This window comes from Camarhynchus parvulus, chromosome 3 (genome assembly GCF_901933205.1).
Source record: "Camarhynchus parvulus chromosome 3, STF_HiC, whole genome shotgun sequence".
NCBI classification, from domain to species: domain Eukaryota; kingdom Metazoa; phylum Chordata; class Aves; order Passeriformes; family Thraupidae; genus Camarhynchus; species Camarhynchus parvulus.
The window spans coordinates 105873919-105946007 of record NC_044573.1 but is presented as its reverse complement, the minus strand read 5'-3'; the positions used below and the strand labels follow the sequence as shown (position 1 = coordinate 105946007).

Sequence of the window (72089 nt, the reverse complement as noted above, 5' to 3'; positions counted from 1 at the left end):
GTGGTGCAATGGCATTTTCTATTTGTTCTTTATTCTCCATTGATTTACCAAGGAATATGGATCATGCTTCCATGTGAATACCATGAAGAGATGATGCCTACATGAAGGTAACACCTTGTGGGAGGCTTGACATTCCTGCTACCATACGTAGCGTGGAACATCTGCTCTTCAAAATAAAATGAACTCACATTTAATCTGTGAATGAATTGGCTTACAAATCAATTAATTAACAAACAAGTTAACTGGCACAGCAGCCAATAATGGCCCTTGTTTGTAAATGAGAGTGGCCATATACATGCCCTATTGGAAATGGTTCCTGGCCTTGGACAGCTCCTTAGCTATGACTGGGAATTGCTTGGGAGAGATGTGCCTGGGTGAGACTTTTCCAGGGACTCCTTGAACAATTTAGCACTACAGACACTTCAGTTCCAATGACCAGCAACAGTCCTAGGCACAGATTGACTTGTAGAGAGAGAAGCATGGGGTGGATAAGATCTGCACTGTGGTGTACATGATGAGGAGGTGCAAGTCCTCTCAAATCTCTGATGTTGCTTCCCCATGCATTTGCACTGTATTTGGAGCAGAAGAAAAGCGTTCAAAAATTAGATGAGTCCAGCTCTTTTCTTCTACAATATACCTAGAATACCTAGAAGATATAATACTGTAAGAGAGTGATGCTTAGGAGTGCAGTGCTGGGGTCCAATTTATGTAGAATATATATTTTAAAAAGGAGATTATTCATGTTAATAAGCCATTACGTATTTATAAGGTAAGCCAGGAATCAAGACCAGGTGTTGCAGAGGGGAGTAGAGGATTTTCTCTGATTTAAGATTAGGAATAATCAGGATTAGATACGGACATTAAACCTTTGGAGCACACAAGTTCTGCAGAGTTAGCATATCCAGAAATCAGATTTGCTTAACAGCAGGTTAAATAATTTTTAACATACATAGCCATATATAAATCCAGTCTTGCATGGGGATAGATACCTCCCCAAAATTTTATTTAAATATTACATAAGGGTATAATTTGTATGTAAGTAGATCAATACTAATTCCTTTATGGTTAGATTTTGATTCTTGTATTCACAAGGAATCTGATGCCCTGGCTATATATAGAAAACTGGCCAAAAATATTATTCAACCCCTGTTCCAGTCTTATTGATGGTATTTTTTTGAAAGACAGAGACAAAAAATATAGTAATTCTCTTGTATATATATAGCTGAGTGTAATTTGTAGATTAATATGTTTGGATAATAATTTTTGTTCCTTGTTTAATTATTCAGATGCAGTACAAAAATCAAAGTTTCAGGTTAAAATAGCTATTGTCTGCTTTTATGAATAGCCAAAAACTAGGTCATTGCAAGAAGTGGAAACATCGCAGTGGTCTGTCATATTCTATATTTTTACGTGTAGGTAATACAGTATATCATTAATGTGAGATCTGGCATGTCTTATTCTGGAACACCCTAATTTAAGTTCTGTCAGCTGTGAAACTTGCCAAGGGAGGTAGAAGCCAAGCACAGCCTGTGGGTGCTAGGCTGTCTCAGCAACTTTTATGTGACAGCTCAGAAGTTTCTTGACCTCATGACCTAAATATCCTTGCATATGACATGAAAATTTCAAAACTCTGGTTTTCTGCTTTGTACATCTGGGTGAGCTCCACAGCGCATGATCTTGGTGCTCCATGCAGCCCTACAATTAATCCAGGATGGGTGGCCTCAACAGGTCTCTGCTAGTAGAGCCTTGTTTGTGGGAAGCTCGTTCCAGCCTCTGGAAGACAGTGGCCATAAATTAAACTCCTCTGTAGTGCTCATCTCCCTGCAGCCTTGTGCTGCTGCCGTTTCCTGTGCATTCCTGTCTGCTCGTCCCACGATGAGCAGGGTGCCTTTGCTCCCTGCTGCCCGGTGCCCTCTCTGGCGCCCCACGCATGTTACAGGCAGCAGAATGCTGGAGGGTGTCACTTTCCCTCGCTTCTGTAACTCAAGTTACAAGGAAACAATGTACGAGTAAACTTCACCCAACAGTCAGTGGCTGTGTGCCACTTTTTGGCTATGGCTATGTTTTCTAGCACTTTGTAATAGCTGTTTTTATCATGGCTTCATTTTCCATAAGTTAATCTTTTTCTACATACATTATCTTCAGAAAAGCTGAGCTGTAATTACGGAGGGTTTGTCCGAAGCATATGAAATAGAAAATTAATCTCACTGATTTCTCTGAGGTGGCCCCAAAGAGCTCAGGGAGGAAAGTGAGTAACAGCCTAAGATAACAGCTCAGAGTGATGTAAACCATTCTGCTTCTTGTCCTGCATATCCCTTCCTTTCTTCCCAGGCTTCACATCCCCTTCTTGCTCCAAGGAAGTTATGCAGATGATGATATAAGCAAGTGTGACAAGACTGGCTATTCTATGCAGTTATTTTTCCCAACTGTATATATGCTTTAGATGATTAACTCTTCACTTACAAAGTTGCTCTCAATTATAGAGCTGAATTCTTTGGCAACAGGCACAGCCCAATGACACACTTATCTGAAAAAGAATAGGAATTAAAAGAAAGAAAAAATACTATAATAAGAAAAAGTAATAGTGTTGATTTGTATTATCATTATATACTTGTGTTCTAGTGTGCTTAAAGTTTGTCAGGTGTTTTGAAAGCAACAGAGCAGGAATGACTTTCCCTCTCAAATGTGGATATGTCAAAGCATCCTTTAAAAGTGACCCTTGTTTAACTATCTCCTGGCCCATTTTCCCAAGCTGTGGTACCAAACAAAGATCTACCTACAAGATATATTCCCAAACTAAACTCAATCTGTTTTCTGGATCCAGAATCCCACAGGCCAGGTACAGCTGCAAACCCAAGTGATCAGTTCCATGTGGCAGGGAGGACATGGGAGGCCACAAGGTTCAGGAGCACCCAGAGGTATGTGCTGTAAAACAGACTCCCCAGCTACAGTTTTGCCCCTCAGCAGGTCCCTTGTTGCACAGGAACCTTGCCATACATCCAAATTCAGGGAGAAAAAAGGTGAGTGACAAAGATGCTGAGAGGTCTGAAAATTTCAAAATCCAAATATGGGTTTCATACAGTACAGGAAAACACACACACATGCAAAAAAAAAAAAGAAATCTGGAAAATAATATTTTTAATAATTTTTTGGAAGCTAAATCCAGGATAACACCCCAATCCTATCTTTCCAAAGCCTTGCCACAAGCTTTTAAAAAGACACATTATCTTATGGTACACAACATTCCCATTTGCTTGGCTGGCTCTTCAGGCAGTCCTTAGCCCCATCTTGCCCTCTGGAAAATGCTCTAGTGCAAGGAGAAAAATGAGACAGAAGACTGGTAACACTCATCAGGTCTGGGGTGGTTTGTTTTCTGCCTGTGTGTGTTTGGGAGGTCCCAAGAGATAGTGGAAGCTGATGCAGAGTAGGTGGATTGACTATAGTGGTTATGAGTGGGCAAGTTTTTAAAATGAAAGTGGCAGAATAGAAGATAAGGAATGTGATGGGCAATCTTAGGAATGCAGGGCAGGAAATGCATTCTGAATTAGTGTCTTGCCATGGGGGAAGGTATACATCATCTATCATCATCACTGTCAATGGTTAAAACTGGCATTGACAGAAGCATCCATCTGTGGCTGTCGTGGTTTAACCCCAGCCAGAATCAAGCCCCACGCAGCCACTCACTCACTCCTCCACCAGCGAGACTGAGGAGAGACTTGGAAGGGTGAAAGCCAGAGAACTTGGGGGATGAGATGAAGACAGTTTAATAGCGAAAGCAAAAGCCAAGCGTACAAGTAAAGAAAAGCAAGGAACTAATTCATTGCTACTCATGGGCAGGCAGATGTTCAGCCATTTCCAGAAGAGCAGGGCCCCATCATGTGTAATGGTAACTCAGGAAGATAAAAAAGCCGCCACTCCAAATGTCCTGCCCCACTTCCCCTTTCTTCCTTACTCTTTGTATACTGAGCATGATGTCACATGGTCTGGAATGTCCCTTTGGTCACTTTGGGTCACCTGTCCTGGCTGTGTCTCCTCCCAGTTTTCAATGAATCTCCCAACTTCCTTTCCAGCATGGCAGCATGAAAAGCAGAAAAGGCCTTGGTTCTGTTCAAACCCTGCTCAGCAATAACAAAAGCATCTCTATATTATCAGCCCTGTGCTCAGCATAAATCCTAAACCCAGCTCCATACCAGCAACCATGAAGAAAATTGACCCTACCTCTGCTGAAACCAGCATATTCCATACAATTTACATCATGCTCAGGTCCCACACTATTCAATACAACCTCATTAACCACCACCTCCCTTCCAATTCTTTGATACAACACAAAGATATTGTTCCCTTAGCCCATGGACCCCCCCTGCAAAATGTCCACACCATGTCCACAAAATGTCTGTTGAATTTATGCAGTCCATGACTTTGGGCTCCATCTGTTATGATCACTCAGGACAGGAGAGGTGGTGTATGTGGGGAGCTACTGTGCACCAAAGCCAGCTGAGGTCAGGTCACTGCTCCACTGCAACTGCCTCTTGTAAGGTTTCTCCTCCATTAGGCTGGGTGGTTCCTGTTCCAGTAATTCCTGAAACACACAACTCAAATCATAGCTTACAACAGTTTAAAGGCACATCCATTACAATCTCCACCCCTGGTCCCCTGTGGAGTCACTAGTCCTACCAGCAAATCTCCTCCAGCATAGGCTTCTCACAGGGTCATGTCACATCCTCCTTCAGGCATCCACCTGCTCCAGCATGGGGTCCTCCACGGACTACATGTGTATCTTTGTGCTCTTGTGGATTCACTTGTTGGAACCCAGGACATTCCTCTGATTGCCCTGGAGGACTTGAGATCCTTGTGAGGGGCTCAGAGACCTTGGCACGGGGTCAAAGACACCTGTGCCTTAGATTTCAACCCATGGAGAAAATTGCCAGCTTTATGTGAATATTTACAAGGCACAAGAGTTTGAGTAGAACAATAGTTAACTTGTCACAGGGTGAAAAGGTTTTGGGGATTTAGAATGGGGGTTCAAGAGGCAAGATGGAGGAATCTGGGTGTGTCCTGTCTTTCTTTTTCTTCTTGTCCTCCATCTTCTGCTGCGATGGTGACACTTCTGGATTGTTTTAGAGTACAGAACAGACTGTCTAACATAGGTGATAGGTATTGGAAAATTATTGTAAATAAAGTACATGTAGTTTTTAGTATAAAAAGCTAACACTGCCCCAAGGACGGGCAGTGTGCCACGAACTGACCTGCCAGACAGACCTCAGCGGGTCAGACAAAGAATGTAATAGATAAGAGAAAATAAACAACCTTGAAAACCAGAGCTGAGGCACTTCAACTTCTTCTTCTGTCATGGGGCTGGGAAAAAAGACTCTGTAATACTTCGGGAGCCATTTCATTCACTCACCCATCACAGTCCCTTCAACTCAAGTGCACACTGGAGTTCCAGCCTGTCCAGTAGAGCAGCACAGAACACAGCAGCATTGCCTGGCCACCTGCCAGCCCAGGCGCATCGCCGTGGCTGTTATCAGAATGTTCCCAGGCACAACAGAGGGAGCTGATAAGCAGTACAGCCGCAGGGAAAGTGAAAAGCAGCCAATAACCAGCACAATACAGTCAGGATGGCAAGCCCCATGGAAGCAAAGGAGCCTGCTCATTACTAGCTAAACAGCACTATCAGATGTAAATTCAGTCTGCCACATCCCAATCAAATCTACCAGTATCTCAAAGTTTTTGAACCCCTTATTGGGTGCCAAAATAGGACAGACATGGTTTAACCCCAGCCAACAATCAAGTCCCATGCAGCCTCTCACTCACTCCCCCACCAGAGAGATCAGGTGGAGAATCTGAAGAGTAAAAGCCAGAGAACTTGGCTTTTTGTTTGAGATAAAGACAATTTAATAGGGAAAGCAAGAGCTAAGCACACAAGCACACAAGCAAAGAAAAACAAGAAACTGATTCACTGCTTCCCATGGGCAGGTATGTTCAGCCATTTCCAGCATGGCAGTATGGAAAGCAGAAAAGGCCTTGGCTCTGTACAAGCCCAGCAATAACAGGCACATTTCTGTATTATCACCCCTGTGTTCAGCACATAGCCAAAACACAGCCCCATAAGAGCCACAGTGAAGAAAATTAACTCTGCCCCAGCTGGAACCAGCACAATAATTTTGTCTTAAAATGGTAAAACCAGAAAAGCACATACTGAGAAGAGTGAGCAAGAGAATAACATTTAAGAAACCAATTGAGCATCAGGCAAGGAAAGAAAACTCTCTTTTAATGAAATACAGTAACTCTATTAGCTGTCTTCAATGAAACTTGAGCTTGGGTTGTACTGACTAATGTAAAGATACCCATGAAACCAAGTGCTTCATGATCTTCTAGTGTAAGAGCTGGGGTGTTACACTACTTAGTCTTGTGACATGAAGAAGATCTTTAAATGATAAATTCTAACAGAGTGTGTTTATAGGTATTGAAAAATATAAATATTGTTATCAGATTAATCTGAAAATTGATTTTTTTCTGTTGGAAGCATTGGACTTTCTGCAGAAATTATCTATGTTAGATATATTTTTAGATAAGTTCTGAAATTTCATTGTCTTGCTGACATTTTGCATCGCTCCAGTGGTACTCATTATAACATAATTGATGAGCACTAAATCAATGTAAGTTGACTTCTGAGTCTATGATTCTGCAACCCTTGTGACTGTGTTAGTGGCCAATATGTCTAGCTGCTTTCCAGAACAGAAAGCACACAGGAATGAACTGATTATGAATCAAAAAGTAGACAAGATTCCAGGCAAACTACCAGAAGAATTTGAGAGAAACAAGGAAAAAACCAGGTTTTAATTCTTTACCTTTTTACTTTTAGTATTTACAAAATATTATTGTAAGTAAAGGATACTATTATAATAAATTATGTATAAGGAAAAAGCTTTAACATCCTGAAACATTTTCCCTCCTAAATTTTGAAATATTCTACTACAGCCCATTCATTTTACAAAGCACAGAACAGATCTCAGCAGCACATGATTCATCTTTCAACTAGGCACACAAATAATCTACATTTGCAGCCATGCTATGTAGATGGCAGGAGACTTTCAGCCATGGGATGCAGGTGCAGACAACTGGAGGCTCCACACGAGCGCATCATCTCCCTTCCTGCCCTGTGTGAGTGCATTTGGTATGTCCCTGTTTTGGGATTACTATTAGGCAGTTGCAGAGTGGTGTCTCTGCTCTCTGTCATCTTCTCACCACTGAGAAAACCAGAGCCAAACCCCACAGCACCTTTAATCTGCATATTAGGATGCCTGTTCTTGTCAGAAAGCAGAAGAAAATGTCCCAAGGGAGACTTGCAACCATCAAACAGTGCATTATGAAACCTGAAGATACAGAAGGTGAATTAAATTTTAATAAAGTAACTTTAGTAAAATTGCTTTCCGTTAATAGCTGAATGCCAAGAGTCAGTGAACTTCAGTCAAGTGGTTTGTAAGGCTGGAGGTGTGAGGTGTAGGGCAGGCTGACAGCCTTTGGGAGGATCCCATAAGATGGCATGTCTGCAGTGAGCCCGTGAAGGAACAAAAAGATTCCAAGTTTAATTTCCTGGTAAGTGTTGTGGTGCCTTGGGATATTTCAGCTACAAGATGATTTGTAAGGGGTTTAATTGCGTTATGGGCAACCTGTCTGATTGGTGAGGAAGCAAATGCTGCAGCTTATCATTGGATCTCACAGTAAAGGAAGCGAAAGCAAATTTGGGTCAAAGCATATTTTGGTGTTTTGTCTGTATTTTTCAGAATCTGGGAAAGATCCTGCTGGAAAAATGCCTTTTTTTTTTCCCACAAGATCTTTTTACAGATGCTCGATATCACTTCAACTTTTTGAGCACAACTGGAAGATTGTATGGACTGTAGAGATGAAGGGTTGAGCAGAAGCATAAAAGCAGACAGCAGTTTTGCTGCAGATCAGAGCAGAGCAAAGCAACACAGTGTGAACAACCAGCAGAAACAACAACAGGAGGTTGTGACTGCCGGCAATAGCCAATGGTAAATCTGGTGAGCAAACAGGTAGCAAATACAAGAACAGTGCTGGTGTTACAGCTGGAGGTAAATAGAATGTCCCTCAAAAAACCCCACACCAATGTAGAGCACAGCTCCTTTGTCAGGCTCAAATGGTGAACTGTGAAGGAATGGATTGTAAAGTATCCCAGGAACAATGATCAATACCTGTCACTTGGATGTCTCCAAACCTGGAAATGGAAATTGGACTTTCTTATTATCTTACAAACATTCAGAACTGTATGATTAGAACGTGGTCAAGACTATTAGGAAAACAAATATAGCTTTACAGAAAAAAGCCCGAAGTCTATATAGTCTGATGAAAGATGCTTGGAGAAAATGTGTGGAAAAGGGCAAGTGGGGAGGAACAAATCCCTGCTATGTCCTTCCTGTGAGTCCCCAGCGAAAGGGTTAAATCTTTTAGAAGAAAGGAGCTATATTTGGATCTGATCGTTCATTTTCATGAATATGTTTAAGACTATCAATATTATTCCTATATCACTTCCTCCACAAATATTTCAACACGATCAATAGTTTTCCCCTGCCTAGTTACTTACCAGCAAGGAGCCAATCAGAACAATCTACTGTAATTCATTAAGACTGACATCTTGTGGCTGCTTTTAGGATGACGCCTTCTGCCCGAACTAAGAAAAGACTGAATTTATCCCTCGGCTTAAACAGCTACTGTACATCCTCTCTATGTTACTGAGGATGTATTAGTCGCACGATTCTGAAAATTATGCAGTATCCCCACTAGGGAGCTGAGAAAAGAATTAATGCTTTATCAAAATTTAATTATCTTTTTTATTTCCCCTGCAGAGCTTTATGGTGTTGAATTGTTAATGCACAAAAGCATTCTTACCACTGCAATCACAGTCTCTTTAATCTTGTTTCTGTTTTCATGACAATATTTATCATCTCGAATATTTTTAAAATTGTTAGTAATCCTATCCTAGAACACTAAGCAAATTCGTGGCATTGGCTAGAGTAACAATGGAGTCTCCTTTGGTTTGAAAGTCTCTTTAATGATGTTCTGTCTTTTGTGAGTTAAAAGTTGCCATGTCCAGCAGAATGTGTATAGTAAGACCTGCCTTTTGCATATATTGAATCAAGACAGTTACGGGGACTCAGGTGCGCTCTCCAAGGTTTCATCATGTATTTTAGTGTGGTGCAAGGGTAAAAGATGCACCTCCTATCTCTGCAAAATAGAATCCATTTCAGAGAATATTATTTTTGCCAGTGCAAATTCTATAGAAATTGTGACATTGTTTTTTTAATCTCAGGGATTGTGTTAAGAGGCTCAATAATCACAGTATTCTAAATCTTAAAATAGAAGATTCTTTCTTAAACAGATGTTTGATGTGTTGATACCAGGCTAGAACGTAATTGGGATGTTTATCTGAAGCTCTGCAATCTTTTATTGGTACTTGATTAGCTTGTTCATAGGCATCAACAATGTCTGCAGGAATGCTTTACACGAGGTCTGGGATATCAAGGGGAGCCCACCTGTGTAGCATCAGCAGCAAGTAACAGAGAAACAGCAGAACAAATCTCTTCAGTTACTCTATCAAGTGAGGATAGATCAACCCTGTGTATGTAATTAATTCACTTATTTATTTGCTTGAAAAAAGAAAGGAGATTGCCTTCCTTTGAACTTTTCTGACTGACAGAATGCTTCTTTGTCTCCCAACAACTAAAAATAACCAAGTTTTAATACACTCCCAAGATGAAAATGAGCTGATTAGGACCAAATGAATAGATTTTGCTTGTCCTTCAAAACAGAATCAGTTCTAGAATGACAGCAAATAGTGTCAGCCTGAATTCAATTTTTACAGAGTTAACAAGGACCTGAAACAGGGAGAGATAATGAAAACCTCAGTATAGCACAAACTCAAAATTTGCAGCAAGTGGAGCAAAATAATGGTTCCACTGTTCATTCAACACTTTTATGTTGTTGTTCAGGATGTAACATAGTATTTCAGCATTTTTCACCTTGCAGGTTTCCTTCTGATCTCTGCTTGATGAGTTACAGACTTAAGTTATGTTTATTGTTGAAGAATTGTAAACATGCATGTTCTAGAAACATGAGAGAATATAAAGAAATGGTCATCATTACCTGGAGAAAAACTTTCCTAACATCTGTAGAGAGCTCCTGCTGCACAGAATAAACAAACACAACTACCCAGAGAAGTGGTAGGAAAAACATGACAGCCAGAAATAATCTTGCAAGAACAACATCACCAGTGTTAGAGAGACAAGGACAGAATGGTTATTGATTTTTTTCTTGGCCAAGCAGGTGTTTAAATACTTGGCTCTTCCCTGAGTCCACCTAGACTAATACTGAGAGAAGCATAATGATTAGCATGAAAAAAAAGCCATATGTTTATATCTTACTTGCTCCTTGGTATTTTTTTTCTTAAAAAATCTGCTTTGTGCAGATGAGTTTTTCTAAAAGAAGAGTGATGACATTTTTTATGTATGAGATATAGTTGTAAGCTTTTCAAACTCCAGTAAAGACAATGTTAACTTCAGTGCTATGACATTATGAAAATAGTTCAAAGTATTTTCACTATAATTCTTGAGCACTTTGGATTTGTTTTGAGGCACATTAAAGCTTCCTTTTGAAAAATTAATGCAAGGGAGATGTAGCACAAATATAGCAGAAATAGAATTGGTAGGAGCTGCTTCAGACCAGGAGGCCAGGTCAATTAGACAAAGTTTAAAAACATATCTTCAAGCCTGGACATATTATTTTTGAGAAATATCAGCAACCCAGTTTTAAGGAAATGTAGGTAGGCGTCAAGTAGCATTAACTACTCCACAGAGGATAGAAATGGATGCTGCACAAGCTATAATTGATGGTCCTTTAGTTTAGAAATTTTGACAGTCTATGTAAATCATCTGGGTCATAAAAACAGACAATAGAATTTTAAACCTTATTTAAAAAAAAAAATTATACCTCTTTTTCAGCAGTGCCATAATCTCAGAAAGAGAAACCAGGACATAGCATAGCTCATGCAGCAAAGCAGTACAGAAATAAAAGGCAAGATAGCTCAACAAGGTAGATAAAATAAAACCAGAAAAAGTGATGGGGAATTTTTGTGATGTCCTGAGCCATAACTGCTGACCTGTCAGTTTGCAGAATCAAAGCAGCTGTGGTGCTTTCAGGGCCCTCTCTGAGCAATTTTCCCTCCTTGATGAAATTTTTTCATCCTAAAATGAAAAAAACCCCAGTAAAAGTATATACAGTTCATATTTTTCTAGAACATGGTTTCCAATGTTATCTAGGGCACTAAGTTTGTCCATTAAAATAATATATTAAAATGACTTCAAGAAATCCCATTCAGTGATTATAAAGCCAGCATCTTTTTACATAGGATCATATTACTCAAAAATAAGACAACGTATAAAAATAATAGATCTTATTTTGTGAGTTTTGAATCATTATTATATTAATTATTGTTAGGATAATAATAAATATAAAATATTATTTTATTATTAATAATTAATGCATCATCTATTAGTATTGCTTTGGCATCTGTAGGAGAAAAAATGAGGTTCAGAAATCAAATCTGAAATCAGCCAAGTTCACATTTCTTTTGACAGTACAAATAAATGTACAGATAATCCATGTTATTGTTATTGACTTTTAACCCCATTGACAAAAAAGGGGGGTTTCATGGATTGTTTTTAAGACAGATATGCAAATTAAAAATTGATTTCCAGTACAAATAACACATAAAAGTGAAACAGTTTAAAGCTACATTTTCTTACCCTCAATACTAATGATAACAAGGTGAAATGTAGATTTTAGAATCCAAAAAAACTCTGGAAAAATCTCTGGAAAAACAAGGATTCATGTATAAATGCATAAAGCTTATCTATCCGATGATAAAAATGTTGCTTGAAGTTTCACAGTGGTAGCATTTTACATGGCCAGATACAGTAGAACACAGCTGCATGAATTAGTGCACAGGACAGACATGCAGCTGTGGTAGCACTGGAATTCTCAGAGATGTGTATAGACCCTCTGTTACTGTTTTCATTGGGATTATGCACAGTTCTCTGACTGCAGTGCCTTGATCTAATTTCCCCAATCCCAAAGAGTAAACATCCAGCAATAAGAATGGATCATTTATGGGATCACTGGATGGATCACAGGGCTGGAACACGTCTCCTATGAAAACAGACGGAGAGAGTTGGGGCTGTTTGTCCTGGAGAAGAGAAGGCTCAAGGCAGACCTTCTGTGGCCTTGCAGCACATAAAAGGGGCTTGCAAGAAGCCTGGAGAGAGACTTATCACAAGGGCAGGTAGTGATAGGACAAGGGGGGAATGGCTTTAAGCTGAAAGAGGGCAGGTTTAGAATAGATATGGGAAAAAATTCTTTACTGTGAGGGTGGTGAGGCACTGGAACAAGCTGCCCAGAGAAGTTGTGGATGTCCCATCCGTGGAGGTGTTCAAGAGCAGGCTGGATGGGGCTCTAAGAACTTCGGTCTAGTGGAAGGTGTCCCTGCCCATGGCAGGGTGCTGGAGCTAGATGGCCTTTATGGTCTCATCTAATCCAAACCACACTTTGATTCTATGAAGACAAGCCCCCTCAAGAGCAGAGGGAAAGCACCATGCACACATTGCCTGTGAACATCTTATGGTCTTTGATGGTAACACAGGGAAGAGAAAGATAGTTCAAGACCTCTGTAAATTAAGTTGATCTCCACTACAATTCTGCAAAGGTCCTCAGTTATGCAGCTTCATCTTCATAGCAGGCAAGTCCCAGCACAGTATATGAGAGCAGTTTTCAACCTTAGTCTGCTGGCATGTCAGAAGAAGCTGACTCAGCCCACAAGGAGCACATGGCTGTTGGGAAAAATGGCTCCAAGCCACACTCCAAAGATGTGCTGACTCCTAACCCTGCAATGCAGTGTGGAGAAGAAAATCTCTGCTGGCAGAGCTCCCTCCAGAAAGAGCTCAGATTGCACTTAGAGCTCACTGCTAGGGAATAGAGTCAAGGCAAATGGAATTGCAGCAGGAAGAACATTGGCTCATGCCTGTCTATCTTGGGTACCCCTTAAAAGTATCATATTCTTTTCAGATTTTTAGCTGATTCCTTGATGAAACATGGACTATTGTGCTATCTTGGTTTGTATCAGAAACAGTGTGGCCAGCAGGACCAGGGCAATAATCATACCCTTTTACTCAAAAATGGTGAGGCTGCACCTGGAATCCTGTGTTCAGTTTCAGGCCCCTCACTACAGGAAGGACATTGAGGTGCTGGAACGAGTCCAGAGAGGGGCAACAAAGCGGGTTAGGGGTCTGGAGTACAGTCTTCTAAGGAATGGCTTAGGGACCTGGGTTGTTTAGCCTGGGGAAAAGGAGGCTTGGGGGGACCTTACTGCTCTCTGCAATTACCAGAAAGGAGTAGGTCAGGCAGGGGCTGGTCTCATCTCCCAAGTAACAAGAGATAGGATAAGACCAAATTCAAACAGATTCATGCTGAGTCAGAGGAGGTTTAGATGGGATATTAGAAGAAAATTCTTCACCAAAAGGGTTGTCAATCACTGGAACAGGCTGTCCAGGGAAGTGGTTGAGTCACCATCCCTGGAGGTATTTAAAAGTTGTGCAGTACTGGTACTTAGGGACATGGTTTAGTGCTGGACATAGCAGTGCTGGGTTAATGGTTGGACTCAGTGATCCTAGAGTACTTTGCAGGCAAATTAAAAAATTATGCTCTTTTATCTAAGTATTTACTGATATTTTCCCTTTCTGCAGAGATTCAGGATTTTTTCAAAGTAGTCCTGTCTCACAGTTTTCTTGTGAATTAACAGGGCCTGTTGAACTGAATCCAAGCAGAAACCCTTTTATTTTTTTGGTAAAAGGAGACAACAAACTATAGATGAAATGCACTTTCCCACATATTGAATTTGTTCCTGTATTTTGGTGTTCTGTGATGACAAAAGGTACAGTTTAGGACTAGATGCTTGAGCTCAGCACTGTCCAGAGAAGGCTCTTTGTGAATAACTAGCAATCTACAGACAGAAAAAAACTGAGATCCAAAGTTTACTAAGTCTTTATGCCACAAATTTTTCTTGGCATTTAAACACGGAAAAATCAATATCAATTCCTCACTTCTTTGCTGTAGGCTAACTAGCATAAAGTTCTTCTAATTTTGTATGTCTTTGTGAAGAATGTACAGAGGAAAAAACAGAGTGAAAGAGCTGAATGTTTTTAGTTTTACACAGTACTGCATTCAATTTCTGACAACAATCTGTATTCCTCCTAATCCTGAAAACAAAATAATTCTTATCTCTGAAGAAAAGTTTTCTTGTAGAAAAAAAAATGCCATGAGCACCAGAGTTTTAACTGTAAAGGATTATCTTTTTTGAAAAGAGACAGTCTACCTCTAGTCCTCCCTGAGACTGGTCACAGCAATGAAATTACACACAGCAAGGACAGTGTTTCTTTCACAGGGCTGATAATTGGTTTGATTTCATTCACTGTGAAAGACAATTTTGACCAATTGCTTGTAGGCAGTTGAACATGACATCTTCAGATATGTAAGTGCAAGGGACAGATATATTGAGGTCCTTTTATCTCAGTATTGAAACAAATTAATCTAGTTTTACTATTTCCAGCTAATTTTACTCACTTAAAAGTTCTCCATTTAAGATTTAGTCTTACTACAGGTGTCTTACAAACACCTCCAAAAGTGTCCAATTCTAGTGCAATACCATTTCTAAACTAGACAGAATTAATTACCATGCAGAGGTGCCTAGCTCTCCACAGCAGTCAATATAGGCATGGACAGCTGCAATACCACTGGAAAAGCAAACTGTTCAAGTAGAAATTTCCTGGAACATACTAAAAGCTCATAGAGTCAAGCTGAGACTTTTTTGGAATGATGAAGTCTACTACAAAGTAGTCTAAAAAAAAGAGAAACCTTAGCCATACATGCAGCCCTCAAACCAACTGGGTGGATCTGGAATTAGATCATCCTCTGAAAGGGATACTGAACGTTGTGACCATTGATCACTGAGATCATGTCACCCCTGCCTGGATCGCTCTCTGGCCTTCAGTGGATTTTCCTTCCTTGAAGATTTACACAGTCATCAATTAAAGCAGTTATTGAATATTGTAGACCTCTTCATGCTGTAGTGGAAAGAAAGAATAAGGATACAAAGCTGCAAATGCCCTTCCATATGTCCTATCTGTTTGGGAATGTCTTGGCAAGTAGAATGAGTTTGTGCAAGAAAACCTGAAATAGGGTCAAAAATGGAGGGAGGGAAGGCAGAGACGTTTGGGATGATGATGTTTGTCTTCCCAAGCCATCGCTACACGTGGTGGAGCCCTGCTTTCCTTGGCATGGCTGAACACCTGCCTGCCCATGGGAAATGGTGAACAAATTCGGCTTTGTGTGCAGATTTTGTTTTACTTTTTAAATTGTCTTTGTCTCATCCTATGAGTTTTCTCACTTTTGCCCTTCTGATTCTCTTCCCCATCCCACCGGGAGGGAGTAAATGAATGGCTGGGAGGGGCTGAGTTGCTGGCTGTGGGTAAACCACAAAGACCCCAGGAGACAGAGAGTAGAAACACCTGTTATTAGGTCAAGGAAGACCTTGTGTTTAGTGTTGGGAGACTGTGTAGATTATTACTACGGAAATGAGTCAGTTAGTATGTACGTCCATTCCCTTCTTTCCTGAGCAGTTTGTGACAATATGGAAGATAATAACCACTAAGATTTTATCCACTCTCTGTCCCAAGAAGAACTATGAAGAATTTAAACCACAATGAGATCAAGCAAGGCTGGCTAAGTAAGAGTAAGTACTTGTATTATCTCTTCACCATCCACTAACAGCATTTCCTCCCTGCTGATTGCAGATCATGGTAACACACTCTATATTTAAAACAAAAATTTACTAAGGATTTTATACTGTTGTATCAATCCTTTAACTTTTGAGGATGCATCCTGAATATATTTTGTGTTTAGCACTGAATTAGAAGCTAAACACATACAGAATGATAATGTTTTGTGACTGACTGCATACTCCTAATGTTTTTGTTTCAGCCCATTATTTTGGTGCTTTTAAAAGATGCCACCAAATATGTCTTGTGGCAGTGTTGCACTGAAGGGATATTACTGTACTTACAGAGAGTTTCCAAAGATGTTAATTTAGGAAAAAAGCATATATTCTCCAGTTTCCTCACTTTCTTCTTCTTTGATTTCTATGAACAGTTGTTCATATATATTGTAGTTCTAATATTAGGCGTGTCTGGAATCATTCTCACAGAAAAAGAAATGGTCACTTAATCAATCCTCTGCACTAGTGAGAACATTTAGAAATTGGAATAAACTTTAACCTCAGCCCCTACAAACCTGGAATCAAAGGAAATAGCTCTCTAAGGCCCTGTGCAGAGAGGAGCCTGCGCTGCAGCAGATTTGCTGGCTGGAGTTGTGACCCTGTGGGGACCCACACTGGAGCAGCCTGTTCCTGAAGGCCTGCACTCCATGGAAGGGACCCATGCTGGAGCCTGTGGAAGGGATATATGTTGGAGAAGTTTGTGGAGGACTGGCTTCTGTGGGAATGACTCCACACTGGAACAGAGGAAGACTGTGAGATGTCCTCCCTCTGGGGCAGAAGAAACAGCATAGAGAGTGTGTGATAAACTTACCACAGCCCTCATTTCCTGCCTCCCTATGCTGCTGGTGGGGAGAAGGTGGAAAATTTAGGCATGAAGTTGAGGAGGAAGGGAGTTGTGGGGAGGGAAGGTTTTTTTTAAATTTAGGTTTTGTTTCTCATTAACCTACCCTGATTTGATTGATAATAAATTAAATTAATTTTTTTTCTCACTTCATATCTTCATGACATTCATTATTTTTCCACTTCTACTTTATTCTGTACAGTGTTTCTTTTCCAGATAGCAGAGTCCAAGTCAGAAAGCAGAGTCAAGTCAGTTCTTGCTTACATGGAATCCAATTCACAGAGCCTTTTGCAATAGAACAAGGGGTCATGGTTTAAGTCATGGGTTGACTTAGATTAGATATAAGAAAAATTATTTTTACAATGAGAATAGTGAAATGCTGGAACAGGTTGCCCAGAGAGGTGGATGCCACAAACCTGCAAATGTGTAAGGTCAGGTTGGACAGTGCTTTGAGCAACCTGATCTAGTTGAAGATGTCCCTGTTCATTGCAGAGAGGTTGGAATGGGTGACCTTTAAAAGTCTATTCCAATTTAAACTATCCTATGATTCTTGATTGTCCTTGTTGTCCTTTCTGAACCTTTTTTCAAATCTTAGATAGCTTTTCTTCATTTTTCCAAGTCAGAGTCATTGGAGCATTTTACAGAATGAAACAACGGAAGCATTGCACAGAACCAGATCACAACAGATCCCTGTGGTGTCCCATATACCTTCTTGAATTTGGAAGTTGATGAATAAAATCTTGTTGGGGTATGTTTTCTTTACATTCAATTTTTACATAATTTTTTCATTCTCACTTTACAGCATTGTTATGCAGCCCATACTCCTCTGGTTTGCCAAGATTGCATCAACACCTGAAGCATCATTAAAGCCAAATACCCAACACTGAATGCTTCTTCATGCTTGACAACACGTTTTATTGTCCTAGAGGAAGAAATGAATTGACCGGCTCAAGCTTGTAGTTGTTTCCTTGCACAGTTCCAAGTGTCTGTAGATTTTGTGCTGGCACTAGAAGGGCAGTGAAGCTGGTGAAGGGTCTGGAGCACAAGTCCTGTGAGGAGCAGCTGAAGGAGCTGGGGTTGTCTGGCCTGGAGAAAAGGAGGCTCAGGGATGACCTTATCACCTAAAAGGAGGCTGTACCCAGGTGGGATTGGTCTCTTCACCCAGGTAACCAGCGACAGGATGATAGGACATAGTGTTAAGCTGCTCCAGGGGAGGTTTAGGCTGGACATTAGGACGAAGTTCTTCACAAAAAGGATGATGAGGCATTGGAATGGGCTGCCCAAGAAGGAGGCAGAATCACCATCCCTGGAGGTGTTTAAGAAAAGACTGAGTGTGGCACTTGGTGCCACGGTCTAGGTGACATGGTGGTGTTCAGTCATAGGTCGGACTCGATGATTTCAGAGGTCTTTTCCAACTTGAGCAGTTCTGTCATTCTGTCCCGCTTAGGCGCGTTTGCAGCCCCATTCCCTTCCGTGCTCCGGGGAAATGAGCCCGCACGGGCAGGATCCCTTGGCAGGGGCGGCTTCAAAAGGCATCACATTTTTATTTTTATTTATAACAAGCAGACGTTTAAAGACCCATTTTCCACGACATTTGAAAATCCATCGCCCACGCCCCTTTCCTTCCTCGGGGAAAAAGCAAACTGAGGGAATTCGCCACCGCCCCCAGCTCCGCCCCGCGCATGCGCGCAGCGTCCCGGGGTGGCGGCGGCCTGGGCGGCCTCGGCGCCGCCAGCGCCGCGATGGGCTGAGTGAGGCGGCTGGTGGCAGCGAGGGGTGTCCGCGGCTCCGGGCTTGCCGCTCCGAGGATGGAGAGAGCCATGGAGCAGCTCAACCGGCTGACCAGGTCCCTGCGCCGCGCCCGCACCGTGGAGCTGCCGGACGGTAGGAGCGGGGCCCTGACATAGCGGTCGGTCCAGGCGGCCTCCGCGCCCGGGCCGGCGGGGATGAGTTGAGGCGGCTGGGGAGGATAGGAACGGGCTCTCTCCGCCTCTGACAGGCTCTGTTTGTTTGTTTGTGGTGCTGACAGCAACAGCGGCTCCCCTTCCTTCCTTCCCCCGCTGCTTCCGTGGCGGGCGCGGGGGATCCGATCTGCCGGGGCTGCCGCCCTGAGCCCGGCGGGCGGGTGGCCGGGGTGCCGGACACCGGCTGCATTCGCTGCTAAATCCTTCGCCAGGTGCCTCGTCGATGACAGAGTAGTGATGAAAAGTCTTCATGGGTTTTTTTTTGGTTTGTTGTTTTTTTGTCTTTTAGTGGTGCTGAATTTTGTAAGTCACTGTCACCGGTCACAGCCTAATCTTTTTTTGGCTCTAAACCACATGGGTGCTGGTCCCCCATATCAGGAGGGTTTGAAAGCAGAGCTTCAGGCTCTTATGGCAAGTGGTTTGTTGTTCCGGCCAGGTCCAGTTTTTGGGAGGACTAACTGTAAAGCTCTTGGACGTGCAGAATTCCTGTTCTTGTGAGTCATATGCGGTCACTGTGCTTTCTTCAGTGTTTACTTTAATGGATGAGTCCTTGGCTGCCTGTCTGCCAGCTTTCATCTCCAGTGGTGGAGGAGAGGGAGTAATACTCTCTTTTCTCTGTGCATTCCCTGTTGGGACTTCCTGGTGTCCTGCTGAACTGTGCTACTACACCCTTTGCTTATTGCCACCTGTCACAGTTCCAGTGTCTTGCAGTGTAGTTGCTCATAAATTTCACTCGACAGGCAAGTTTCAGGCAGATTTTGCTGCTGCTTGTAAGCCTTTGAATGGCAGCAGTGAAAATTGATGTAATACTATTAACTTAAGCTTAGACTTACAGAAATAATGGAGTAGCACCAGTTTAACTGATTGAAGATGCTAATATGAATAACACTTTGCACAACCTGTGTCAGTTGGAGCTGCTTTAAATTTACTTCAGTACTAATGTAGGCAAATTGATTCTGAATTTTTTCTGTTTTCTTCACATCTTGGGCATTTTCATCTTACACTTTGTAGGTAGTTATGTCTGTGGAATGGCAGTGCAAGTGCAGGCCTTGAGACCTTTGGAACAAGTGCTTCTGTCATCCTGTAGTGGAAGTGCAAGCCCTGAGACCTTTGGAGCAAGTACGTCTATCATCCTGTAGTGCAGAGGGAGTGTGAGTTCTATGCATTCCTTAGGAATTGCATGAAACAAATCAGTGAGACTGATATAAAGAGATAAATGGGCTTAAAGCTTTCCACACTGAAGTCTCAAACTGCGTTGCAAGAAGGTCTCTGTTCAATGGCCATCCAGCTTTGGGTCCATCTTAGCTCGTTAGGTATCTTCTTTCTTGACCTTGGTGTTCCTTAGGTTCGTGCAGGTCTGCCCAAACTCTTCTTGAGAAGCAGGTTTGGCTTGTAGTATGTTGTTCCAAACATGTACTGACAGGATCAGCTTGGAATATTCCACACTGGTGTAGGATAATATGTAGTTTGGCGGCTTGTTGTGTGCTGTGTCTGGCCTCGTGAATTATGACTCCTCCCTCTTTACCCCCACTGTATTTGAATAACTTTAATTTGACATTTAATTTGAAAGATACATAGGAGTTTACCTCTATACAGGGATACAGGGAGTTTACCCCTCCATTCTTAAAGTGAGAATCATCATTGTCTCTCAGGAGATGGAGATGTATGTTTGAGTTTACTTATGCTGAAGAAGGCAATAAATCCCAATAAATGGAAGTATTAAACTTCCACTGCATGTGCCATAGCCACCAGGGTATTATGTGCACAGTGCTGACACTTTGAGATTGTGATCTCTGCCAACTTCACGACGGTATCTCTGTGGAAATAAAGTAGTCAGTGTGTCTTGCCAGGGCAGGATTCTGAATTTCAAGATTATGAATTTCAAGTGGTTTTTTTTCTTAAAGCAAGTCTTAAGACCTGAGTCCAGTGCCAGTGAATACCCTGAGCTTGCAAGCAGAACTTTTTTTTAATCACTCTCCCAAAGTATCCTTCAGGAATTGTTTTGTGGACACTTGAGAGCTGGACACAAATTTCTGGATGCTACTATTAAGGCTCAGTGCCTGAAAACTAGGTCTTGCAGCTCAAAGCTGTGACACTATGTTTGGTGTGCCTTTTTTTTGTCTTCATATAATCAAGATTTGAAAAACAAGCAAATAAGTTTGGTGAGTCCATGAGGTGTATAATGCTTTTTCTCTACCTGCTGTCATGTAGTTTGTGTCATTTGGAGCTTTTTTTTATTACTAGAGAAAATAATCACCAATGGTAGACATAAAAAGCTCTTTAGTCCCACACCCTCTTAATTCTTACAGAAAAACTCTGGGAAAATCTGCATGTGCTCCACAGTGTAATTTCTGTTAACAGAATAACAAAAAGCTTGGTTTTGTAACTGTGCCATAAATGCCTATTGTGGCCCAGCTACACTTGTATTTAACTATTGACTTTTTCTAGATCACTGCACTTGCAATATAGTTAAATGTAGTTAGAATCAATATTAAGCATTTCAATTAAGTGTGCTGATATATTTTAAAGTTTTTTTCACCATTTTTTGATGTCTTGTATAGGGCCTGATTGTGGAAATACATAAGAATGTAATGTTTAAATTTAGTTGATGTTCTTAAGTTTGGTTTCTTGTTTTATTTGGAAAGCTTTATCTTCCTGCCCAGAGCTCTTTGAAACAGAGCTGGAGATTTTTTTTTTTTAGTTTGTGTATACTTGGAGCTAATCATGGATAGATTTTGGAAAAATGCTCAAATATTTTTCACAATTGATATTTATTTAGCATCTATTTAATTTTGTTTCAGGATTCTTTCTCTCTTCCCTCCAGCTTGTTCTTTCCCCAGCAGTCAAATTCTAGGGGTGTGTGTTGGAGTTTTCTGATGCTCACAGAACTCTGCCATAAGAGGCAATTTGTAGAGAGTTCAGACTTGAGCTTGGTGATGGTTGGTGGCTCTCTGCAACGTTTAATCATAATTTGGTGTTTTAAGAGGCTTGTGTCTCTTGCACCATGTGTTTTCTATAAGCAATGTTGATTTTTTAAATTTTTGTTTTAAAGTTTTTATAGCTGATGAAATGTGATTTGAATTTGGCTTATCTCTGTCCAGTGTTCAAAGTTAATAATAATAGATTGTTGGAAAGAAGCATTGCTGCTTTCTTTTGTTAGCTAGGGACACACAACTTCAACTAGCTGATAGCAGCAGTAATCTTGGAGCAGCGTAAAACAATAATAACAACAAATAGCATAGCTGCAGCATGATAACAACTTCCTGGATTCCACTTCATAATTCTGAAGAAGCTTTATTTAAAATTCAGTAAATGCCACCTTGCCTACCTAGTGGAAGTAGTGAATATGTAGAGCATGGTATGTAAAAGACACAAGATACTATGCTTGTTTTAATTCTTCCTGTTCTGGTTGCTTTGTAAGTTTGGATCAAGGAAGGTGATGAGGAAAAACTTGAAAATAAAAATTTTTTGAGAACAGTATTTCCATATCCTGAAACCATAAACCTGGCTTCTCAGAAAGCATAGCCCCTCCTGTCATGAGTTGGTATCTACATGAACAATCTGTGGAGATTGTACTCTCAAAAATGGGTAGCTTGTTGAAGGGAATAATTACAATAATTGTCCATAATAAAAGAAAAAATTAATGTGCATTAAAACCATTCATAATTATTATATGTTAAAAGATTTTAAGTTTTGTCAAATCAATCTTCTAAAAATAGTATTTTATTTCAGGAAGTCTGTAAGTGACCAAACAGGCTCATCACAGCCATGCAGAGTGCTGGGATTTGCAGCAGTAGTGATGAGAGAGTCTGTGTGGCTGAATGTCAGTGTGTTCCCACCAGTGGCATGGATTTTTGTCTTCTGGCCTTTTTTTGTTGCCTTCAAGTGTGAAATATGAAACTGATTAGAGATTAAAAAGTAAAATGAAACTTATTGCACTCAGGTATTCAAGTATAGAGACAAAATGGAATGGTTATGAAGTAATTTTAAAAAGTCACTACTACAAAATCATAGTCACAGGACTATGGAAGTCACCTTGGAAGACAGGAAACTTCCTTCTTTTTAAAATTAAATAGTTAAGTGTTTTTGTTTGGTTTGGGTTTTTTTTAATGCACATCTCTTAAAAGCTTGGATTTAGTGAACAGAATTGTCAATGCAACGAAATTGACACTCCACTGAAAATTCTGTATTTTTTACTTTGTAAAAGAAAAAAAGCCACATTGAAATTTCATATATTACAATTCTGTTAATTCTCTCTTTTATCTAAATAAGTGTGATGGCTTTTTATTTTTAATGAAACTTTGTATATGTAGAATCTGTGTAAAAAAAAATCTATTTCAAGTGGACACTTGAAAATGTAAATAAGTGTTGCTAGATACATTTATTTTACATAAAATATGTCTTTATGGTAACAGAGTAATTAAATTTCTTCCCAGATAATGAAACTGCTGTCTATACACTGATGCCAATGGTTATGGCTGACCAGCACAGGTGAGAGCTTCTTTAAATTTACCTTTTTTTTTAAGGTCTGAAAAACCCAGCCTGTTTGCTGAAGTCATAGCTCCTAAAGCACTCCCAGAAGTCCAGCTGCTGAATTGCTGACTTGTGTTCTAATTTGAAGTTAGTCACTGACTGTGTGCATTCCAGCTTAATTTTACCTGCATTGATTTATGCCATACACCGGAACTGGGATTTGTTCTGTTGAGGCACATGGGAAAATTGTCCTAGGATAAGAAAAAAAGTGTTGTTTTGTAACTGTGTCTTAATTCTGAGTGTTTATTTATGGATGACATAGAAGCTCTTAGTCTCATTAGACATCTGGAATTCCTCAGGTGAGCAGCTGTTTCTTTTACTGAGTTGTCCTCAAAGTGCTTGGAACCTGGAGGCTGTATAATGCCAGCTAAGTGGTGCTTCCTTCCCAGGAATTTTGTAGGGAAGCAGGCAGTAACTCTTACTGCGAGAGAGAGCTGCTGTTCAGCCAGGATAAACATTTGTTCTGCTGTGTTGCATTTTGAGATCCCATGCAAGGGTTTTACATCAGCCCATTACTGGAAGTTGAAAGGTCCTATTTAAATTTTTTATCCTGATCTTGTATCCTTCTACTTCATCATCATGATTTCACATACCAGTCTTCCCTCTGAACTTTGCCTATGTTTGGGAAAACTGTTGGGTATATGGTTGGGATGATTGTGATAAGGGGGGAAATGGGAATTTATATTTTGTTTAAACCAAAGCTATTGAAATGCTTGTTTTTCGTATTTGTAAAGAAATGATTTGGTTGTTTGGTCTAATTCTTACTAGTTTACATACTTACTAGTTTGAAACAGTTTCCCAGTGTCGCAGTTCATTTTTTATGTACAGTAAGAAGTGGAAAGAATTCTTAATCAGCAAATGCTTAAAAACTATGTGATCTCTTAGTAATTAGTTGTATGGAAAAGAAATAATGATTAAATAAGAAATAGAGTACTTGTGTACAACTTAGAGTATGAACTTTGCTTGAATACTGTGAGCTATTTTTAAAATTAAAAAATTATTTTTCTATTTGAAGGTCTGTCTCAGAGCTGCTGTCAAATTCAAAATTTGATGTGAATTATGCCTTTGGACGTGTGAAGAGAAGTTTGCTTCATATTGCAGCAAAGTAAGACTTACTTGAGTCCAGTCCAGAAGTTAACAATGAAAATATTGCCACAAATCTAAGGCACCAATGTAAGCTGGAAAACTCTATAGTGTCAGTTAACATTTTGTTTTCACACTTTTTGTATCTTGTTTGTTCTGCCTAGTAATGTGCTTGCCTCATAAAGAGGATTTTACACATGGTATCAAATGGCTCTCCAAATTCCAGTGAAGGAAGTCTGGCTAGATACTTTTTTACCTTTCTGTGAAATCTCAAGTCTTTTAAAGAGATGCAGCCATGATGTGCATCCTGTATAGCTGGGTTACTCTTGCCTTTGTAGAGGCAGAGAACTCTCATTGGCAGGTGCTGATTGTTTTTGAGGTATTCTAAAACAGTGGGAAGTGTTTGGGTGTTTGTTGGGAAGCAGCTGTTCCAAAGTACTTCATGTGACTGTAACTGAAGGGAATATAACTCAGGAGCTCACTTCTAATACATTTTGTATCCTGGATAGAGGGCTTCAGTGCAAATTTTGATCTACATTATTTACTGTTTGTATAGCTCTTCAATGGGATGACTCCATTTTATATGTAACTCTGCCAAGAAACAGACAGGTTACCATCATATAAATAGAAATTAACCAGATAGTTTTTGGCATGGCTTTTCAGGAAACTAAACTTTAAACTGATGAATGAATGCCCTGTATTTATCTCCCCTTTTAAATATATTGAAAGTTCTTACATTTAAACGGTTAAAAAAGTGCAAAAAGCAAAAAAAGGAAATAGTAGTAGTATTGCATATATATAGCAGTATTTGGTCACAATAAAGGTGGAAATTCCAGCTTCTCAAACAGACTATTAAAAATAGCGCTTTCCCAACTATTTCATCTAATTACATAATGCTTATATAAAATTTACTTAAGGAAGTACTTACAAAAATGCAAGCAAATATTTAGCATATCCTTTAGAATTATATTTGAAAATACACTATACTTCCTGATTCTAAAGATAGAAGAAGGTGTGTTACACTTAGTTTCTGGATTGTCTTTTATCTTGACTTAGTTATTGGGTCACAAAGGGGTCATCAAGCTGCTGGTTTTGCAACATATTGTACAGTTAGTCTTCAGTTTCTTTGGGTTGTTGTGTAGCAGTTCTTATGTTGGGAAGATCTGTAAAAATTGATTAGCTGGTTGCAACAGATACAAAACTACTCTGTTTATCTTTTCAATCAGCTTTTCCTCTTAAAGAGTTCAGGAGCAAGATAAATATGTAATGCAGAGTTTCTGTCCTCTTAGTGACATTGGTTATCCTGAAGAGCTGCTATATTGTGTAAAGTAAAAGAGTTCAGCTCTTTATGACAGGTTCAAAATTGATAGCAAATAAATATTTTTATTAGCAAATAAATATTTGTACAAGTTTTAGAATTTTCCTGATATTCAAACTTCTGAACATAACTTCCAGACACAGGAGCATAACAAACCCCAAAATCTTTAATGGAAAATTCAGTCCTGTTAATAAACTAGGGATGAGGAAGGTGAGAGGAAATTGAAAGCAAAATTTTTAAAACAGTTGATAGTTTAAAGAATTAACAGTCCTAAAGATTCTCTGTTGTGTTTTAAAGTCATTAAAATCAAAGAGAAGACTGGTGTCTGTTCATTGCTACCAGTTATATTTGGTCACTTCTCACTGCATTAAGTGACTTTGCTTTAGCTTTGTGTAGCCTGAAGTGTAAAACAATTTTATGTAAAGATGTTCTAGTGAGTGTGATCTGTACATAATATTGCTGTTGTCTTTATGCCAATATTGATTTGTAAATATTCTTGTTACAGTTTTTCCCTTTCTTGTTTTCTTCTTAGCTGTGGATCAGTTGAATGCCTTGTTCTATTATTAAAAAAAGGAGCAAATCCAAACTATCAGGACATCTCAGGATGTACTCCACTCCATTTAGCAGCAAGGAATGGGTAAGTTTTTAAAATCCTTAAACTCTTGAAAAATTTTTACATAATGCATTTGAGCTAGCATGTTCTGTAATATTTTTGCATAGTTAAAAAAAGGCCTTTGGTTTTCACTTTTGAAAATCGAGACCATGGAGGTTAAAATCCTTATTTTGAGTATTCACAGAGTAATATTTTATAAATAGTAAGTCATGTCTGAAATACCAATTCCAGTACCAGTCATTTTAGTGTTTTCTGTTAGTCAGGGATGTAGTGGTGTTCGCAGGGGTCCCAGGACCAGGGAAGAGATGAGAATGTTGACTCCATGTTTCAGAAGGCTGGTTTATTATTTTATGATATATATTATATTAAAACCTACTAAAAGAGTAGAAGAAAGGATTTCATCAGAAGGCTTGAAAGGAAAGGAAAAGAATGGAAATGCAATGATAATAAAATCTTGTGACTGACCACACAGTCCAAGATATATGGACTGTGTTTGGCCATTAATTAGAAACAACCACATGAGACCAATCAAAGATGCACCTGTTGCATTCCACAGCAGCAGATAATTATTGTTTACAATTATTGTTTCTTCTTGAGGCCTCTCAGCTTCTCAGGAGAAAAAATTCTAAGGAAAGGATTTTTCATAAAATGTGTCTGTGACACAGGGGCATAATGATTCTTACAACAGTAATTGAATGAGAGATACATTCACCTTCCAGTTACCTGAGTAAGAAAAGGTTTTGTAGGGCTTGGAGGGGGTCAGAGACTTCTGATTTTTCTGAGATAGTGTCTCTAAGAAAAATTTTCCTGCAAGAAAAGGAATACAAAGTTGGCACAGTGTTAGGAGAGAGGAAGAGAAAGAACTCTAAACCAGTGAGCAAGTACCTTTTTAAGATCCTACTTCTGGAACTGTAGTATGTGAAAACATCCAGCTGTGAAGGTAATATTCTCTTTTTTCTTTTTAGGGCATGTGTGTGATACAATAACTGAATTGTATCACAGCTGGTACTTCAGGTGAGGAGGTGGTAGTGCTTAGTGGCTTCTGGGTATGTGTGAGGTCTATTTGTAGGAGGGGAAAGAAGCAGGCAAATGGTTTATGATGAATGCAGAAATACACTGAGGAGACAGTTATGTGGAAAGGGGGTATATGAAAGGTGTGAAAGGTACCAAATAAAAGGGAAAAGCAAAATAAATTTGTAAAGGTAAAGCACTTAGAGCATTAAAAATGTTAAAAAACCAAACAAAACATGAATTAAGAGAAAATACCTCTACTTTTATTAAGAAAGTGCTTGTGTTTAACAAGGATTTGCATAGTTTTACAATGACTGTCTCATTAAGTAATGATTTAGTGGTGTACTGTAAACATGTCCACTGACATGTACAGGCAACGGTGAACTTCATGGACTTCTATTAGCTGAACTCTGGCTTTTTGTCTTGAAATGGTGGTTCATGCAGGGCTGAAACTGTTAGAGTAGTGGTTAAGTGCTTCTGCACTTTCCACAAAGCAGCTATGATTTTAGCCCTATGTTGTTGTTTGCTACCCTTGCACTGTCTGAGTCTCTGTGAAGATCAGTTCTCTCTTTCACATGCTCAGTACTGTACTCCTTATAAATTGGAACCACCTGTTATGCTTAGAAAAATGGTAAATTAGAGTGAGTGGAGCTCTAATAAGATATTTAGTCTTTGTAAGTGATTTTCCTTGACTGGATTTTAATGTATTCTTTTGCTTACAGCCAGAAAAAATGTATGAGCAAGCTGTTGGAATACAGTGCAGATGTCAACATTTGTAATAATGAAGGCTTGACTGCAGTAAGTGCTATTAGTTATCACGATATTCATAAAATGAATGAAGAATTTGGAGATTCTTGGTTTTTAAGCTTTTGCCATCTTACACATAAAACCAAACTGCTGTGCATCCAGTGCCATCAAGAATCAAAAGATGTGATCAAAATACCCAAGCATATGATTGTATTGTTCAAAGCTTCTCCTAATATTATGCAAATTTTCTCTTTGTGAAAGTGTTGACAATAATACAGCCAGATTTGAAATATTTTTATGGGATATATATGTATCATTGCTAAAGGAAACACATGTATCATCATTTTGTGCTTAGATTCATTGGTTGGCTGTCAATGGACGAACAGAATTGCTTCATGATCTTGTTCAGCATGTCAGTAATGTAGATGTTGAAGATGCAATGGGACAGACAGCCCTTCATGTAGCTTGTCAAAATGGACACAAGACAGTAAGTTTCTAAACTGTATGAACACAATTGATCTGTGAAGAACTTGGTAATGCCTCAAAGTTGTTGTGGCTTTTTTATAAACTTCAGAGTAGTAATGCACATGATAATGGCTACAAGTATGAAGAATGCTGTTGTGTGTCTTAGTATTGACTGCATGCACTTCTTTGGGAGCAACTTATTTATTCTTGTGGAGCTAATTGATCTCAGTGCCTATGGGAGTTGAGATGACTTACTGTATACTGTTCAGCTCTTCTGCAGTGCTGTTATTGGCTTGTTAATATCAAGTTTTTAATGTAATTTTAAATGTTTGAAAATGTTTTGCCTTATTTTTCAGAATATGTTTAATTCATAATTGTGTAAGCTATTATGTGATTTTGAAATCTGAAATATTAACTTACTGTGAATAAAAAATGAAAACAGAGTTGGATCAGTTACAGTTTAACTTTAGAAGTAAACAAGTTCAAATAAAATCTTCCATTATTGATCTGTGTGAATAATTTTTATGTCTGGCCTTGTGTTAGGGGTGACTATTTATATTCAGAGTATAAGTTTGATTACTTTACTTGAACTGCATTAGAGCCCTATAGAGTTACACAGATTGCTGCTAGAACTATTTACTACTAAAAAGAATAAATTGTAATTCTGTCTAGATCCTTTCTGTTGTCCTTGTCAGTCCTGGATTTTGGAAGGCCAAATTCTGAAAAACAGTTACCTATAAATATAGCAAATTTATGTGACTGAAATATAACAAAAGTTGTTTGAGAGTCTGGTCAGTGTTTTCATATTTTCGACATGCATTAAATATTTGCAAGCCAGTAGGGTTTTCCACTGCTCTTTTTCTAAAGGTGATGTTTTGTTCTCTTGTAGACGGTGCAGTGCTTGCTGGACAGCGGCGCAGACATAAACAGGCCAAACGTTTCTGGGGCAACTCCGCTTTATTTTGCTTGCAGGTTATATACTTTTCACTTTCGAATACTGGCCTAAAAGTGAAATACTTTTTCTGCTTTTGCAATAACTAATTAGAAATTACAAAATATAGGAAATATAAAAGCTGACTGGTGTTTAATTTTGTCTAATTTTTTAGTGTGGTTTAGTGTCTTTTCTAAATACTTAGGTTCGTTCTGCAGGCTTATGTACCTCTTTCTAACAGACATGTTAAACACATACCTGTACATGTTCTAGCACATCATGAATTGGCGACTGCTGAATGCTTTTCTGAAAAAATGAATTCTGCCAACTTAGATTATTTTGAGTACACTAAAACCAGAGCCTTTTATAAGGCAAGTTTGGCTATTCCTGAATGTACAGTATGGTATTACAGTATACATGAAATGTACATATATGTGTCAAAGTTACAATATTGAATTAAAATGACATTGCTACTTTGATCAGTTATGTTTTCTTCGTAGTTATATTTCAAAATTAACACACATGATAAATGATCTTTTGTTTTAATTAGAGCATTTCTGCTATTTGTTAGAACATTGACAATTTTTGCAATCCCTGTGCTTTGATTACAGGTTAAATGGTTCACATAAGATTAACTGTTACTATAAGCAAAAGTAGAAATGGATGACCTGCTGGTCTGCTAAGAGTTACATTCTGGGAGCTGTGGTCTCTGGAGTGTTGACTTGTGTATGTTGACTTGTGGCAGTTAAGAAGAAGGGAAGTGGAGAATAAATAGCTGCCAGCCTTGGTCATTGATTTAGGGACTGGTATTTGTACACACTTTAAAAGAAGTAAGCAGCTTGTCTTGGCTTGGAGGTTTTTCACAAGAAGGGAATGTGGCAAGTACGGGAGTCATATTCTTTAGAAATTACCGACTGGAGCATCTGGCAGGGTAGAATGAACAGGGTGTGTACTACAGGAAACCTGGAAAGAAAGGGTGTAGGTTCCTGATGACAGGGAGGGCAGGATGTGGTAGCAGTGGCAGGTGGTAGCTGCAGGAAGGGTATCGGTATTCAAAGTCTGAGTCTGAAGCACTTGTTTTGTCAGTGTGTTGGGTTATGCACTTAGTCTAGAGAATTACAGCGAAGATGCTGCAAGTAGGCCATTAGTCTTATCTCCTTTCTGACCTTTAATGTTTGTTTGCATTGGGACAAAGTCTGGTACATTAGATTAACCTGTTGGCTTCCTGGGCTGGAAGGACAGGACTGAGGAGAACTCATCTGTGAGTTATTGAGAGATCAGTGAAGCTACCTCTTGCCCCTCTTGCTGTTAGTTGTCACTTTACCTGTGCCCTATCTGAACTGAGAGGCTGTACCTATCAGGCTGAGGATGCAGGCAGCCTCTTGTATGTTCCAGGATGCCAAATACTCATATCCATTGGTGTAAAGGATGTACTGCAAACTAGCTTGAGGAATAAAATGTCACTGAAAAAGCTTGTATCTATGACCCTAATTGCTACGTCTTTTTTATCAGTCTTTCATTTCGTGCTTTACACACGTCTCTGTTATGTTTGGCAGTATATGCACTTAATGCTGGTGAAGGCAATATTCAAGTAATCGTTCCATGTGTTTTTAATGAAGTAAATCACTGGTACTCAATTTCTCATTTTTTTCAGAAGAAAGGATTTGGGAAAGTGTTGAGAGATATAAATAGCGGTTTTTCTGTTTTCTAGGCAATGCTGGCATGTTGGGAAATTTTTAACTCAAGAGAACTAGGGGTCCTATACAACCTATAAGCAGATTAATGAATAGACTGTGAATGCAGAAGTAAAACTCATCACTTCTAGAAGCTATGCAAGACATTTATATATAGAAATTAGAGCCATTTGAGTGATGTGTTTATCTCTTGTACAAAAAATGAATTATCTCTTGTACAAAAAAAGGAATTATCAATAAATATATCTTGCTGATATTTTATTGATGGTTAAAGCACAAGTAGATTGTTTTCCCCCAAATATGGTAGAAGTGAGCAAAGAACTTGGCAAAGATAACTTCCTCTGTGAAGTAAATTAGGATGTAAATTGAGAAAAAGCTCTCTTTTTGCAGGAAATACAGCTCATAAATATTTGAGGCGAGGCTAAGATGAATCATTTCTGAATGATGAGAGTGACTCTGACTTCATAAATAGCCTGAATTTTGCACTGTTCTTTTGCAGTAACTATTTTCTTCTAGCTTATGTTGGTTTTGTTTGTTAGATGCAATAAAGACAGACTTATGACTCAGATCATAAATGCTCTATTAACTGTCTTTCTTCTCTTTTGAATAGCCATGGTCAGAGAGACACTGCACAAATTCTTTTGATGAGAGGAGCCAAATATTTACCAGACAAGAACGGTGTTACTCCACTGGATCTCTGTGTACAGGTATTAAGTTAGCAACACTTTTTCAGTGAATTTCTCTGACTTACTACAGTGTCACCTGATCATTATTACCTTTTCTTATTTCTAAGGCCTCTGGAAGATGGTAGTCCTTTGGCAAAACAAGTGCAAAACATAATTTTTTAATAATGAAATTGATCCTACAGGCAGGTTCATAATTTCTACCCTTTGCATAAGTCAGATGCAAGAATCATGAGAAAGAGTTTCCAGAACTCCATTTGACTAGAAAGTTTTGGAATCCGTGGTATAATGGTAGTACACCATTTAGGTGCTTACGTGTTAACAAGTAAGAAGTAAAGGAATGCAGAAAGGAGTGATTTTTTAAAATCTCAAATAATAGATTTCTTTTCTCTTGAGGAGATGTTGCTATTAAAAACAAACAAAACTTACATGATGATGGCTCTTACTTTTCAGAGATATTTCTATATCTGGATGAGGAACAAAATTCTTACATATTTTCAAGTAATGTGACATTTTCAACTGCAAAACAATTTCCTCATCATCTACTGCTTGTACTACTTCCTAAAGTGACTTTTTCTGGTTTGTGAACACTTACACTTTTTTCTGTCAGATCAGTTGCAGGTCAATGGGTAAATAACACTATTGAATGGAAGCCCTTGAACTTTTGCTAGTAATCAGACTAGAAAACTGAACTGAAAGCTGAAAAAAATAAGTCCCTGGAGTGAGTGGACATCATGCTACCTTTGTACGTGTCATTAGTTTGTCAGGATAAAATTGAAATTTTCAATTGTTTTTCTGTATTTTCAGACTATTTCAGCCTCAAGGTATTTAATTTCTGAGGTGTCCTCATGTGCTTAAGACTTGGACTTGAAATAGTTGTGTGTATGTGCAGGATATCTGTGGGATATTTTTGGAGTGTTTAACTCTGAAAGCTTTATTTCATAGACTATCAGTGTAAGACCTTGTTCCAATTAGGTTATTTACAGTATTTCTTTTTGCGTATAAGAAACCAAGTAAGTCCTCAGCTCTGGTTACTGAGAGGTGCCAGATCACAATACTATCTCACTGCTGACTTGATTGTGAAACTCAGTCAGATTTTTTTTTCTTTGCTATGGCAGAATGACTTATCATTACATAAAGCCACATGGAGTCTGATCAGTTTCAAGGTCTTCTGCAGCCGCAGTCCTGTAAGACAGTATATGGCAGGAGAGGTTTAGATTGGATATTAGGAATAATTTCTTCATGGAAAGGGCTGTAAAGCATTGAAGAAGACTGCCCAGGGAAGTGGTGGAGTCTCCACCCCTGAAAATGTTAAAAGAAATGGTGGATATGGCACTTGAGGATGTGGTTAAGTAGCATAGGTAGGGGTGGTGCCAGGCTGATGTTTGGTCTTGATGGTCTTAAAGGTATTTTCCAACCTAAATGATTCTTTACCAGTGTGTGCTTAATGGTAGAGTTATTATTTTTTATGATTAATGTTTTGAGTTTCTGCTTCAGTCTCCAGTTTTGCAATCCCTAGGGCAGTGTTTTACACATAAAACTTACGTTAACTTTATTTAGGTGTGAGTAGTGACACCTGGTGTTTCTTTGTAGTGATGATCTTACTGTGTTCAAGATCATGCAGTATACAAGTTCATGATGCCAAGTAAGAAAGGAGAAAACAGTATGTTTTCTTTCTTTTTACTTTTGAGTTTTATTCTATGCTTAAAAGTTTGTTTGTCAAACAACCACATGCTTTCAGCAGGCTGAAATTATAGACTCATACACTTCTTGCAAACATTACCTTGATCTTGAAGATTTGACTTTCGTTAATTTTTACAGAATCTGGGTGGGTTTATTTTTAAAATAAACTTAATTTCTTAAAACTTAATTTCTTCGTACCAGAAACAATTAAATTAATCTTTTTAATGTAGGGTTTTCACTGAGATAATGTCAACTGTCATTCACAGAGGAGTCCCTGAAGTTGCAGCAGTTAATACATTATATGGTCATCTTCCCAGAGTAGAAGTTCATGCATATTCAGGTGTTAGATGTCTGCTTAAAAATGCAGCTGTGTTAAATAAGATTTGATACAAATAAATCACAAAATCAAGTTATTTTCTTTCCAGAAAACATTTTTTCTCAAAAGGGTGGGAAGTTAGTCCAAGGCACATTCTAAGGAATTATACTTGTGTATTAATTTTAAAGTTAAGTAACCCTTTCATGGGTTTGTCCTATTTCTTCCTGTAACAAGTCAGATAGGTGTCCTATGAACCTTTAGAAAATGTTTGTTCTGAAATATTAGATTCTGGGTGTAAGTAGATATCAGCAGGAGGAGGAGAAGTGAAATATTGCACTGTTTTTAATCTCTGGTGATTGTTGGCTGAAGCACTGTTCAACTGTACATTTATTTTGGTAAGTAGGAAAATGTTTTAAAAAACATAAAAACGGTAGTGGATATATGTGAACCAGTATACTGGAAAAAATTGATTCTGTCTTCTCCCAAACATTTTGGGATACCAAACTTTGCTACATTTTTTGAATTTCAAATTATTTTAGAATAGGATTTCTCCAGCATTAAAAAACAAAATTCTTATCCTTAATAGAAATTATTGCCTGTAATAGTCTAACTCTCAATTCTAACGTTTCTTTTAATTAAAATGTTTTCTTAGGGTGGTTATGGAGAGACTTGTGAAGTCTTAATACAGTACCATCCTCGGCTTTTCCAGACAATAATTCAAATGACACAGAATGAAGATCTGCGGGAAAACATGGTAATATGGGATTCTGTGTGTTATAGCCAGGGATCTCTGTGTGTGGGGAGGAGAGCTTTGTGCTTAATATGAGTGGCAGTCAGTACCACAGTAGCTGACTACTAGGTATCTTTCTTTCCTCATGGAAAAGGGGCAGTCTTCACATAATATTAAAGCCAAGAATTTGGAATTAAATGTAGGATCTGTTTTCATTTAGTGTTCTAGCTTTGTACATTTGGTAAAGTGATCTAGACAGTTTAAAGAACAGACAGGGCAAGCTTCAATACAAAGGTACTGGCAGAGCGTTCTTAGAGCATCCTATATATATAATTACTTTGTGTAACAGGGCCTATTTTCCTTCCTTTAGTCATTATCTGCAGACATCCATTCTAGGATGTGTCTTGAGGCTGAATCATCTGGAATTAACTTAAAATTCTGTGGTATGAGCACTCATCTGTATGAAATTGTCTTGTACAATTAGAGTAAAAGATTGCAGCCAAAATTTCATTTGATTATTATTTCTGTAGATGAAACTACTCAGTTTCTTTTTTAATGGTTCTCTTATACCTTGCTTCTTTGGTTATTGTGGGGTAGTACAATCTAAAGCAAAGAAAAGTCAAGGAAAAAAGTTTTGTTTTTTAATTGTGTAAGGGAAATGAAGCATGGGATGCCTCTTCCCCCTTGTAAATCTGGCTTGCTGTGGGTTTTTAATACATTAGTTGTTTTAAAATGACTGCAAACAACCTTACAGACTGTAAAAAAAAAGATTTAGTAAGATGTTGGCTGCCAATTTACTTAATTTAGTTTGCTAGATTTTTGATGTTTTCATTTTCTCTATAACTCCATTACTTCCACTATAACACTAAAGATTTCCAAGTCAGTGTTTAAATTTCTGAGACAGGGTTGAGTTTTACAGAGTGAAGTGATGCAGGTGAGAATGCTCAAAGTCTATGTTAGGTGTGAGGGGAGAATCTATAGATGATTTAAATTAAAAGAGAAAGAACTAAAACAGTGTAACAAAAATACCCTCTAGTACATACATCAACACTAGGATGTGTACCTTTGCACATCTGTAATCTTTGTAAATGATAATAAAACGTTAACTGAGGCTAGATTAGAGGTTGTACAGTATAGATATACATTATTATAATGCTTGGGTGATGGTGTTCTACATAATGGATAAATTATTGTTGATCTGATGCTCCTTGACACAATGCAATTGTTCTTGTTTGAATCCTTCAGTTGCGGCAGGTTCTGGAACACTTGTCTCAGCAGAGCGAAAGCCAGTATCTTAAAATCTTGACAAGTCTTGCTGAAGTTGCTACAACAAATGGTCACAAATTGCTCAGGTAAGTGTGAGGTCACAGGTTGATAAACTACCCCACAGTTAGTGCCACTTAATAGTTTTAATAGTTCAAACTATCTGATGCTCAGCACATGCTGGAGTAGATGGATCTCAAATCTGATTTATATGATAATGTCTATTTAGAGCACTGTCTTCACAAAGACTTCAAGAGAAAAAGTTGGTGTCCTTGTATAGCTGCTGGTACCTAGAAGCTTGAGTTGCAGGGAAGTGTACTTTTTGTTTGGTTAGTTTGGCTATGTCAGCCCTAGAAAGGGAAGCTTTTTAGACAACTATCAAGTAATTTTTTTTTTGGTCTTCATCCTTCTCACTTTTTCTTCCCTTCCGCATTTTTACTTTTCTACATGCTTCCTTAGTATGCTTGAGGAGAGTTTTGTTACTTCAGACACTTGTCTCATGTTTGCTGGCTTTGGTTGCCTTACATGGCTACTAATATATATGAGATAAAAAATTTCATCTATCAGTGTGCTGTCTCAGCAGCAGTAGCTTGAGGAGATGCATGACACAGGCAAGCATATTTACCTGGTATGCTTTCTTAGTTTTTGTGACATCTGTTTGAGTTTGTGCAAAACACTGTCTGCAATTTGTTGGAGCATCTTACTCTTTTCAACATCCAACAGATTTTGGTGTAACCTTTATGCTTTACTAGAAAATCTTTACTGAAAGAGTCAAGGGTCTGAAAGCATGAGTGAAGTTCCTTATTAACACGTTTTAGATGGCATTTTGGCAAAGAGAGCTTTGAAAGTGTTCTGTAATCAGAGAAACCTGTCAGCATAGGTTGTAGAGGATTATGACTTGGGAAGCTTTTTTTTAACTTGGGCTGGGGTCCGAGGAGCCATCAGTGAGATGGAAAATAAATAGCATATTCTTACTCCTAGATACTTTATTTTTCTTCCCCATTAGTCACATTAAATTTAAATGGTGCTTGTAGATAGCAGGTCAGAACTCCTGGATGATGGTGGGAAATTCATTACATCATTAATAAATCTTATGCTGGTGACTGTTCACTTTGATGAATTAATGTAAAGGTCTGAATCCCTTTAAACTTTGGGGTTTAAAGGGATTAAAGTGTGTAGACATTAATGAAATTTTGTTGCTGCAAAGATAACTTTCTGAAGAATTTCTGCTGTTGCAGTGTGTATCAGCTTAACTTGTAACACATTCCTTTTTGTCTCCAGACTTCCTTAGAGCCAATAGATCTCCCACAAATAAATTGTGGTAGGGTGTAAAACCATAGTGCAGGAAAGGGTTTCAAACTTGCTCTGTATAGGGACATTATTGGAAGTTGTGGTAGTTGGATTTCATCATATGAGGTGGTATTTGCTTCTGTTTCAGTGTCTTCAGAGGTAAATGAAACTGATTGTCGTTTAGATTTGATTTGTTACTGTTACTGCTCTTCTGATTTGAGCAATGCTCCCTCAGCGTGGCTGTAGAAACTGTAGCTCTGTGCCTGTACTGTCTCGGAATTTGAGCCTCTGTGTGCTCCTGTATGGCTGTGTTTGGGTGGGCTGGTGGAGGCTGAAGACAGGATCAAGGGGTTGCATTGCACTGGATGAGGACTCATTTCCAGACGTGCCAGTACTTGGAGTGTTTTGTGGACTCTTACTGGCCAGCTCCTCTTTGGTACTTTGTAATACAGAAATGTGATAGCAAAAGAAAACAATTCCAAGACAGTTTCACAGATACAGTTTTGCAAAAACTGTGTCTCTTTTGTCTCCAGCTTGGTTTCCTGGCAGAAGCGGTGAATTACTACTTCAAGAAATATTTCTCAGGTGTTTTCTTATAAACACAATGGGGATTAAGGTAGTACTTGGTGAATGCTCTGAGCTTGGGCCTCTTTCCTCTCTCTCCTTCTTCCAACAAATGTGTAAAATGTACTTTGTACATGAAGACCTCCAATAATGACATTCTTGCATGGCTGAACTTGATACAATCTCTATTCATTTCCTTGGTACTAACCCACAACCTGTAGCTTTTGGATTTGTTTATTGTTTAGTTCAAAATTATCTAAAATTGTCTCTTGTAATGCTTCTAGCAAATATCCAGGAATGCCACTACATTTTTTGCCTGAAGACTTTGGCCTTGAGTACAAGCAAAGACCCTGTTTCACTTAGCATTATCTTCACCAAATATTCCCTTTTTCCAAGAAAATAATTGACATGTGATATGATTTGGTCTTGTTGGTGCAGGTTAGGCCTAGATGAATGTTTACAAACATGCCAGTAGAAGTTTCAGTAAACTATTAAAAGCCCTCTGAGGTTTTTTTTCTACATGTGTGGGTCCTTATCCTGGAGACCAGGAAATTTCACCAGGAAAACACCGCTGCTGAGACATGATAAACCTCAGCTGAAATGTTTGAAGGTTTTATTTTTTTTCTCTTTTCAATAGTTAACTTCTTGAGTTAGCTTAGCTTCTTTTATTCATAGATTCTTTTGGTATATAAGCAAAGATTTTACAAATGCTAGCTTTTATCTGTGATGAGAGCTTCTGGTAACACAATTGTAGACTGTCAGTCAGGGGATTTTCTTTACCTGGTTAAAAACTTAACATTCCTACTGTAGCATTATTTGCTTTTTCTGTTCCTTTCTTAAATTAATTTACTGAAAACTTACCAGGTTAAAGTATAAATTGTCACAGGAAAGTTGTACTTTGTATGGTAGTTTGGTAAAATTCTTAGTGTGTTGCTTTTAAAAGTTAACTCACAGTCATTAAAATGTAGTGCTGAAAACAAATAAGTATTTTGCTGATGCCATTGAGTGAATGAGATCATCATAAAAGCTGTGCTAGCTGTTACAACTAACTTTGTTTCAGGTTTGTGTATTAACAGATTATTATTTGCAAGAGATGTTTACAGCACCCTATAAGATGTCAGTTTTCTGGTGTTTACTGATCTGGCTGGGAAGCATGCTTTTAAGTCGCAAGTACTTTAAGGATAGAATTGAGTATGTGCTCACTTCTATAATATTTATAAGTTAGTAGGTTTTGATAGAAAAAGAATTAATTTGTTGTAGTTTGTTATGCATTCAAAACAGAAGAATTCTTACTATTTGGGGTTTAAGAAAGAAAACCTGGTTGAGTTTGGTGGAGAATGTTCTGCTTGCGCATAAAGTAATGAATATCTCATATTTTGCACTGTTTTGGTACAGAGTTCAGTGTTTGCCAGTTCAATTAAGGAGACAGAAAACTTTTAGTATATTTATTGCATAAATAAATAACACAGTAGTGGTTGTGTTTAGTATCTTTTAGATTACATTTTTCTTGAGTAGAAAAGTGGCATCCTTACCATCCTGATCCCTTGTCTGGTTGAGGTAGTTAATGGGCATCTAGAATTATAGCTGGTGAGGATGAGCTGTGGCAGCTTATCTGATCAGTCAGTAGGCTTTTACTGTTGGGTGCTCTCTTTTCTGGGTTGAGAAACATTTTCATCTGGATATCCCAATTTGCTTCATGCACTGAGGTCCTTAGGAAGTTGGATTTCCTCCCAGGGGTTCATAAGAAGTGTATCAAAAAAAAGGAAGTATTTTGAAAGATCTGGAATTTGTTGTTCTTACTTCTAGTTAAAGTTACCTCTACATGTTAGTAAAATCATAATGCTTGTATTTGACTTCTGGGACTGGTGCAGGAAATAAAAGTTAAAATTTTCTAGGGTTTGAAGCTTAGGGTTTTTTTTCAGCATATGTGTCAGACCCTACCATTACATTGCTTGCTCCTTATTAAACTAAATTGTTTCATCTAGGAAAAGAAACTTAAACGTTCCATTTTTTTCCCCAGCTTGTCAAGTAATTATGAAGCTCAAATGAAGAGTCTCTTAAGGATCGTGAGGATATTTTGCCATGTCTTTCGCATTGGCCCATCCTCTCCCAGTAATGGAAATGACATGGGCTACAATGGAAATAAAACTCCAAGAAGTCAGGTGTTCAAGGTCAGAAAAGTATATGATGTTGTTAGGAAGATAGACGTTAAAGAGATGAATTTCACAAAGCATGCATTCATTAATCAGACATCTCATGAACAGGAAGTAAGTTTGGTTGACATTCCCTTTTTAAGTTAAACCTACCTCTCTCCTTCTTCTGTGTTTTTTTTCCCACTGAATTAATTAATTTAGCCGCTGATGCACATCTCATGTTATGATTTCTGTTTATTTCTTATTTAATTGATTGTTTATTAGGTGTTGAAGGTTTAGCTACCCAGATGACCTTGGTAAATTTTGTTTTTATTTCTGTTAAGAGTATAGTAATATCAAAATATAGTGATATTAATATAATAGATTATATTAATGTAATTTCAAAATGGTAGTTGGAGATACACAGATGGACTGCTGAACAGTAAGCTTTATCCAGCTTCACAAGACAAATGGGTACAATTGAATTCTTGATCTGTTTGTTTTCTCATTGATCATGAAATCTTTTCCCAAGTTGTTCTTGATTTTTCTTATTATGCGCTTTGAAACGTATCAGCTCACTACGAACCTTGCAAAGTTACTGATTTATAGCTGCTTTCAAACACATGATTTAGGTAGTTGCCATTTAGAGGTTTACTTCCTGAAGATGTTTGGTATTTTTATGTTTGTTTGTTAAGGAATCTCTCTGTAGAAAGTCAAAGATTGCCTTTTTGTAAAGATGCCCCAGTTTCCTGTGTGCCACTCAGTCTTCATTGGATATACAACTGCCATATTTTTCAGAGCACCTAATAAAAAAGTACTGCAGGGTAATTTTTCTTCTCCCGTCTTACTCCATACTCTTACACAGCACAGCTCATACCAAGAAATTCAGATGCCAGTAATTGAGGATTTTTTTTTCTTTTACGTTTCTTCCACTGTGATGTGAAGACAGTATTTTGAAATTACTGCAATTATTTGATGATATATGTTCATCAGGTTACTTCTAAGGGGTTTTAACACAGAGCTATATTGATAAGATTGTGGAAGATGATACTCTTAATTCCTGTTTATTTAGTGAAGTATCGGAGTTTTTATTTAAATTTCGTCTCTTGGAAAGAAGAAAAGCAGTAGACTGTTAAAAACAAAAAAACATGCAAGCACAAATGTTTGTTCTTCTGGTAGCACAATAGTTTCAAGAACAAATTGATTTGTATAATGAATATAAAACTAGCGCTTGAGTCTGAACAAAATGTAATGAGTCTGTACATTTGGAGTCTGTACAAAATGTAATGCATTGTACAGTGTGCAGTGTAATAATTGTCCTTTGGAATTGTTCATCAAAATAGGGCAATAATGTGGGTTTAACCAGAATTCTGTTTTTAAAAAACGAAGCTGTACCCAAATTGAAAGAATTATTTTATTAAAGGCAGCACTTTCTAACAGTTTTCATGACAATTGCTCCAAGTATACCAGATTAAATAACAAGCAGATGTTAAACACACTTCATGCAAGAACTGTCTCCAGTAAGATATTCTGCTACTAAGCCCAAAAAGGAAAAAAAGGTTTCCTGCTTTTCAACTCCACATAATTTCAGAAGTCAGTATGAAATAAACAAAAACATTCGACTGCAATTTGCAAAGGAAGTGGTATATCAGTAAAATCACTTATCTGCATGCCCAAATGACTTTGTATGATGAAAGAATTTTTTAAAATTACTCTGCATTTAGGTCTTGTGCAGTGGACTTATATTAAACAACTGCCACAGTTGTCCCGGAAAATATCAGTAATTCTTTCACACTTGTGTGAAAACAACATGTATGTAAATAAATAAGCAAAATGTATACTACTGTTGCATTACCTAACAAAACAAAAATTTTGGGATGTTTTAAAAATTGCTATTGCAATTATTGTAATTTATTTAGAAGTTTTATGAGAGACGCAACACTGCAGTAGGGTCACTGTTGTGTCCATGGTATTTTAAAGATTGATTTAAATTTCAAACTCAGAAATATGAAAGTGCTGATGAGAACTTATTGTTGTTTAGGAATGAGCACATAGGTCTGGCAATGCTAACTTTATCTACAGTTGTGGTTGGTTTAGTCTGTTCTTCCATGAATTTGCAGTAGACTGGATAGTGGGAGATTAGATATAGTGCTGAGTGAATTGGATGACTTCCAGTTTTCTCTTAGTGCTACCTTTCCTTCTGCTTTTGGCCCTTTTTTTGAAAATGTGCTTTTGGTGGTCTTTTTCACCTTCTGGGAGGAGATAAAAAAGACCTGACTTTTTGTAATGCTTCATTAAATTTTTTTGTATCAATGTACTGATTGAACATATTTTGAAGAGTTGACACTGTAATGTAGCTGGGAAGGGATTAAAAATGTGAATATTCTTGATCTGAGCCTACAGGGGAATGTTATTTCTTTATGAGGTCAAGAAGATCACAGGGCTATCTGTGCTTTTGTGGAATTCCCTGTATGTGATTCAACATATCCAGATGTTTTAAAGTGGAAGCATTAGCTAATGATAACACATTCTTGTACTGATCCTGAAAGATACAAAAGAATCATTGAATTTTGTCTCCCAAGCTTGAAACAAGCTGCTAACTCCAATGAGATCTTCCCAGTGAGAAACTTTGAGTAGGAATTTTTACCAGGTTTACACTTGTTACTTTTCCATGTATTGCTCTTCCAATTGCTATACAGCATGATCGCATATTAGGGAAACTTGCTGCAAAATTTCTCTGTAATTGAACAAGGTTGGGAAGTGCTTAATGTTTTTTCCTTGTTTCAGATACTGTTCTTTTCTAGAATTGAGGTAACTTCTCTGCTGTGACAAAGTCACTTCATGGATTAGTGATCTCCTGCACCCTGTGTCTTAAAAAGCTATCTGACATCTACCAAAAGATTTTTCTTCAGTGTTGCAGTTTGAATATGGATTTGGTTACTGGTCTTGCTTTCTAGATGAGTAAAGAGGAAGGCATTGCATAGGTAAATTCTTGCATTTGGGAGGTAAGGTGTGCAGCTGTAAGAGCTTGGTACTCCATCAGACTCAGCTGTATAATTCTAGAGAAACTTTTCTGCACTGTGAAATATGACAACTGAAGTTTAAGTGGAGGTCTTTGTTTAATATGAAGTTCATGGTAAGAGTTAACTGAAAAATGCTGATTAGTAGTTTGAAAAAAAACATTGCTAGTGGTTTGATTGAATATGTCCATATGCCACCTGAAAAGGTCTGGCCATGGATGACAACATAAAATGCTGACAGTCATGGATATAGAGGTGATGGGCAATATTTAGAATATTTAGAATATTTAGAATATTTAGAATATTTAGAATATTTATATCCTGAAGTTGGACTAGGAAGAAAGAAAATGAAATGTTAAAGCTGCTATGCTTGACTAGACTTTTATATGAGTTTATGATAAGAAGCTGTGAAGAACTAGCTTTGGAAAAACAAATTGGGTGGAAAAGTTCTGAAAAGTGTGCTAAATCTGTTGGAAATAAAACACAAGATATTGGGGGAATGTGGTGTCTGGCAAGCTAAACATTGACAAGTTTGAGGGAAAAAAATAGATTTTAGTATTCTAGTAAAAAACTACCTAGTTTCTCCTGAGTTATAGGTTGACAGTACATCTCCATTTTAATTCTTGTGTGTATTCAATTAATCCTATTTTCCATTAGAAGGTTTCTTTACATTATATTTTGTGGTAAAAGTCTGCCAGATGGGTCTTGGGAGGAAGATAACTTGATCCTGTGTGGCAGATATTTATGTAGAAAATGCTACCTGTGCTGCAGATATTCAGATCACCATCTAGAGAAATGTGTGGTCACTAGGAGCACAAGCATTAAGTGAGTCACATACAAAGGATTGAGCAAAGCCTACCAGTATTGGAGATCAGGCTGGCTTCCCCCCACACTTCTGTTGGGAAAAAATGGAAGCATAGTGGTAAACTTTTAAACCATGAATTTCAGCAGAACCTTTTAATGCAGAGCTCTTACGAGAAGTAATTTATTGTGTACTGAGAGCATGTCAACTATGAGTTGCAACTGACCGTGCTTCAGATTATGTACAGATGCTGTGAGCAGCTCTTTATTTTCAAAAGCAACTTGAGAATATGAGAACATAACTCTCAGTGTTTGCTAAGTCTTTGAATGTTTTCACTGATGAAAAACCTTGATGCAGCAGTAACATGTGGAAAAAGGAATCCATGTAGAAGTTCATTCTTACTTTTGGAATGCTATGAAGTACTTGAGTTGATTACCTCCCTGTAGGATTCATATCCCTATGCTCACTAGGCTGTTAGGCCTTGTGGATTTTTTAATGCTTATCAGAGGGCAACAGGTCTTATCCCTTTTTCTCCTCTGTAGTAGGCTTGCAGCTCAGAGTAAATGTGTAATGAAGGAATTTTACTGGATTTCAATTATATTGGGTTTTAGCAGATGGTAGTAAAAAAAGCATGTCTTTGTTAAAGTAAAATAAAATGTATAGCCTTATAATTTGATATGGGATTCTGCTGATACTTGTTTCTATTTCGTAAAGCTAGTTGTTAGTGACCCTTACACTGAAACATCTAAGGTACTATCAAAATGAGCTGTATGAGCTCACCTTGTGCATAAAGCACATTCTTACTAGACATGAACCTGAATCTGTGTGGTGTTGTCTGGGATTTCCTCCATCTTCTTGGTAGAGGAAGCTCCTTTGACCAGGTTGTTCCTAAAGAACTGACACTCTGTTCTCTAGAAACTCAGCCTGTGTATTCCTATTTCCCTGCTTGGCTGCAGTGGTTAGGCAGTAGTGTGCTGTGTGAAGCCAAATTCTGTGATATAGTTCAGTTCTATAGCTCTTCTGTAGTTCTTTCTAAATGAATTTTTCTTTCTTCCATCTTCTACTTAATTTTCCTTCTATATGAAATTTTCTCTTTGTGCTGTTTGGCTACAATTGTAGAATTTTTTATGAGTATTTGCCTCTTATCTCTAACATGACCTCTAAAGGATCATTTAAAGCTTTAAAATGTGCATGATATTTATTTTCCTCGAGAGGATTATCACATTATTAATATTATCTAATGTCAGCATGTTTCTTTTTGTCTGTTTTTTCATGTGTTTATTGCAGCCGCTGGAACTGCTCTGGCATTCTCTGGATGAATGGCTTGTTCTGATAGCCACAGAGCTGATGAAAAACAAAAGGGACTCTGCCAACATTACTTCTATTTTATTGAAGCAGAAAGGACCAGATCACCAAGATGCTACTTCTGCGCCTTCTTTTGCCACTGCAGGAGCTGAGGGAAGAAAAGAGCTGTCCACTGATGCTGTCGAGTTAAAAACATATGATGTTGCTGGGAAGCAGGAAGCTTGTGCTGATTGTCAGGATGTTATCTCCATGACAGCAAACAGGCTAAGTGCTGTCATTCAGGCCTTCTATATGTGCTGCTCCTGCCAGATGCCTCAGGGGTAAGGAGGTTATTCATTTTTCTTACCCACACTATTGCCATTTTAAAATCATACATACTTCGTAGGAAGAATGTTGATACTGACCACATTGTATTAGTGCCAGTCAAGGCTGTGCTGTTTAATCCTTTCACTAGTTCAGTTATTTGGATGATTTTTTTTAAATGGTTCTAAAGGCACAGCACTGCAAGTTTTCCATAGTGCTGCTGCCTATGAATGTAGCTGCACTGAGGCACATTTTGTATTGAATGTCTAATGGCTCTTTGGAATCATGCAGCATACTTGTAGATAGTAGGATTTTGATATTTTGAAGTTTAGCTGTATTTGCTGTTGGTTCTTAATATGAAATGAACCCTGAATTTAATGTGATTATCCAACAAGAAGAGCTATAAGCTCAGAAGAAAAAAAAAGTGAGTTATCTTTGTGTATGAAAATGATGGCTGGGGCAAAACTTACTTGACTATATGATAGAAGACAAGGAGAGTTCAGTCTCAAAGTAATGCTCACTTGGAATCCTGTCCCAGGTCGACAAACATGTAGTTTTGTGTGGAACATGCAGTTCAGCTTAGGTAAGCCTAATATCATTGAGGTCTGGTTTAAAAAGGAAACAAGTGTGACCACTTGTAACTGAGGTCTTTGTCTGTCCAAGGTTGTTATGGATTCTATTTATGACTTTTATGGATTATATTCATGACTAGAAGATTAGGCAAGTATGATGGTATTACAAGCTCCCTGAGGAATCTAGAAGCAAGGGTCCTACTACATGTCAACTCTTGGTTATTCCTAATCACCGTAAGGGTTTTTCTTTCTGTACCAAACTGAGTTGAATAAAAGCTTTCAAATTGGCCAGTAATATTTATTTGGGGCATAGTTCTCTGTGGACGCTCTGGAAGATGATTGGTTATTGACATTTTTGCCTTTTCTGTTAGAATTCTGAAATTTCTGTTTCTTGTTATGAGATCTTAATATAAGATCTCATGACAAGAAACAGAAATTTCAGAATTCTAACAGAATTCTGAAATTGAATGTTGAATATTTAGTTTCATGATGACTAGTTAAACAGCATCAGTTTCTATTTGTGCAGTATTTATTTTAAAAAAAACCCTACAATTTATGTAATTTGCATTAGTTTCAATTGCACTAACCAAAACCATCTTATGATTTTTGAACAGGATGACATCACCTCGTTTTATAGAATTTGTTTGTAAACACGATGATGTCCTTAAGTGTTTTGTTAACCGGTAAGCTTCAACAAATATGGACCTTGTAATCCACCCCTCTGTTCCTCCCCAGCAATAATTCATTTTTTTCTTCTTGCTGAGTTATATTTTTAGATTGTTGCTGTGATATATGAACAATATGCAATTTAATGGTCTTGCTGAACTCAACAGTGTAGATTAATGATTCAGAGCTCAGACTTAAATGAACTCTTCTGCATATTTAAGTGATCTATTTGTAAGATTCGTGAACAAACTCTATTTCACAGAGCAGCAGAATAATTTGATGAATGGATTCTTTCCTTATATTTGTTCCAAATAAGGCCTTCCCTTTTAAGGTAGATGAAAACTTTCATTCTTCCTCAAATGTGTGATGACTTAAAGGAGTCTAAACCATCTTTGTACAGTTGGCTCTTTCCAGAGTTTCTCTGAGACTGACAGGTTTATAACCTTCCTTCTGTGTGGGGAGCTGCTTCTAATCCTCCCATGTTTAACAGATGAGGTAGTATAAGTTTGGGAACAAGAGTTAGGAAAAAGTGATAAAATAGAAGAATCTTGTTAAACTTGTCTATATGGTTAATTGCATTGTTTTGTTATGTAGACTTTTTGCATTGTGAAGCATTATTATTAAATCTCTAACAGGCTTCTAACCGATTTTTCTTTCAGAAATCCCAAAATAATTTTTGATCACTTTCATTTTCTTCTGGAGTGTCCTGAACTAATGTCCAGATTTATGCACATCATAAAAGCTCAGGTAAACGTCAGGAGGTCCTGAGTTACAACTTCTGTGAATATACAAAGTGTGTTTTTAAAAAAAAAAAATATTTAAAGAATTTTCAATTTGGGGACGAAGAAAGAACTAAACATGGCCTCTAGTGCTTCTGAATCTGTAATTTGGAAAGATCATATTAAACAGACATGGCAGCCAGATTTCTGTATTCATAATTCTCTAAAATACATGGGTGAGTCCATTTGAGATAACCAGTGTTGGATGTGTCTTACAAGTCAAACTTTTCAGTTAAAGAGTGAAATTTCTGTTTGTAAATCTACTTGTGCACATCTAATAGACTGAACTTTAAAGTGCTTTACTTTCCCCTAAATGACTTAGATTTTGAGACAAACCAGAGGATAAATACATCACTATTACTTGATTTGGTCGTAGTTAGTGGTAGCTCCTTTAATGAAACACCATGTCGTCTTGTTGTCTGTTCCAAGAGCTTTATTTCCTAAGATGTGAACCATACTGTGCTTTTATTTTTAAAGATAAATTGCTTTTATTAATGCAGTTTCATTTTTGGGACATGGTGTAGGCGTATTGTTTATTCAATCTTTCATTGAAATGTGTATTTTTGAAACTCACTACCTATGAGTAATGAGGAGACCCTGAGAACTGATATCCTGTTTGTTAGATCAACTCATGTACATGCTGTGAATTGCAGGGGATGAGAAAGGCCATACTTGTGTCATATCTGTCTCAAAAGAGTTGCAAAATGTCAATATAAACACTGAGTCAAGTTAGAAACTTCTCACCTAGGAATTGCTTTGTAAGGTTTCTGGTTCCTCTGGGCTGTTTTATATTGCCAATGAACGGTACTGCAAATAGGGCTGGTTCATATCACTTGTGCTTCTGTGCTCAGCTGTGGTTGATTATCAGTAGTTTTACAGAAGCCAGTGACTTATTTCTTATCTAAGTTCCTTCATGCTCTCCCCTAACCTGTAAGGAGTTTTGTGCTATTTTTCTCTTCTGTGGAAAACTTAAATAGCTATTTCTGGGTAGCTGGTGGTCCAGTCTTTCTGCAAGCACTCAAGTGCCTGTCTAGTCCTTTCTTCTTCCCAAAATACTGTATAGCATGCTGGGGTGACTGCATCTCTCAAAGATTAGTTGAGAACTATGCATAACCATTTGCTTACGGGAGAGGAGTTATTCAGGGGAATGCATGTGTATAATATGGTTTGCACCTTGTTTTGTAGCCATTTAAAGATCGCTGTGAATGGTTCTATGAGCATCTGCACGCCGGGCAGCCGGATTCAGACATGGTGCACAGGCCTGTCAATGAAAATGACATACTTTTGGTTCACAGAGGTATTGTATTCTAAATGGAATTAGTGTGTCTTTGAAAGATAATGAATGAAAATGAAAAAAATTAATTGGTATTTTGTATTTAGATTCTATTTTTAGGAGTAGCTGTGAAGTTGTGTCTAAAGCAAACTGTGCAAAATTAAAGCAGGGGATTGCTGTGAGATTTCATGGAGAAGAAGGCATGGTGGGTAAAAGTGCATGGTTTTCTTTTATGGTGTTTTCATATGGAAATATTCATTCTCATTCACAAGTGTGGTTTTGAGCTAAAGCCTACTTTAAAATTACTTAGAAATATGTGGTTACTCAGCATAACTATTGAGTGAAAATTTTGTGTACTAATATGCTTTATTCTCTTGACATGCAGGGACAGGGTGTGGTGCGTGAATGGTTTGATATCTTATCCAGTGAAATAGTTAACCCAGATTATGCCTTATTTACCCAGTCAGCTGATGGTATGTCTCTGCCCTTTTTTTTTCTTTTTTTTTCCTAAGATTAGGGTGTCATTTTTTATAAAAGCATTTTTATAATCCAAAAAATCTATGTAGAGGCACAGATTATTTCATGAAACCTAAAAGGAGAGGTTCAGGTCTGCCTGTTTGAAGTAGTTTTCTCCAAGGAGGCTAGGACTGGACTGTCTCCTGCCTGCATCTGGCTGGAGACTTATGAGAGGAAGTAGATATATTCTCATCCTTCCTTTGAGCATGTTCACAAGTTGACAGAAGCCAAGCCCATTAGAGTGAGTAAAACATGTGTATAGCAATACAGTAAGATGGAGGACCAAATTTAGCAGTTGGTAATTAGCTTTTTGTTGATGCTAATTATTTTAGAACTGTGTTTTGGAGAGTGGCTAAGCAGTATCATTGTAATAAGATGTTACATTCTAAGACATTTCTTTCTCACATCTTTTTTGTGTAAATGAAAAACCCCAAACAGACTTTCAAAACCCCAAGATAAAGCTCTTACAGTGTTTTCAGATGCTTAGAGTATTTGATAAATAAAAGCTTAATTAAAAAAAAAAGTAATGGAACATGATAATATTTTTGTTTTGTAGGAACAACATTCCAGCCAAACAGCAACTCTTCTGTAAATCCAGATCATTTGAACTACTTCCGTTTTGCAGGCCAGATCCTGGGGCTGGCTCTGAATCACAGGCAACTGGTGAACATCTACTTCACAAGGTCATTCTACAAACATATTCTTGGTATGGTTTTATTAAAATCCTGCTTACTAGTCATAACAGTTGGCTGAGTAGTAAACATTTTCCTTTTTTACTTCTGTGTGTGTTAAAAATGAAAAGCCTTAGAAATTAATGTGTTGGTAGTCTTTTATGTACATCAGTCTCACAGCAATTCTTTGCATCACAGTTATGAAATTCATTTACTCTTCTGCATGGTGTCATTCTTGAGAAATGAAAATAATTGTTCTCTAGTTAACTTCAGATAGACGAAGTTGAGAATGTTTGTGAGCTCTGGCAAAAATCCATTGGGCATTCTTGATCATGTCTGAAGCTTTTCACTTATGCAATGGTTTTTGAAAGGTGAAGCCCTGCTGTTGAAAACCTGTCTGTCTACCTATTCCAACAAATACTACTTATTTCCCAAAACAGGGTGTCAGAACTAATGCAGGTTCATCCTGTCTCCTTAATGAGAGCAGTTAATTGATATGCTTTTACTGTAGCATTCAAGAAGATTGGACAGACATTTTTATAGAAATATAACTTTTCTAATAGGATAACCTCTGTTAGCTGGCAGTATCTGTGGTCTAGGGCTTTTCTCTGCTCTTCTTTAAGAACCTTTGTGCCTCTTGATTACTGATCAAGATACCCCTCTTCTGCATTGTCATGAAAAAACTTCTCATGAAAGATGATGTGATTCCCTGTGCATTCTTGTTACTCCTCCAAGTACATCAACTTATTTGCTGTTGCATGCAGAATTTCCTTGGTGTTCAATCACTAATATTTGGAAGTATAAGATAGCTTGATGGTTTTCTGTTTTGTCTACTTACAGTCTTCCTGTGATGTTTGCTGAGTCCAGGACAGATCAACTCTTAACTTCAGGTTTGCTGTTTATCTTCCCTGTAAGTGTTCAGAGAACACTTGCAGTTTGTTGAAGGTGCAGGCTCAGTCATCTTTATCAAGATCTTCTTCACAGAGGAGCATATTTTACTCCTCTCCCTCAGTACTGCTTTCTGTGTGAGTGACTATGCTGGGCAAGAGCCAGTGGAGCACAGCCAGTCTGCAGCACCATGCTGGCAGTGCTTCCTCAGGCTCCACTAGTCACTAATCTTCACACAGGAAAGTGGTTCTGAAGTAGAGGTATCATTGCATGGCACAGTTTGGTGCTGATTTAAGCCTTGGCCTCTGACATCAAGAGTAAGTAGAAAAATATGAATGATTTGGGTTTGAGGGGATCTTAGATACCTTGGGCAGGGACACCTTCCTCTAGGCCAGGTTGCTCAAAGCCCTGTATAGCTTGGTCTTGGAACACTTCCAGGAATGGGGCATCCACAACTTCTCTGGGCAACCTGTTCGAGTACTTCATCACCCCACAGTAAAGAAATTCTTCCTAATATCTAATTTAAACTTACCCCCATGTCCTGTCATTGCTTGCCTGCGTGAAAAGTCCCTCTCCAGCTCTTTTCTAGGTTGCCTTCTGGTACTGGAAGGCTGCTTGAAGGTCTCTCTGGAGCTTTCTCCTCTCCAGGCTGAAAAAAGTCCAACTGTCTCAGGCTTCAGTCTTCATAGGAGAGGTGCTCTGGCCATCTGATCATCATTGTAGCCTCATCTGGACTTGCTCTGACGGGTCTGTGTCCTTCTGTTGGGGCTCCAGAGCTGGCCGCTGTACTCCAGATGGGGTCTCATGAGTGTGGGGTAGAGGGGCAGAATCATTGCCTTTGACCTGCTGGCCACGCTGCTTTCATTGCTATGAATAACACAGGCTAATTTCCCTGTGATGTATTCACAAAACAGAAAATCTTATTTTTCTGTTGTTCAGTGTTACCTTGAGAATAGTGAAGTGTTGTTCTTGTCACCTCTTTTGGAAATGACTGCTAATGATTGTGGGTTCCTTACTGGTTTTGGCTTGTGATGATATGCTTGATTGTTGGTTTCTGAATTGACAAGATGACCTGTTACTTACGTTTTTTTTTTTTTTCACTTTGCTAGAATAACTATTGCAAACCCAGCAGCAGTCATTAGTCTCTTAATAAGGTCTAACTGGTCTTAGTAAGGTCTTGTCATTCCAACATTCTGTTTTACAGGCATCTTGGAACTTTCTAGAGGTTTATACACATTAAACTTGCTTAAGGTCAAAATGCTCACATTCTTTGTCATTTCGTATTACTTATCAGAGACAAAGAACTGGAAAAATTATGCTTCCACTTCTCAAAGTATTTGCTTCTTCTGCCTCAATCACTGTGATTTATTTAAACCTTTCCAAGGCCTTTTCCATGAACTTTGCACATCTCCTATCTTCTTGTTTAAGGAATTAGAGTTGTGCAGCAGTGGGGGCTCCTGAGCAGATTTGTTTTATTTTTGCTAGCTCTTGTTCATGTCAAATACAAGTTATCTGGTTATAGACATGGAAATTCCCTTCAGCTTCTTGTCAGGCCTTAAATAAAGGAGTATGAATTCACTTGCAGTCTGAGACTGTTTTCATTCCTTTGGTTTTTCACCTTGCACTGAGATCCTTGTTTTCTGTAGTGAGTGTATCCATCTGTTGATGGCACTGAAACCACCAGTTGTGTGCTAAGCCCTTCTGTGTCTGAGGAACACTGTGAATCTCTTTCAGAGTGGAACTCCTCTTTTTAGTCAATAGACATGATGTGGAAGTGACTTAATTAGAAGCTGAAACCTGTATGAACAAATGTTCATACATTTCTTTGAGACTCAAGTGGGTGCATTACCTTTTTCCACTGTGGTGAGTTGAGATCTTCCTGCAACAACATCTGGTAGGTGAGGAAAGATCATTAACGTATGTGATGACCCAACTAACACACAACTAATGTGCTTTTTAAGGTATTAGATATGTAGTGTGCATGATTGTTTTTGTGTGTGTGCTGTGAAACCAGTGTTATGTAGGTCTGCATGTTTATTAGGGCTGCACTCTATTCCAGATGTAGAACAGGGAGAAATAGTCAGAAATTAGTAGACCTCTTGGATTTACTTTTCTCACACTTATCTATCAGCCTTCTGCTTAAACAGGGGAGGAACAGATGGTTTCTCTAGTGCTGTTTTCCAGTTATTTTGTATTTCTTTACAGAGACAGTTACTTTCCTGTTAACCTCTACCTTCAGCTTACAAAGACAGCGTATACATTCTTAACTGTCCTATCTACTCTTACATTCTACTCTGTAATAGAAAGTAGTCCTTGAAATGGCGTAAACAAAAGTGAAAATTAATTTCTGGCTCAGTGTATTTTGAACTGGAGGCCTTAAATCTTGAATAATTAATAAGCTTGTCTTAGAACTTACCTGTATCTCTTGGAAGTTCTGTGTTGCACAGAACATACCTGCTTCTCACAATTATATTAAGATAGACTTCTCTTCAAACTGCAGGGGCCTCAAGGGTATACAAGAGAAAGATACATAATATTTTGGGAGATTCACATTTTTCATGATAAATTTGATGGAATTTTTTATAACTGCCTGCTTGAGTCTATTCATTGGTAAAATATCTGTCAACCAAATGACCAAGCTTAGTGCTTTGGTCTCACAACATGCTGACTATGAGTGTGCTCTCATCATAACACTTGTTGAGTTTCTTCTCTAAAGGAGTCTCCGATATCTACTTTTCAGTCTTCTTTTCCCACATTTTGCACATATCCCTCAGAGACATCATTATTTCTACGTTTTGTGTGTCAAATGCACATATGCTTGCTAGTTAACAAAAGTGAAAGTCCTCTGGAAACTACTAGACAGCTGTTAGTTTTTTTTATTTTGAGAGAAGTGGCAGTGATATTTAATTAGTAAGTTATCCCTCTCTTAAACTGGTGTGTGGCTTGATTTTATTTGAAAACCAATCCCTTACAGCTGTGTACACACTACTGCAGTGCTTGTGAGCTCTTCCAGGGAAATAGTATAACATTTTTTACGCTTGGATGTTTTGCAGTGGCTGCTAACCTTTGAATTTTGTGTTTCTCTGGGGTACTGCATCCACAATCCATAGTGTGCTAAGGTTTCTCCTAATGGGCACCCTTATGACACTGCACAGTGCATGGAAGATGGTGAAACAAGGGCAGTACTTCCCAATATCTTGCTTTTCCCTAAACCTACTGCTACCCTCACCCCCTGCCCCTCTTCCCAGATATTGTATCTGTCTTGGTAGCACTGAAGTATCTATCATGCCAGAGTTAAAATAATCGAGGTCTGCTTTCTTGTGAAGAGGGTAGCTCTCTTGCATATACTAGGGTCACTTTGTCCTGGGCCCATTTGCTCAAATGTGCTTGAGTGCCATGCCTGTGAAGGGGTTTGTAAATAGGCACTTTCTGTACCTGGTTAAAAGTCAGACTTCTAGCAACTCTCCTTTTAATGCTTCTAAATTACTTGCAAGTTCAGTTTGAAATGTAAAAATTCACTACTACTACTACTACTACTACTACTACTACTAATAATACAGTAATTTTAAACTGTATAATAGATCTCATTATAAATATGATTAAAAAGAAGAACACTGAAGAGTAATCGTTTCCTGGGTACAGGAAGGTTGTTCCCCCCTCACCCCCTAAGTAATGCTCTGGGGAAAAAGATACTGTTATAGAGAAGTATGGTATTTGTGTTGCTAAAATGTAGGTAGAAAACTTTAAGACTTTGTAGGAAACATTTAACATTTTGTGTTCAGAATGAGTAGATGCTTTTACTGAAATCCATTAGTGAACTAAAATGGTGCAAATTGGTTTTTCCAGAGTGGTATGTCATTTGCTTCACTAGGAGGAAAAACATATGGAGGAAACTTGATTCTGTAGTATTTTAAAAATACAGTGTGCACAGTTCTGCTGTAGTTAGCAGCAGTGCATCCCTTTTTCTCTTTTCCTATTACTGCATTATTGTGGTTCCTCTCTAGAGGGCAATCTTCTACCATGTATTAAGTTAGAATCCTTTTTGCTTTTCCTATTTATTTGAGCAGTTTTGTCTCTTTGTTTGTTTTTTTTTTCCCTAGGCATACCTGTAAATTATCAGGATGTAGCATCTATTGATCCAGAGTATGCAAAGAACTTGCAGTGGATTTTAGATAATGATATCAGTGATCTGGGTTTAGAGCTGACATTCTCTGTTGAGACTGATGTGTTTGGAGCAATGGAAGAAGTGCCATTGAAGCCAGGGGGTGCAAGTATACTTGTTACACAGGAAAACAAGGTGAGTGTACAGGTTTATTCAGAAGATGGTAGTATAGTACAAGCCATTGGACTGACTTTCTGAATAACTGGAACCATGAATGGTATACTTGTTTTGGAGAAAATACAAAAAAAATTGCGGTTGCCAACACTCTTTCCTCTAAGTTAGCATTTTACAGAGATAGTACTACAAATTTTTAAAAGAGTTCAGATTAGAGGTTGTTCTTTCTGACAGAACTGTGGAAGGAAAATAGGATCAATTTAATTGAAGGATTTATTTTAAAAGTTACAAATATTCCTAAAATTAAGCCTTGGGTATATATACCAAGGAAGTAGAACAGTAGCAATTGCTAAACATAAAATTAAAGGTAATGTTGCAAAGTGTGCTGCCTGCTAGGCTGGTTTATAGCACTGTATTGCTCTAATTAAAATGCAGATAATGGACAGAGTAGAAGTCTGCAGGAAGATTTTTCAGCCATTTGCAAGTCACTTGATGTGTATGGAAATAACCAAATAACCTAGTTTTTAAATTTACTTTAGTAGTAGCAGGTTGAAAAGCCCCTGATTCCTCTGCAGCATTAATTCAAAAAAAGAAATACAGGAAAACACAGCCAGATTTTGAAGATTGTCTAGAAATTATGATAAACACAAGTCTAATTGAATCCTGCAGTTCCTGACTAAACAGTTCTGAGTAACAGCAGGAGTGTCACTAGGTAGACGTGTAGTTTTTTATAACATTGGCTCTTGGTCCTGATGTCTGCTTTGTGTTCTGATTTTTATTCGTGTTTTTCTATTGTATTTCTGATTTTTATTTGTGTTGGGCTCAGTAATAAGCATTTGGCTTCAGGAGTGGTGCAGCAGCTGCTGCACTGGGGAGCAGCCACTTGGTGTCAGCCTTTGTTGCAAGGACATTGCAGTTTGTGTTGGAGCAATTGGCACTGGATTCTTGTAGCCTTAATCCTCATTTTCATTAAGGCAGAGTGTCATTCCAATAGCAGGAATACATGTTATTAGCCTGATTCTGCACCGATTCCTGCAATACAGTCATTTGTGAAAGAATACACATGGTAAAAGAAGTCTAATTGTGAAGGTAGTGGATGCTTAATTTCTTTATCTGTTGGAGAAAGCAAGAATGTTGATTCTTGTGTCTGGTCAGTCTTAGCTTCTCAGTATATAAAAAAGGTGTATTTAACATAAATTGTAGTTTCATAAAAACTACTTAAAACCCGTTTTCAACTAGCATAATATTAGAAGTTTGCCCACATGAGGTTACTACCCAATAGCAGCCTTATTTGCTCTCTTAATTTTAGAGCTGGGGCACAGTCTAAAAAGGGTGATTGAAAATGTGTAGAGGAGATGCTTCTCTATCTCATCAAGCCTTTGTCAGCATGGCAGGAGGGGACTAGAGTTGGTGTAGCTTTACTTTGAAAGGTGGTAAGAAAGAGGTGCTCTGGTAGTAGCTTTGAAGCTATTAATATTATTGCAATTTTGAATTTGAACTTGCAAAATGTGAAGTCAAGAAACGTCTGTAAGATGGCACTATTTTGCTCACTGATGAAGTTGTTGACAATGGCCAAGTTGTTGAAAATTTGAGATATGTATTTTAGTGGTTTTGGGGATTTTTTTCCTGTTCATCTAATGTAACATAGTTTTGCAGTATGTTTTGCCTTAGCTATTCTATCAGTTTAAATAGGAATATGTCTACTGTATAAACAAAAATCTCTTTCTCTCCTGCAAGTGATATTTTTTTTCTGCCTTTACCCAAGGAATAGTAGATCACTGTTTAAAACTCATTGTATTTATTATACCTCTGGGAGAAGAAAATTTGACTTCTAAAAGAGTTTGCTGTGTATGCACACTAGCAGAGGTTACCTGTTAAATTATGAATGAATCTTTATTCCTTAAAAAACCTAAGCAACAAACACATACACAAAAAAAAATCCCCTGTGCCAAAACCAGAGTAAAACACACCCTTGCCCCTCCCTGCACAGAAACCACCCAGCAGTCCCTTTCTCTCATTGAAAACTGAAACAGAGTAAATGCACTACTAGTAAGAGCTATTTGTAAAGTGTTATTTTCTTTGAATGGGGTAATTTTCTTTTTTTATATCAACTGTGTAATAGGTGAATGGTTGTGGGACAATTAGACGATGCAAATATTCATGTCTTACAATTGCTGTGTCCATGTAGCCCAGCTGAAACACAGTTATAGCTTGGTTCAAATGCCTTTTGTCATGGTAATGGAGAGACTTCAAAGGGAAAAGTCAGGCTTTGTCCTGAATTTATCTTTGCTCTTTGCTGTGTATCATTTTGCAGCTTTCTACTTTTTAGGAAAAAAATAAAATCAGATGTAGTCAAAGTTTGACTTTGTTATATTAAAGAATGGTGCAGATCTGCATAATCCTGTGGCTTTCTCAGTCCTCCCAGAACCTGTCTGTGAGCTGGCCATTCTGTTTGGCAGTAAAATAGGAGGCATTTTTTTTCCAGGCAGCTTTAAAATGGAGCTGCTCTCTGAATCTGAAAATCATCATAGCCATTGATCCTCATCTCACAGTATATGGGATTGTGAAATCGAGGAAGCATGATCCCTGCTTTATTTACCTCAAAGTAAAATACAGAAGAACCCCTCACCCAGACTAGACTTTGCCATTATATTTGTGATGCCCATCTAATGTGTGTTCAATCAAATCTCCCTTCCTTAAAGAAGCCTGGATCATAACTTTATGTACTATGTAGGAGTGCATATGTAGATCTGAAATGATGTAGGTATTTCTGTTTTGTAATGTGCTCCTAAGGCTACAGAGGGGAAAAAATGTAAATTAAGTGCACAGAAAGCAAAACAAATTGACCAGGTTGTTTACTGACATGTATTATGTAAATTCTGTGCTACAGGTCTTTCATCATGTGCCAGTGCTGATAGCCAGGATGCTTGGCTGTTCCAGGCTATTTTAAACATTTCTTGTTACACCTAAACTACAGCAACTGCTTTCTCTCATAATTGAAGTGTTCAATGTAGTGTTTTTGTCAAGCATAAAATAAGTAATTTTTTTAAATGGATTTTTCAAAATAAGGTTGTGAATTTTTCTTTCCACAGCCCTGTTTTTCTGGATAGCCTAATTTACAAAAGAACAGTTTAAGAAATGTAAAACAAGCATGTCTGATCATTGAAAACAACCAGTGTTAACATTGTTTGGAATCCTGGTATTGCAAAAATTTCTGATTTCTTCTGTATTCACAGACTGACAATTTTGTCTAGTGCACTTAATCTCCTTTGGCTGCCCCTCAGTCCTCAGAGAACGGAGCTGTCTTCAGCTCCACTGATAGTAGAAGCAACCTGGGGAGATTGCTAGACTGAAACTAGATTTTTGGGACCAGTAATGCAGTTGAAGATATTCTTAGGTCATGTTCTTCTTCAGAGCACTTCACAAATTAATTGTTCTCTCAACCTAATAAAATGGTGATAATTCATTTTAAAGTATCTTTCAACTGCAAACAACCCCTCTGTACATCTGGGAATGTAAGGAGCTGTGTTTAGCAAGTATTCTTCTGTTTTGAAATGTTGCATAGTTTATTCTCTTTTTCAGAAAGGGAGGAAAGAAAAAATGCTTGGTTGCTTTTGTGCAGGTTCAGAACATAAAAGTTTAGGTTGACATATTTTAAAATTAAAAATCAAAGTAATATTTTTGTAAGATTATTCTCTTGAAGGAAGCTGATAATTGAGATGGTTCAATTGGAAGATATATTTCATGATTTTCTTATTAAGAGTCATGATTACGAAGTCAAAACATTTCTTTAAACAGAGTACCTAAATAATCTAGGAATAAATTTTGTTTTCAAGTAGAAAACTATTTTCTTGAGTAAGGAAACTTTATTAAACTTGTGTAATTTGGTCAGGGTAGATAAGACATTTTTATAGAATTTTAATGTAGGCACTTTTCCCTTCAAAAAGGCACTTGTCTCCTTTTAAAAGCCTTCTTCCATTAACGCCTCCTAGGCTTTTGTATTCTTAACAAAAGCAAAGTTCTGGTGGATTCCTTTTCTGGCTGGCATCTTTTAAAGGGAAAGAAGCCCCCAGATCTCTAAAGCATGTTATAGTATATTCCCTGGCTATGATGGAAGTTGTTTTCTGGTGTTTTTCTTTTTTTAAAAGCAAGGAGATTTTTCAAGACTTTCTTTAAAAAATGTAATTCTTATTAAGACTAATAAACTCTGCAGGCTTTATTATGTATTATTTTAGGCTTCAAGAGACAGGGAGGGGAAAGCAAGGAAGCTTTTTGTTTCACGAGCATTTGTTCAGAAGTTAGCCCTTTCTCCTGAATAATGTCAGTTTGCTTAAACAGAGTATTTTTGCTTACAAACATTGGTGTGCTTATGCCCTTAATTGAGCTTTACGGAAGTGGGGGGCATGACAAATTAAGTTTTGTTTACTTCCTTTTTCCTAGACTGAGTCCCTGTTTTTTGACTGGTGTTTGTAACAATTCAAACACTTCTGTTTTGTAATTGTCTTAGGAAGGAAGGCAGAAGAGCAGAAGGTGCTTATTTTGGGTTGCTTCCATGTGAAAAATGGAAAGGGACTCTTAGTACCTTACAGTGGAAGAGATTTGTGATGCATTGAGGACTGCATTTGTGTGTGAGAGTTTGTTTGAGCACTGTGTGGTTTTGCTGGGGTCTATCTTAATATTGTTTTCTATGTTGCAGGCTGAGTATGTCCAGCTTGTGACAGAGCTCAGAATGACAAGAGCCATTCAGCCTCAGATAAATGCCTTTTTACAAGGCTTCCATATGTTCATTCCACCATCTTTGATCCAACTTTTTGATGAATATGAATTGGTAAGATGAAATGCCTACATGTTTTTAAATGCTTTGTTCAGCATATTTCATCAGCAGTGGAAATGATGTAGATGTAAAGCTCAATAACCACAAAATAAGGATTTTGTAGATTTTGCACTGGCTTTGTTTCCTGGGCATCTATCAGTGAGGATCTCATTATTTGTATTCCTGCTTTTTCTAGTTACTCAGGATTACCATCTTCCTGAAAGTTCACATGGCTGTAGTAAATGCCCTAAATTGTAATTTCAGTATGGAATCAGCATGTTGTGGCCTTTAAGTCTTTGCATATTTTCCTTGAGGAGGACAGAAATCCTATAAGAGTAAGGAGATGCTGTCTATTGTCCTTACTTTTTCTGAGTCACAGATTCAAATGCCAGTAAATACTTGTTGGTGGTTCGATCTTCTGTAATGAACACATCTCAAATTGTATCTGAAGCTGTGGCAAGGCTTGGAGGTTTTTCTTGTAGGTTCTTAGGCAATAATTTTTCTTTCTTGCTAGTGCATACTTAAACAGATCATGTGAAGTTTTTTGAATTCAAGAATCTTCATGTATTAAAATTTAATTGTGGGTTCCATAAGGTTGCAATAAACTAAAAAAGCACTGCAAGCTTTCTATTTCTCAAAGTAGCATAAACTCTTGAAATAGGTGGTTAGTCAGGAGGACTAATGACAATCTGTGTGCTTCTCCTGAAGGAGCTCTTGTTGTCCGGTATGCCAGAAATTGATGTGAATGACTGGTTAAAAAATACAGAATACACCAGTGGCTATGAGAGAGGAGACCAAGTTATTCAGGTAAAACTATTTATTTGTTTGTTTTCTTTTTTAATAATGTAGACTGCTTAATAAAAAAAAATGTGGTTTTGTTGTTGTCATTATCTGTGTGTGTATGTGGAAGCTTATTTTGGCTGAAATTTGTGGAGGTTTTTTGATACTGTATTTCTACATTAAGTATCTTAATTATTTATGAATTTGGTTCAAAGAATTCCATAATTTAAGTAGTAAACTTATATATATTCCATTTATTGTTTTCTCAGTATATTTGCAAGTACTACAAGTATTTAATGGAAAATACAAACTAACTTTTTTGTCATTTAGTGGTTCTGGGACGTGGTGGAAGAACTAACTCAGGAAGAGAGAGTGTTACTATTACAGTTTGTTACTGGCAGGTGAGATCAAATACGTTGTCTAGATACTCTGAAATAAGACAAGAGACTTGAGAGGCCATAAAAGATCATCTAGAAACTGTTTTGCATACTGGTTGTTCTATGCGTTGATGGAAGTAGACAAAGCGTGTGTTAATACTTTTGCTGTCTCTGTTGCCTGCAAAATGATTGATTACTTATTTATTATACTTGACCACTTTGCAAGAGGCCTTTGTTGCTGTCCAGGCTGTCCTTGACAAGGCTGTAGTGAATTTAAATGAGCTTTATATTCTTTTTCCTGTTGCATGTTTATGTAACTCTTTGCTTTTCCAGCAATCAGTTGAGGCTGTAACATATGAGATAAGTACATTGTCAATATATACAGAATATCCTTCTCCTCAAGCTGAGTTGAATTTAACATTAGTGCAGTGTGTCAAGATAAATAAAGATGTAGCCTTATGGAAGACTGTCTGCTTTATAAAGGCTTTCTGTTCTAAATTCTCTTTGTTCTCTAGGGAAAGCCACTTTTATTTCCCTTATGGTTTGGGTGCAGTGAGGGAATATTTTAGCAAAAAATGCCCCTGTGAGCTGGGTGAGTTGCTGAGCTTGTGGTTACAGACATTTCACAAAGTGGATCCATAGACATAAATGTGGCACCTGAGTTGTGCAATCCAGTCTTTTTCTGGTAGCAGGCAGAGATCATAGCATCTTCTTGGTTTGATGTTCCCTTAATATTCTAGGATTAATAGAGTAGTTGACCTTTTGTGTATAAGTTTTGTGGTTAAGCAAAGATAAAATACAAATTAAGATCATCAAAACTACCTTTTATATTAAGGAATTTCACAGTCACAGATGTACCATCAAATGGCCTGGTCTCCAAATTCTATTAGTTTCCCTTGATTTATTATTAATTTCCTTGGTTTTAAGGAACATGGACGATTTAAGAAGCTAGTTGTATGCACATTGATCTTTTTGTCCTCTGAAGAAATGATTCCTGAAGTTGTAACTGCACATGTGTGACATGCCAACTGCTGGTCTTTCATTTTTAGTGGACTGGGCCATTTCTAAATCTAGACAGCAAATAAGGATCTTTAAAATGTAAGGTCATGTTTCAAATGCTTCTTAAAACATTCCAAATGATACTGAAGTGGCATTCAGTATTTTCATGGAATTTGGGATAATCTGCTGGACTCTAAGAGGCGCTTTCTATCAAGTAAACAGTTACACTGTCTGATTAATATGTGTATCAGCATCATTTGTTTTGGTCACAAATCACCTACTGTCTTGTTCTTACCCACTTGCTTCTTAGTAGGAAAGAAATTTTTGGTGTTACTTTAAGGACTCTGGTCTAGAATTTAAAAACATGTTCTGTTTAGGGTTTTTTTTTCCTGTATCATCTAGGAGGAACCCTTTGTTTTTTCTTCAGTGTTTGAAATGCAATAGATGTATTTTCCCATAAATATTTAACTTTTGAAAGTTACTTCTAATAGTGATATGCGGCTGGCATTTTTGCACATAAGTCCCCAGACAGTTCTACATTCATTTAAATTTAAACTCTTCAACTTCCTGAAGGGTGGCTGTGGTGAGCTGGGCGTCAGTCTTCAGTCTCTTTCTCTGGGCAACAACAGACAGAACAAGAGGACACAGTCTCAAACTGCGCCAAGGGAGATACAGGCTAGAATTAAGGAGGAAGTTTTTCACAGAAAGAGTGATCAAATACTGGAGTCATCTACCCAGGGAAGTGGTGGAGTCACCATCCCTCGATGTGTTTAAAAACAGACTGGATCTGGCACTTGGTGCCATGATCTAGTTGAGGTGTTAGAAGATGGGTTGGACTCGATGATCTTAAAGGTCTCTTCCAACCTAGAAATTCTGTGAAGATTTAGATGCTGACTTTTCTGTGAGCCTAGTACAGTAGTCAGCTGATACCTTAAGTAAAATTTTACATTAAAAGTATACCTGATTTCAACCAATGATGTTTTTCTGGCCTTAGTGAAGAATTTGTTTCTATGGGTACTGGTTTGCAGGCTGCATTCAAAAGTCTTTTTTTTCCCCTCCATTTCCCTTTATTCTCTTCTGTACATTCACTTGATTTTTTGTGCATATGTGAAGTGGAACTGTTCTTTCTATCCAATCAAAGACTATGAAATTAATCAAGTGAATTAAATAAAATAGATTTATGATTATGTCTTCAGTGTTCCTCTGACATCTCTAAATTTTTCTTAAACTTTTCCTTTTGCCTTCTTCCTCCATTTTTACATCTCTTTCTCTTTTTCTCTTATGAGGTCTTGCTTTGGTAGTTTCAGTGGAGATAACATTGCATTTGTTGTTAATACCAATTTTGAGACTCTTTTAATGGTAAAGTAAGTGAAGTGTCATGAGCAAAGTTTGAACATATTTGGAGGTCTTAGCACACTCAAGAAAAGTTTTTGTGGCTTATGTTGGGGATCTGAAAGTTCACTTATGATGCCATTTGTTCTTTCTCATCTAACAGCTGCTTGAGACATTGCCAATACTACAAGCTTTTCTTATTTTTCCTCCTCTTGATCTGTTTGATATTTATAATAGTATTTGGCTAATTTACTGTTAATTTTCTACTGGCAACTTCTGATGGGGTTTTTAGTGAACAGTGGGAAGGATGTGTTGACAGCTTGATAGATTCTAAATGATAAATTCTATTTTATTTAAATTCTACAGCTGCAAAGATTGTATAGAACTTCTTTGGGGACTGTAGTTTTTGTGGAGCAATAAGCAATATGCTTATGCTCTTTTAAGGAAAATTCAGCATAGTTGTTAAATATGAAAGATACATGTGTCTACTGTCATATAAGGATAAGGAAACGTAAGGAAACAAACTTAAAATCTCTTCTACAGTGTTTTCATTCCATGCAAATTTATGCAAAACTTGTCAGTGGAAAAATAGGTAGAAAAGTCATGATTCAGATGTAAACGTAGAAATTTCCAAAGCTATGAAATTGTATTGTCGCTCTTGCACACAGCTATTGTGATATTTCTTGCATCTATCTAGAAGGTTTTCGTTGCTATATTTGCAGTGTTTTGCTTGGAGAGAAAACTCATTCTTGGAGGCAAAAGTTGGCAGCAATCTCTTTATTTTAAATGTTCAAAGCCTTGACCATGCTTTAGGATTTTTACCTGTTTTATGGAAAGTATTATAAGTTGCATTAAAAAAACTTTTAGATAATAGTGGACTGAAAGAAGTTTTCAGCAGTTAGGTCTCTGTTTTATTGCTGATTTGAATGTGGGATGCTTATCAGAGGGGAGTCAAAAAAAAGTTGTTGCAGTGGAGGCAGGACTGTATCGGAATGTGAGCCAAAACCATGGTATAAGAGTACTGATGTACCATCTTTACTGCTGTTCTGAATTGTTGCTGTAAGCACAATTCCATTTGTATCAGAAATTATATACTGCAAATAATCAGCACTTCTCTCCATAGTGGTTACTTTGTCTAGCAGTGTTTGAACTATATGCTCAACATTGCTGTTGTTCAGCTGGATAATACAGATTTATGTGTTGGATACTACAGCTAGCTCTAAAAGGTGTGTTTAAAAGGTATTACTGTGAGTTGTATCCCAGCTCCTTCACATTCAGCAGCAGCAACCATTATGCTTGTGCATATTTGCCAGGTAGTTTTACTGTGAGTAGAAACATTACTTCTTCTGTTACACTTGCTTCTGGCTTTTTTTTTTTTTGAGGTATTTTTGGATGCAAGGGCCATGCTAGCAAGATGTTATCTTGTAGTGTATGTTGGTTTAAATTGGTATTATGCAAATATCTGAATTTTATTCTATTTGTTAGTTTCGAATGACAGAGAGGGAGTCTGAACAATGGGCTATTGCCCACTTACACCTGGAGTAATCTTTGAATAATATGTTGGTAAAGGGAAAAAAAAGAGCAATATGATTAAGTGAGATGGCATTCCTGAAGATGCTAGTGATTTTTAGTGTGTTCTAGTTTTGCCATAGTTTGTCACTGGGCTGTAGTGTGACTGATGTAATGGTTTTATTAGTTACTTGAAATATTTGGTCTGAAGTGGTAAATGAACAGACATGTCAAGGACACTTTGCTCATTTGTCCCACAGATAGTAATCAGAGAATAAACTGTTTTGTGATGTAGCTTAAACTTGAAACATAAATAGGCATGTTTGTCTTAACTGAGATAATGCCACAATCTAAGAAGGATATAAATCTGTTAGAAGATGTCCAGAGTTCATGAAGGTGGTGAAGGGCCTTGAGGGGAAGCTGTATAAGGAACAGCTGAGGACACTTGGTCTCAGTCTGGAGAAGAGAAGCCTGAGAGGGGACCTTGGAGAGCTCATTGCAGTCTGCAGCTTCCTCAGGAGGAGCAGTGGAGGAGCAGGCACTGATCTCTTCTCTGTGACCAGAGACAGCACCCAAGGGAATGATGTGAAGCTGTGTCAGGGAGATTAAGTTGGATTTTAGGGAAAGTCTTTTCCCCCAGAAGATGGCTGGGGCCTGGAACAGGCTCCCCAGGGAAGTGGTCACTGCCCCAACCTGACAGAGTTCAAGAAGGATTTGGACAGCAGTTTCAGGCACAGGGTGTGGTCCCTGCAGAGTTAGGAGTAGATTTCAGTCCTTGGGGTCCTTTCCAACTCAGAATATTCTGATTCTATGAACATTCTGCAACAAAAACTGGTTATAGAAATGAGTCCTTCTTGCAGGCAGAATTATCTTAAATGTCAGCCAAACAATATGGTGCCTATTGTCAGTGGACTGATGTGTTATTTGGTCTTGTAATTAAAAGCTTTTAAACAATGAGAATTTTGATATCAGTAAGAAAAGGGGAACTTTAGTAAAAGTATTAGTAACTGTCAAATTATCGTAAGTAAGAGATCTTTTCAGTGTAAAGATTACATTTTTTGTCCTGTAATATTATTACACTGCTCTAATTTCTGTACATTTTCTCAGTTCCAGGGTGCCTCATGGTGGCTTTGCCCATATAATGGGTGGCAGTGGATTGCAAAATTTTACTATTGCTGCTGTGCCATATACTGCAAATCTTTTACCAACATCAAGCACATGGTATGTTAACTATTCTCGTTAAAATATCTTGAAACCAGGACTTTTTCATGTCAGTCACACTCAAAAGTAGAGTTCTCTAGAATATTAAAAGGTCAAAAAAAATTTAAACAGTTTCTGCAGTATTCACTCTCCAACATGAAAGTTGTGGGTTTATCCCAAAAGATGTTGCATTATGTTTGCTCATTGTTTGCAACTTGAATTTGTCTAATTAAAGATGGTGAAATTAATAAAGGAATATTAGATTTAAATTACTGTATTATAACTTACTGAAGTGAAAAGCAACCTAATTTCTTTAAATATATTCCATACATGTGATCTCTTCAGGGTTTTAAATCAGAAATCTTTACTGTTGAGTTTTTTTCTGAACTGTGGTGTCTTTTTTTTTTTCTTTCCAGTATCAACATGCTCAAGTTACCTGAATATCCAAGTAAAGAAATCCTGAAAGACAGGCTTCTTGTGGCATTGCACTGTGGAAGCTATGGTTACACAATGGCATAATGAAGTCTAGAAAACCCATCTGACTGTTAATGTGCAATTTTGAGTGGCAGAAGTAATTTTGGAAACTCAATAGGAAAGCATCTTAGATGCTGCAGCGCATTGGCAGGGCTGGGTTTCAGAGCAGCACCATCAGCTTTCCCTCCATTATTGTGTTGTCAAGGTAGCTCTGATACCATCATAACAAACCTCTCAGTATGCTGTATTTTCATTTTTTTAAAATTACAGATCTGTATGGAAATCAGTTTACATGCTTTTCACTATTACTTCAATCTGAGAAAAGTTTGTCAGAATCTCTTTCCACAGTTTACATTTGATTTCCAACTATGTGGTTAAATGACATTTGCATTGCAGTTTACTTTGCACTCAGATGGAATACTACAAATGAAAAGACTTGTACTTTATGCCTTGTTGCATGTGAAAGTGCCATTTATTTTTGCAGACCACTACAGAAAGTTCAACTGGAATATTGTACAGTAAGACAGAACTGATGTATTTTCCCTTTCTTTGCATAGTAACAGAAAGAAAATTTTATAACTTTTTAGTATTCTAATGTATATAATATGTAAAGATTAGACTGTTATGACTGGAAAAACCCAACAGATTGAGTTTATCTAGTTTATATTAGAATTTACACTATATTCTACTAAATATTTAAAGTATTTGTGACTTTATAGTCAACTTGCAGTTCAGAATTTGTAAATATTGTTTAAGATCTATATCCATTGTTTGAATGCCTTTACTTTTTCCTTGATATAATTGTATGTTCAAAAGGTATTAATTAAATTTTAATATTTTAACCAGAATCTGAATGTGAGAAATTTGTGTGTCTCTGTGGGCAGATTATTCTTTTTTCTACCAGGATTTTATTAATCTTTCTATAATTTAAATTGCCATGGAACCAGTATATGAGGAGTCATTGTCCAAGTGTATGGATAGACATAAAAAAATGCATAAGGAAGTAAACTGAGCTTATGAGGGTAACTGACAAAACTGTGATAGTTAGAATTTAATGTCAAAATTTATATAGAAGTATTTATTGCTGTTTTTTTCAGATTATTTATTGCTGATTTTTTCAGGTTTTATTAATTTTAATCTAAAGCATACATAACCTCTCTGGAGGAGTGAGAGAGAAATCCATGGACCATCTTGCCACAGTAATTTCCTTCTGGACTAAGCTTTATAGATGAACTTATTAGCTTCATTTACTTTTTAGTTCTGTTTGTGCACATGTTGTATAAATGTTAGTTTAAATTCTGAGACAGAGTCTGTGGCTGCCACATGAGGAGAATACCAGTTTTAGGTAGTGGAAAGAACAGACACTTCAGCAGAACAGTCCAGGGAAAGCTGCTTGGCTCTTGCTTTCAGGAAAGGGAATGAAATCTTGAAATCAGACAACAAAGTCTTAACAACCTCTGGAAAGGAGATACGACTGAAAAAAAGTGCAATTGAAAAAAAACTAGAAAATTTGGAAATAGAGTGACTACAACCAAATGGACTGAGATGAAATGAGGGGCAGTGAAAAGGACCAAAACTCCAATTAAAGTCCTGAAATGAGGGAAGAAAGGTAAATAAACAGAGAGTATAAGAAACTAAAGAAATGAAATGTTTAAGGAAAAAAAGGAAAAAAAATCCAAAACCAAGTGAAAGCAATAGAAGTGAATGGGATGACAAGAAATGCAGGGAAATGGACCAAAGCTTGCCCACTTAATCCTCATTGAAATCACAAAGATTTCATTCCCTTTCCTGAAAGGAGATGGGGAAATGCTGTTCTTCTCTGGCATGCTTGAGGAAGCTTAGGCTATTTGAATAGGTTAGATGTTTGAGAATGTGTGGGGTTTTAACATTTAATCCCAGTTGCTTTGGATCCTTCAGTTTAGCAAAAGTACTTGGCTTTCTTGCACAGCTGGGCTGTGCTTGGTTCCCTGGTTCTATTGCTTATTTTATTATGTGCTTCTGCAAGGTACATTGATAGAGGACAGTGTTCTGAGCAGTATGAGGTATTTGTCAGGCATTGGGTATTTGTTTTCTTTATGTAAACTGGGATTTTTGTCTTTATCTAAGGTTTTACTGTAAATAATGTTGTTCATTAACTGCTATGCAATCTGTGCTTTTTTTTCCCCCTTTCACATATTTTATTTACAGTAATATACAGCAGTTTCCAGGAAGCCAAAACATTCCATGCTCCTGCAGTGTTCAAAATAAGTCATACTGCAAGGCTGAATGAAGACAAAAAAGAATTTTTTCTTTTTTTCACGTCTGTATTATACTGTAGGTGACAACAAGCTGAGTTTGGTCTCAAACAGTTCACCTAGCATGCTTGGCAGCTGCCTTTGAAATGTAAGGGAGAGCAGAATTTTAATGTTCTTAACAGTTTCCTATGACACATCTCCCTCTTACAGCCTCACAGTAAATTTTTCTTGTTGCCTCTGTGCCCCACGTTAGTCATGTCCCTTATGATGTATCTTGTAGGATTTCTTGTAATGTTTGCACTACCTACCCCCCTAAGAGATTAGAATGAAATTCCTCTAAAATCCTCCTGTAATAAGAAAGCATGATGTAAATATGTAGATAATGGGAAGAGAGCTGTTGATGCTGGACTCTTGGTATAACATCAACCTTGTTATTGCTTGTTTTGAACAGGGTTTCTTCCTGCTGAAACTGAGCAGTGCTGTTGACTGCAGCTGACCATGTGAAGTTAGCAGGATTTAATTACTGCATTGAAAGACTGTTTTTTAGGACACCTGTGCCCTATTAGCAACAGGGTATGAAAAGCCTGTTGAGAAACTATAGCTTAATATAGCTTATAGTTTAGAATGGTTAATTGGTTTATATTTGTTCTCCCACTGTGCCAGAACAAGGCAGGGTGAGTATTTTATCTTGGAAAGAACAGAGCAGATGTCTTGTCAGATCATAGATCATGAGTGCTCATTAGCTTTTATTATCTTTATGAAATGCTAGATAGCAGAGCCTAGTTTTTGATGCTTGAAAATGTATTGTGCATCTAATGTTGCAAAACCATTAAAACCATGAACTGTGAAATGCAGCTTAATGACTTCTACTCTATGTTCCATAGTCAAATAAGATGGAAAATGGAATGAGAGGAAGATGGTGGTTGGCCTGAATTTTCCAGATACTTGGAGACTTTCACATGCGCAGTAGAAAAAAATGTTACCATCACCTGTGCTTTAGAAATTATGCTTAAGTCAGTAGTTTATGCAGCTGTTATTACTGAGAATTTTGAGCATGTCCATAGAAGAGCATTTGTCTAGTTAAGAAGTATAATCTGCGAAATACTAAACTGATGCTAAGAACCAAAGCTTTAAATCAACTAGATTAAACCTCCTCAGGGATTCTTGAGTTGTAAAGATAAGTGATTTTCAAGTCAGAACATCTGTTTTTATCCAGACTTACTATAGACAAGAGACAAGATAGACAAGAGACTGTGATACATGTTTTATAGACACATTTGTCAATTCAACAACATTTTACACTCTAGGGACACTAACAGAGTTAATGTACTTCTGTGGGGCTAGCTGTTGTTTAGAGGCAGAAGGAATCACACCACACAAAGAAACCTAGTGTGAGGTTACTGACTTAGTCTTAGGTTAATTACTGGCTAGTTTCATATGAAAATATGAAAAACTCTGTGCAGTTAGGTAGATTGAAACATTTCTTATTATGTGTGTAAGGCAATATTTCTAGTTTCAGTTTTAAAAATCTTCATGTAATTCAGAGTAATAAAAAATGGAATTAAGATAGACTGCACTTCTAGTTTGGGTTTAAAAATGGCATTATTGCATGTCTTTCCATAAATGGTATATAATTTAGTTGAAGAACATTGTTTTTGAAATGCTCACTTAATATGTTTGAAATGCTACAAATTGGACTCCAAGCACCACTAAGAAGGGCTGCAGTGGTTCACTGAAATATTTCCTCTGAAAGCAATGTCATTTGTGTGTCAATCATTTGTGTTAAAAAGTCTCTCATTGGAAACACTTTGGTCTCCTTATTTTATTAACTACTTTATATTGATAGACTTTCTCTTATATCAGAGCCCTCCCAGATTTTTTCCTAATCTTTTTCTCTGAATGTAACGTATAACCATTGGTAGGAATAGCAAATAACATCCCTAAATTTGGGTCAGGTTTTTCCTATGGGAAATTGTTTTAAAAAAATAAAATATGCTAATATGATTGGAAACTAATGCCAGAAGAGCAGAAGTTGATCTGGAGTACAAACACTATGAAGGGAAGTGTCCCTGAGCTCACTGTTTGCAGCTGCATATACTTGCTGCATTAAGTGTTTGTGACATTCTGTGCCAAGAGTTCAACTATTCAGTTTCATACAATGCCAAGTGATTCATTGGGATTATTAGGATACTCCTGGGATGGCTTTGCCATACTGATTGCCTCTGACATACCAGTTTGCTTAGATTAAAAAGCAATTGTTGCTGTCTAGTCAAATTTATAACCCCTGGTAAAAGGAAACTGAACCCTAGTGCTGTCCAGTATATAAAAACACCTTCAGTCTACAAATTACATGAATTGGAAAGAAAACTGAATACTTGAAGAATGATACTAGTTAACATGCATAGGGCAAAGATTTCACAGGTATCTAATAGACAGCTTTTCTGTGCTGGTAAGTTTATTCTGAGTATTTAGAGTAATGTATAAGCACTATTTTAGATTAATTCTTCTAATTGCTGTCTTTATTTCTACAAAGTGATGCAGCTATTGATTGGTGTTTGGATGGCCGTGGATGTTACGACAGCATGGCTTTTTGGTGTATGTCAGCTAAAATGGGATTGCACTATAGGGAATCTAAATTTTGTGTTAGATTAGGTCTGGAGAGGTGGCTTGGAGACAACTACTGTGCTTTACCCCTGATTTGTGGGACATATTAGGGATGCTCTTAGATGTAGGACCATAAGCAAGAAAAAGAGGAAATAAATGGTAGAGGTTCACTTCTGAAAGTGAAGAGTATCTTCAGGAAAGAGGTGAGTTGTGTCCTGAGTATAAATGTGGAATAACAGGGGTGCTTTGAGAACAGATATGTCATTCAGCTGGCAGGTGGGAAAAGTGCCTGGGCCTCATAGAAATATGATCCTTTTTTCTTCCCTGCCTGGTCTGAAGGCTGCAGTCTGCTGCCACTGAGATTGAGAAGACTGGTTGGGCTCAGCCGGGAGGGTTGCTGGTGGATTTTCTTTATGTTTGATGCTAGCTCAGAATGAGCTTACTGCTGACTTGTCATTTGGGTATATCCCCCCCACCCCATGCCTTAAGGTAGATTTTTTGGCAGTGTTTGCTAAAGTGAGTTAAGGTTCTGCTGAAAGGGCATCACTTCAAGTTTTATGTCAGAAGGGGCTCCCTTCTGTGCAGGTGAGATGCTCTCCATTAAGCACAGTGGCATGAATAACGGCTGAAATGTGTCTCCAGTTTAGGAAAATTCTAAATGTAAACTCCATGGCCAGGATATGTGGAGGTTAATAGTCATATCTGTGCTTTTGGTCCTTAGCAGCTTGACATCATTTTGAAATGCACTTTATTTATGTTGTGTGTTTGTTTTGGAAATAGTCTCTGTGTGTCTTTGTTTAGGTTGTGGTTCTTTGTGGAAGTGTTTTTATTTTAGTGTATTTAGAATTTCCATCTTCACTATTGACTGGATTGTGGCAATTTAAGAACTATCTTAGACCAGGCAAATGTATTTTCAGTCTTTGCTATTTATTAG

General features: G+C 37.7%; 1 protein-coding gene across 5 annotated transcripts; it reads left to right on the top strand.

Annotated features, from left to right (window-relative positions):
- The first annotated feature begins 18438 nt into the window (after positions 1 to 18438).
- On the top strand, positions 18439 to 67909 carry HACE1 (HECT domain and ankyrin repeat containing E3 ubiquitin protein ligase 1). 5 transcript variants are annotated; one of them, XM_030945029.1, is made up of 24 exons: positions 18439 to 18626; positions 23143 to 23197; positions 24255 to 24344; positions 26173 to 26277; positions 27987 to 28062; positions 28367 to 28498; positions 29366 to 29448; positions 31712 to 31808; positions 34436 to 34537; positions 35759 to 35865; positions 39651 to 39897; positions 44872 to 45209; positions 46379 to 46447; positions 47090 to 47177; positions 48395 to 48506; positions 48590 to 48687; positions 48868 to 48955; positions 49555 to 49704; positions 54658 to 54854; positions 59530 to 59661; positions 60355 to 60453; positions 60757 to 60827; positions 65751 to 65864; positions 66260 to 67906. In XM_030945029.1, exons 1-24 carry the CDS (start codon positions 18551 to 18553, stop codon positions 66360 to 66362), a joined length of 2829 nt encoding a protein of 942 aa, XP_030800889.1. In that variant the 5' UTR covers positions 18439 to 18550; the 3' UTR covers positions 66363 to 67906. The 5 variants fall into 5 exon arrangements, with proteins under 5 accessions (XP_030800889.1, XP_030800890.1, XP_030800891.1 ...); XM_030945030.1 differs by having other exon boundaries at positions 39651 to 39801; positions 66260 to 67905; XM_030945031.1 differs by lacking the exon at positions 28367 to 28498 and having other exon boundaries at positions 66260 to 67909.
- The last annotated feature ends 4180 nt before the right edge of the window (positions 67910 to 72089 follow it).

Excerpts from the sequence above, each read along its gene's own strand:
- HACE1 (XM_030945029.1), top strand. The coding sequence starts at position 18,551 with ATGGAGAGAGCCATGGAGCAGCTCAACCGGCTGACCAGGTCCCTGCGC. Across the intron at positions 28,499-29,365 it reads GTCAAAATGGACACAAGACA|ACGGTGCAGTGCTTGCTGGA; the intron begins GTAAGTTTCTAA and ends GTTCTCTTGTAG. Across the intron at positions 45,210-46,378 it reads TCCTGCCAGATGCCTCAGGG|GATGACATCACCTCGTTTTA; the intron begins GTAAGGAGGTTA and ends ATTTTTGAACAG.